Source organism: Triticum urartu, chromosome 6 (genome assembly GCF_003073215.2).
Source record: "Triticum urartu cultivar G1812 chromosome 6, Tu2.1, whole genome shotgun sequence".
Classification (NCBI taxonomy): Eukaryota; Viridiplantae; Streptophyta; class Magnoliopsida; order Poales; family Poaceae; genus Triticum; species Triticum urartu.
In genome coordinates this window covers 426,269,739-426,341,253 of record NC_053027.1, presented here as the reverse complement: position 1 = coordinate 426,341,253, position 71,515 = coordinate 426,269,739, and the positions used below count along the sequence as shown (strand labels likewise).

The following is a 71,515-nucleotide window of genomic DNA, read 5'->3' as shown; positions in this document are numbered from 1 at the left end:
ATCGTATAGTTTTATTGCTATTGCTTTCTTCATGACTTATACATATTCCTCTGACTATGAGATTACGCAACTCCCGAATACCGGAGGAACACTTTGTGTGCTATCAAACGTCACAACATAAGTGGGTGATTATAAAGATGCTCTAGAGGTGTCTCCGATGGTGTTTGTTGAGTTGGCATAGATCAAGATTAGGATTTGTCACTCCGTGTATCGGAGAGGTATCTCTGGTCCCTCTCGGTAATGCTCATCACTATAAGCCTTGCAAGCAATGTGACTAATGAGTTAGTTGCGGGGTGATGTATTACGGAACGAGTAAAGAGACTTGTCCGTAACGAGATTGAACTAGGTATGAGGATACCAACGATCGAATCTCGGGCAAGTAACATACCGATGACAAAGGGAATAATGTATGTTGTCATAAGGTTCGACCGATAAAGATCTTCGTAGAATATGTAGGAACCAATATGGGCATACAAGTTCTGCTATTGGTTATTGACCAGAGAGGTGTCTCGGTCATGTCTACATAGTTCTCGAACCCGTAGGGTCCGCACGCTTAACGTTCGTTGACGATATAGTACTATATGAGTTATGTATGTTGGTGACCTGATGTTGTTCGGAGTCCGGGATGAGATCACGGACATGACGAGGAGCTCCGGAATGGTCTGGAGGTAAAGATTGATATATAGGATGATATGGTTCGGCCAAGGGGTGAAGCCCATGAGGCTTTAGGTCGGTGCAAAAGGAGTTTTGCGGAGGCCGGGGGGCAAACGCCGGAAACCCTGGCGTCTGGCCCTGGGCCAGACACCGAGGCCCATGGCGTCTGGGCCAGACGCCAAGGACTGTGGCGTCTGGTCCTCGAAGTCCGAGTAGGACTCTCCCTTGCAGGCAAAACCGACTTTGAGGAGGCTTTTACTCCAAGTTTCGACCCGAGGGCTCAACATATAAATAGAGGGGCAGGGATAGCACCTGGAACACATCAAGAATAACCAAGCCGTGTGCCGGCAACCCCGTCCCCTCTAGTTTATCCTCCATCATAGTTTCCGTAGTGCTTGGCGAAGCCCTGCGGAGATTGTTCTTCGCCAACACCGTCACCACGTCGTTGTGCTGCCGGAACTCATCTACTACTTCGCCCGTCTTGCTGGATCAAGAAGGCAAGGACGTCATCGAGCTGAACGTGTGCTGAACGCGGAGGTGCCATACGTTCAGTACTTGATCGGGATGGATCGTGAAGGTGTACGACTACATCAACCGCGTTGATAAATGCTTCCGATTTGCGATCTTCAAGGGTATGAAGATGCTCTCTGTTGGGGAACGTAGCATAAATTCAAAATTTTCCTACGTGTCACCAAGATCTATCTATGGAGTCATCTAGCAACGAGGGAGGAGTGGATCTACATACCCTTGTAGATCGCGCGCGGAAGCGTTCAAGAGAACGGGGTTGATGGAGTCGTACTCGTCGTGATCTAAATCACCGATGATCCTAGCGCCGAACGGACGGCACCTCCGCGTTCAACACACGTACGGAGCAGCGACGTCTCCTCCTTCTTGATCTAGCAAGGGGGGAGGAGAGGTTGATGGAGATCCAGTAGCACGACGGCGTGGTGGTGGAAGTAGCGGGATTCCAACAGGGCTTCGCCAAGCGCTGCGGGAGGAGGGAGATGTGTCATGGGAGGGAGAGAGAGGCGCCAGGGCTTAGGTATGGTTGCCCTCCCTTCCCCCCACTATATATAGGGCCAAGGGAGAGGGGGGAGGCGCAGCCTTGGCCCTTCCTCCAAGGAAGGGTGCGGCCAGGGAGGAGTCCCTCCTCCCCAAGGCACCTAGGAGGTGCCTTCCTCTTTTAGGACTCTTCCTTTTCCTTGACTCTTGGCGCATGGGCCCCTTGGGGCTGGTGCCCTTGGCCCATATAGGCCAAGGCGCACACCCCTACAGCCCATGTGGCCCCCCGGGGCAGGTGGACCCCCTTGGTGGACCTCCGGGACCCTCCCGGTGGTCCCGGTACGTTACCGATAAAACCCGAAACTTTTCCGGTGACCAAAATAGGACTTCCCATATATAAATCTTTACCTCCGGACCATTCCGGAACTCCTCGTGACGTCCGGGATCTCATCCGGGACTCCGAACAACTTTCGGGTTACCGCATACTAATATCTCTATAACCCTAGCGTCACCGAACCTTAAGTGTGTAGACCCTACGGGTTCGGGAGACATGCAGACATGACCGAGATGACTCTCCGGTCAATAACCAACAGCGGGATCTGGATACCCATGTTGGCTCCCACATGTTCCACGATGATCTCATCGGATGAACCACGATGTCAAGGACTTAATCAATCCCGTATACAATTCCCTTTGTCTAGCGGTACGATACTTGCCCGAGATTCGATCGTCGGTATCCCGATACCTTGTTCAATCTCGTTACCGGCAAGTCTCTTTACTCGTTTCGTAACACATCATCCCGTGATCAACTCCTTGATCACATTGTGCACATTATGATGATGTCCTACCGAGTGGGCCCAGAGATACCTCTCCGTTTACATGGAGTGACAAATCCCAGTCTCGATTCGTGCCAACCCAACAGACACTTTCGGAGATACCTGTAGTGTACCTTTATAGCCACCCAATTACGTTGTGACGTTTGGCACACCCAAAGCACTCCTACGGTATCCGGGAGTTGCACAATCTCATGGTCTAAGGAAATGATACTTGACATTAGAAAAGCTTTAGCATACGAACTACACGATCTTGTGCTATGCTTAGGATTGGGTCTTGTCCATCACATCATTCTCCTAATGATGTGATCCCGTTATCAACGACATCCAATGTCCATGGTCAGGAAACCGTAACCATCTATTGATCAACGAGCTAGTCAACTAGAGGCTTACCAGGGACATGGTGTTGTCTATGTATCCACACATGTATCTGAGTTTCCTATCAATACAATTCTAGCATGGATAATAAACGATTATCATGAACAAGGAAATATAATAATAACTAATTTATTATTGCCTCTAGGGCATATTTCCAACACTCTCCCCCTCTCGTTGCTATGCATCTCCTAGATAGATCTTGCGTGAGTGTAGGAAATTTTTGAAATTGCATGCTACGTTCCCCAACAAAAATATCTACCCCCGCCCCCTCCTCCCTTCCCCACCCCCTTTTCTTCCCAACCACAAGTCACATTTCCCCTGTTTCCTCCTTCCTTCTTTCCTTCCTAAGCTATAGCCTCTTCCTCACTCTCGTCGTCTCGCATCCTACCACCGGGTCACCATGGTCTTCTTCAAAGACCTCTCCAGCGGTTCCTCCTCCGGCAACGACTCCTTCACCACCCAGGTATGCGTCTCTTCTCTCTCTCTCGGGCTATGACTTGGAATGGAGGATTTTTACCCAGCGGTCGATTTTAGTCATTTCTTCCTCTTGTAGCTCCCTAGGACTATCAGTGGCAACGAATGGAGCGGGGTGGCTGAAGATCTATCTGCTCATTGTCACCATCAATCTCCATGCATGAAGCTAGTTGCGTTTGAATCTGTGGATAGTGGGAGGAAGTTTCTGGCATGTGCAGAGAAGGTTAGACCATCTTTAGTTGTTACAAATCATTTGTTAGATGAGATTCACACACTGTCACGGTCCCAACCCATTCATACCACACCTTCAACCAAACGCATCCTAAGACAGTGTCACAGTTTGTACCTAGTATCTTAAATTGTTGCCATCTCATCAGTGGTGCCATTAAAAAATTATTTGGCACCACTTCAGCAGTTTGTGCAGCCAACTTTGGTCCACACATCCAAGCAGCCAAGCAGTAAAATATTAAATCTTTATGGCACGAAGGAACTGGGCATCGGAGAAACTACGTGCTCCGGCGTCTGGGTCCCTGATTTTTTCCGCTGCATCGGCCCGCCAGTTCAGGGCACTGGTGCGAGATGTAGCAACAGTTGTCTTTACACCAGTTTGCCATACATAGTGGACGGCCTTAGTGCTATTAGTTCTATGTTACTAAATTTGTGCATGTACACACCTGTTAGTATCAATTTGCTGTCATCCAAACACTGTCGCTATGTTGTTGCAGTTATATTTACCTTCCTCATAAAATGTTCAATTTTTTATTTACTATACATGAGTAAGAACTTGTAGCATTGTTGTAGTTAATTATAGCTTTTGATGTTCCAGAATTTGGTTGTTGTCTCAGTAGCAATTAATTCATTTGCACATTGATCTTTTTGAGAAGATATGTCATAATTAACATGTTTCTTCAGTTTTTCAAAATAAGCATTGGTGATTTTCTATGTTGCTATAAACCCATTTCCCCTACAATTATTACTAATCTAGTTTTAAATATTATAGGATGAACGGAAGTATTCTTACTTGGAGTGGGTTGATCAAGAGTGGCCACAGTCTTTGAAGATGTGCCTAGCGAAGCTCTGGAGCATGTATGAGGAAGAGAACAGACGTAGGCTTAGAGAAAGTGTTGTCAATGCTGAAGAATATTTGAAGATGCGGGATAAAAAGAGGAAGGTGGAGAATGAGCTTAGATTTTTTTTAAATCAGACTTTGCTAAGATGGTGTTGGCGAAGGATGAGGCACTTTCCTAGTTGGCCAGTGCAAAACAGGTTCTTACTGAACTGAAAGCAGAGGTGGATAAGACAAGCATGGATGGTCTCGATTAGGGAATTGAATATATTGTTCTTATGAAGTTGAACTAGCTATATGTTCTAATGTGTTGTTTTCATGTAGCTATCGTACTGTGATGTTATAATATATTTATGTGCATGATATGAAATTGGCAAACAGTTGTTCGATATGAAATATGAATTTGCGTAATATTGGAATTATTAATTGTAAACTAATAAACCTGCTAAATGTGTGATGGAACTTTGCAAACGGTTCTAGCAGTAAAAGTGCTTGTGATGGATAGCCCAATGCCACACAGTTTTCTTCATCAAATCATGTGTGATGTAATTGATAAAAGCAAACAGTTAACCAAGACAGAGCGTGTGTGATAGTTACACCTTTCACACATGAGCCTACACATAAAACTATGTGGGATGTACATACCAACGGAAACGTTTTCCCTAGATTGACTATGTGGGATGTACATAAGAACGGAAATGTATTCCTTGAATTGACTATGTGTCATATACATACGAACAGAAACATTTTCCATGGATTGACTATGTGGGATGTACATAAGAACGGAAACGTATTCCTTGGATTCACCGTCTGGGATGTACATACCTACGGAAATGTTTTTCTAGGATTCACCGTGTGGGATGTACATACCTACGGAAATGATTGGGTTTCGATGCCTCGCCCGATCGCACACAGCCCCAGCCTGTGTCCTAGGAGGGCCTATCCCTGACGATTTCTGGGTCGTGAGGGAAGGACCCCCCCTATCGCCCACACTCATTTGGCGACGGTTCCAAATGTCGTCGCAGAAAGGGGTTAAAAACTGTTTGTATAGCACCAACGCGTACCAGTGTATGTCGATCGGTCTGATATAACAACTCTACTAGAGTTGCTCCAATGTTTTGTTTCCTATGTAGTCCACCCTCCACTAGGACAATATGAATGAGTAAATAGTGAGCGTTGTGCATACAAGGTACCTTTTGTGCTACACAAGTGGTTGGGGTTTTGTGATGACAAATTTAATCACCACAACAATGATGTTTTTTCACCCCAAATGATGCTTCCATTTTTGACAATGAAATCATCACTATTAATGATTAGTAGAGACAAATGTCGCAACTAAGGATCATAATGGTGATGATGGAATGTTCATAACCTGGACCGCAGGCCTGATCAGTACCACAAACCAATAGTTACAATGCCTTGAGCCGTTTATTGAGCCTAAACCAGACCTGGAATTTGTAAGAATATTCCAACCTCCTAGATTGTTGGCCAAAAGGACTTGACAATTTTAAAATGCTTACATGTTTCTTGATATCTCAAAATCTTTTGTATCCCGAGTCAAATAATCAAATGTGCGATGATGTTAGAGAAGTTGGATACTTGTTCCCTACTTCAATCATCACTGGAAGGTTGCGTGATAAGGCATTGTGGTACTAATGATTTTTTTATCCTTTTAGTTTCAAAGTTTTACGCATTTCTAATTGGAGATTTCAAAGTGTTTTCCTATTATCATGCTCAACGAAAGACTTCATATTGCTCGTCGATCCTGAGAACGCGAGTCATGGGATTGACATCAAACTAGTAAGACATTCTTTCTTGTAATTCTTAAAATTTATCTATGATTTGTCTTTCATGATCTCCCATTCTACATAAATATTTGACTCGTAGAGTGATTAAACAGAAGCCTACTAATCTAAGGCGAGTAGGAACATACAACAACTAAGGTATAAACTACAATTAATTATTATATTCAACACATTTGTTACTCAGTTTGATTACATTATGGATTATAATGATGACTTACACAAAATGCCACAAACTGTGTGGATAAAATTCTCAAAGAAACTAAGGGTTCTACGTCGAAAAAGACAAGTTTTGTGTTTCATTGCACTCCCGGCATGTTCACAAAAAGGTATAATTGAATCTCAAGTTTTATTGTTCTTGCATCCTTGCTATAATAAGAAAATTGTCTATGTTTGGCCCTTATTTTGCATAAACATAATTTTGTAGAAACTTTGAAGGATTTTTCATAACTCAAAGCGACCCATGGTAAAGTGGTAGGTAGATTCAATTGGACAACACCCAAGTTTAAAAGTTTTGATTGTATTCATTCCATGTATAATTGTGTGTAATTATATTAGAAAATATAAATTATTTGGGGGGGGGGCATACGCCCTCTACTATGAGATGTGCACTCCTGGGTTCACTAAGAAGATCACAATATGTTTTTTAATTAGCAGGAGAGGTGCTAAATTTCATTTAGAAGGGTAAACCGCTAGTAACAGAATGGGCTCAAATAGCATAAAAACTATCTGAGGTAAAATAATAGGCAGTGTGAAGCGCACAAAAGGAAGAACCAAAAAGGACAACAAGATCCAAGATTGGTAGTTTGACACAACCCAACACATCAAGGCAAGGACAAACTGTCCCAGGTCAAAAGGGGTCGTGATCCCAGCAAGAATCCAGTGTGCGACTTCATTTAAGCTTGACAAGAAACAAAAGGCTACCGCCCTACTGCAAGTATGAACCTATATTAACTCGGGTATAAAATACAACTAACTATTATAATCAACATATTTTTTGTTAAACTTGATTACATTATGAAAATGCTAATGAACTACTTGCACGACATGGCACATAGTGTTTAAAAGAGGTTATCAGGGGGACTAGGGTGCTAGTGTTGAAAATAATAAATTTTACGTTTTAGTGCACTACCGAGACGTTCACAAGAAGGTATAATTGAATCTCACATTTATGTTTTTGGGTCCTTGCTATACTGAGGAAATTTGCCACATGATTGGCCTCTTTTTATTTGCACAAACAAAAAAATTGTTGAGGACTCAATGTGACCCATGGTAAAAGGGAAAGTAGAGTCAATTGAACAACACTGAATTTGCAATGTTTTGGCTACATTCATTCTATGTATACTTGTATGTAGTTAGATGGGAAAATATAACATAATGTGAAAAAATAGAGGGGGCATATGCCCTCTACTACGGAATGTGTAGTATCAGGTTCGCTGACAAGAACATCATATATCATTCTGGATAGTTGCAACGATCCTTTAGGTATATTCCTAGGTACCTACCCAATGCAAGGCATTCAAAAAGGATCTACATGGAGGGAAGGATGTACATGAACATGATTGCAAATACAAGTGACACAAACTCGAAGAGTTTTAGCTGAAATAGCAATTGTTCAAATGTGAAGCTTATATGGAAGATTTGACTATTACACCAAGTTTGAATGGTCGTGTGGGGCTAACGCAAAACTACACAACGTGTGGTTCAATACTGGTTAGAACTGTATCCCAACGATTCCAAAGGTGACTTAACTACAAGACGCAAAACTGAATACTTTTTTGCTTATGTCATACTTTTCCATGGGTAATGTGTCAACTACATGCATGAAACGTGATTTTTTGGATTGTGGAGAACCTAGTGGTGGGTGTAGTGATAATCGACACCTGATTGCTCATGTTCCTAATCTAGTGGAGGATGCTGGTGCAATTTTCATCACAATCCATAATAACCCAACTAGTGATCATGCACATGCAATGTGTCAAAACGGTCTTACATTTTGGGAGGGAGTACTTAATTATGGTCACAACATAGCCACAAACCCATTTCATCATACAATTTGTAAGCACCAAAGCTCCTCTTATTATTAGTAGGAACTTGCATCACAATGTCACATGTAATAATGTTTTATTCAACCTTACCTTAAACCCCTTTTTTACTAAAAACCTTTTGAAAATTATATGTGACAAATTTAAAAAATGATGGGTTTAGTGGCCATCATTCTTGTTATAACAAAAAATTAATTGGTTTGTATGGTGGTTCAGGGCTACGAAAAAAAGGCTTTAGCCCAATATGAGATGAGTTGTTGCCAGCACTCAAGCCCATCTATCCATGAGCCTGATAAATTCCTACCTTTTTTCATATATCTCCTATAATTTATCTTTATTTCCAAACCTTTTTAATAGCCTGCATGCACTTTGCCAAGTCAAGAATTATCCAGCTTAGTGTTATATGACACTACATGTTACCTCTCGCGTTGGCGCGAGACATGATTAGGCCAAACATAAGAGATATCATGGGCTCTCTTAGAGGGGAAATATATTTTTTGCGCGAATACAGAGGAGAATATATTGATAAGAATAAAAGAAGCAAAAAAAGTACCATTGAACTACTCGAAGTAGGATGTCTTTCAGTCAATAGCGGGGTTGAGAGCTCTAGGGAACCATAGGTACCAAATGTTGCCATAAGGCTGGTCATGGTGGGAGTAAGTTAGCTAGTAACATAATACACCCCATGGAAAATTTGCTTATGTGACAAGTAGTTAAAGAGTAGAGAGATGATTGTGGTAACATAATATTTTACCATAACATAACGCACCCGAGTCAAAATGAGATACATTTAAACAAATGATGGATTGCATGATACCACATATATGTTGCTACTCATTATGGATGTTAGTAACATAGACTAGTAACATATATGCTATTACCAACCTAACTAATGTCATACTTAAATAATACTCATTATTTTCAAATGTTATCCTAGTAATTAAAACTACTTGTTGTTTGATGTTCCCATCTTAGATGTAGGCACCATTGTAAAAATCTGACACAAAGCATTAGCTTGCAGTTCTTTGCCAAGTATGAAACAAAAGGGCAACATGCAACCAAGCAATCAATTTTCATGTGACATTTAGGTCTGCAACTTCATCTTCTAAAAAATGACTGGGAATTGATCGTAGTAGCTTGTACGGTTGGATTCTTTGTGGTGAAATAAGCCTGCCAAGATTTAACTCCTAGTTTTGGCGCTGGTGTTCATATTTTTCTGGATTTATTTCATACTTTTCGGCGATTTTTGTTTCGTGGAAGATGATGTTTGTGTTGATAATGAGACGCTTATGGCAACTTCGTAATCTCAAAATATGTTAGCTCAGCGTTTCAGAGATGCTCACAGTGGTATGTGAAGTCATACTTGCTTCCACTCTCATGCCTAGGCTGCTCTTAGCCAATTCAATTTGCGTCTCAGCCAATATCCTTTCTTGATGAAGGAGTGGGTTTGCACAGCCACATAATTTATAATGGACAGTAAGAACTCTGAGTCAAACAAAGTATCAATCTGATTGGAAATGTACAATACTGTGGGAGTCGAACCCACCGCTAGATGCCTTGTTCTACCAAGGAATGAACTAAGAAACGACCACCCCTATATCAGTTCTTTGTAACGCCAAGAAGGAAGCCTTACTTTAATACGCAATTCTCTTCTTAAGTGCCCAGATCATTACACCTTTCATGTTGGTCAGAACTTACCCGACAAAGAAATTTCTTCAATAAGAAGGGTCTATTTTATCGGCTAAATTTCATTCTAATTTCAACTTAGTTAAGCCTCAGTCGAGGCTATATCTGCAAGGTTTGCGCGAAAAATCTATGTGGGTCTTTTGTTTCCTTCTATCTATTTTACATCCGTTATTTTGTATCTATTTAATTGATTTTGTGATTTTTATTTTGTCCTTTTTTCATGCAGTGCGCCATTACAGTTGCACACTCGTCAGCTACGGAACTACAGTTGCATGCCAGCGATTCACAAGCAAATACTGTTGCATGTCACTGGTTGCACCCCACTATAGTTGCACGCCTGCACACCATCACACAACTACAGTTGCAAGCCAGCACATCGACGCACAACAACCGCAGTTGTGCATCGAACAAATGTGCACAACTGCATGTCCACCGACATCAGGCAACCCTAGTTGCATGCCCTCCAAACATGCACAAATACATTAACTTATTTTATTTAATTTTATCCGTGATCAAAAAATTAGTACAAATACATTCATGTATTAGAAAACATAAATCAAGAGAAAAAGGGACGAAAAATTTGAGAAAGAAAAATAAAAAGGAAACATAATATGAAAAAGGAAAAAAATGTTGACGTCACTCGACTTAGACATGTTGCAAAGCGATCGACCTAACGATAGGCATACAAGATTGTGGGTGCAAGGAAAGGAGCGTAGGACTGCACTGAAGAGAAGAGGCTTGCAAAAGGGGAAAAAACGTAGAGCGTGCCATCATGTTCATGGATCCAAGCACTATGGCTACCACGTGACACATGTGATAAGCAATCCAAACAATTTCAAAAAAAATTCCAAGCATGATGGTTGCCACGACAATGAGATATGAGATATTGGCAACTCACTCGTGGTGAGATATTGGCCCAATCGAGGTTCGGCCCGAGTGATTGTGCTGATGGGCTTTTGGATGAACAACACGCATATTTCTATTTGAATTGTTGTACTGGATGAACTATATTTACTTTTTGTAGCTGAACTGTTCCATATGGTGCATTTGAATCATGTTGGATTTTTCCTTTTTGTTTCTCAATGCGTATTTTGAATTTGGATCTCGACTTTTTTAGGAGGTGTAGACATATGTGTTGTGGACATTCACAAAAAAAATTCAGATTTTTTTTTCAAATTTGGAGCATGGGAGCACTTGAGTCATTGCATCACCTAATAATATTCTGCCGGTTTTAGAATCCGTTAACAAATTCGGAACTCCCTGTCACGGACCCGGAGACCGTTGACCCGAAGTCGTGAAGCATTGATAAACACCAACTCGGCACGGCGCAGCAAGTTCCCCCGAATTTTCCCCCGTCATCCCCGGCCAGTTCCTCTGAGCCCGCAACGCGCTCACGCAATACGTTTATAGGCAGCCGGCCGCGGCATTCATTCATTACTGGCGCCGTCCGAGTCGCGGCGATGGAGGCGCACAGGCGGTGGGACACGTCGGGGAGCGGGTCGCGGTACAGCTTCAGGACGTCGGTGAGCAGCCTCGCGGACCTCGGCGGCGAGATTGTGGAGGCGGAGGCGGAGGCGGGGCGGGCCGCCGCGGACAGGGTGTTCGTGGCCGTCCCCGGAGAGGTCAAGCACGGGAAGAGCACCCTGCAGTGGGCGCTGCAGAACCTGGCCAAGGACGGCGCGCAGGTCGTGGTGGCCCACGTCCACCGCCCCGCGCAGATGATCCCCATGAGTAAGCCCTCCTTATTTTATTTTATTTCATTTTTGGGTGGTTTTGGCCATGGATTATCTCTGAGGAAGAAGGTGTCCGCGAAATCGGATGGGGATGCCGATGCCATTTTAGCCATGGATTTTGTTTGTTGGTATTTTCTATTTTGCTTCGGCCAACAGCAAGCCGAGCCAATGGTTAGACATTGACTATGTACACATCCAACAGGCCTTGAAACCGGCAACACAGTTCGCTTTCTTAGGAAAAGCATCACCATTTGGTGTCAATCTAGCATAAATTTGCTGCAGTATATCGGAACCAACATGCACAATTTATTTGTTTTAGATTCACAGGGTGGCATCAGGCATAAATATTCTCAAGCCATTTAACTGAAAATTTGCGTCCTACCTTTATGTGGTCATTTTGCTTGGGAGCTCACAGTAGACTTTACAGGATTTGTCCTTGTCACATTTTGAACCCCTCGTCTTTCTGTTCTTCCAGTGGGAGCAAAAATGCACTATACCAGGCTGGATCCGGAACAGGTCAAGGACTACAGAAAGCAGGAGCTAGAAAAGGCATTGGAAAGGCTAGAAGAATATGTTGTGATATGCACAATACTCAAGGTTTCCTTCCCTACATCTGCCACGTCTCTCTCACGGACAAAATAACTATAATCAAGGAAGATATCATCGGCATGAAACTTTTCTGGGCTTTTTGTTTAGGTGCAACCAATGGGGTGTGGTGGCAAAATAAATTCGAAAATTAGCTTCAAAGTGCGTCGGAAAAAAAAAATCTCTTTCTTGGAACCTTTTATCACATAATGGATTTTGATTTTGCTTGTATACGTGGGTAGAGTAAATTGGTAAGTGCGTGTTGAGTTCATTTTAGATTTATTTTCATGTTGATTTGGTGCCTCAGCTGACTAGGTTACATGAGTGTACCCTAAGGATGAGTTGTGCATGATATGTTGCCTCTAAGTAATCCAGTATATATAAACTAACAAATAGGATAACTCAAGAAACATATGTGTATCCCGATTGCAATTTTGTTTTTACCATTTTGCTTTCACAGGTCAGTATGAGAATCTGCTTGTACCATTTTGCTTTCACAGGTCAACTGTGAGAAGATAATAATTGAGAAAGATGATGTTGCTAAAGGACTTGAGGAGCTTATTGTCCTTCATGGCATCACCAGACTTGTCATGGGAGCAGCTGCAGACAAACATTACTCAAAGTATGGACCAAACACCTTGATAGTTCTCTTCTAATGCCATCTTCGTAGTTAAGATCTCCAGAATATCATTAGAATGAAGTGATACACCGCAAATCTTGCTTGTTCCTGATAAGTACCAGTCCGTGTATGGTGCTAGTAAGAAATGAGAAACAAAAAGGCCTTGACATTTTATGATACCAAAGCTAACATTGATGGCAAAATTGTAGGAAAATGAAAAGACCAAAGTCCAAGACAGCACTCAGACTAATGGAGGCAGAAGCCTCACCATGTAAGATATGGTTTACTTGTAAAGGAGAACTGATATGTACCAGGTATGATTAAGCCAACAGCCTTAAGATAGGCACTTAGTTTTCCTTTATATGGATCTCAGTAGAGTGCATTTAGCAACATATGAAAATTAGTTAGCCTTACCTGTCAATGGCTCAATGCTGCAGGGAAGCAAACACAACCATTCCCATGATACCACCATCACCTGCATCGACAGTTGCATCAACATTATCAGCAAGCAGCATTTCCAGCCGCATGAGATCGATTACGATCCACCACTCAGAGAGTGAAGCACCAAGCTCAAATGGAAGTCCACAGCAGAATCTGAACAGATCGAGAACAGAAGTGATGCGACATCACTCTCGAGGAGCTGGCGGTACGCCACCTCAGCTATTTGAACCTTTGGAACTCAATGCGAATGCCAGGCCAACAAGAACACCATTGAGTTCTATGGATTCCTGGGATGAATTTGGGAGGAGATCACAAAGCTCCTGGTACAATCTATCAAGGAACTATGATGCAATCAGTGTCTCCGAATCAGCAACACATCATCCAATGCACGAGTCTGACGATGACCGCTTTTCATCTCCTTTTCATGAGCTGGTACGTATCACCTACTGTTCTGTCGAAGTCTCACAATATTAATCACCAAAGAAAGAACTCCACCTAATGAAATGCAACAGATAACTGAAGTGTTTGTGCCATACAGGAGAATCCAGGTGCTGATGCGGAAATGTACAGTAGACTTGAGGAGGCTCTCCGCGAAACTCAAGAATCGAAGAAAGAGGTGTTCGAAGAATCAACCAAGCGCCGAAAAGCCGAACTTGATCTGCTTTCAGCTCTTCAAAAGGTAACTGGTTCTGAGTTCTAACCCATAAGTCAGTTCTTTTAAGGCGCATAATTTCAGATTGTAAAGCGCCTGCACTGAAACCAACTAAAGACAATCTAATCTTACAGGCCAAGGAGTTGGAGAAGTTGTATCATCACGAGCTAAGACAGAGAAAAACAATCGAGGAGACACTCGTGAGACAGGCGCAGGAGCTCGAAGCAACGAAAATTCAGTGTGACACGATATACGACCAACTACATGATGCAGAAGAACAGAAGGCCGTGTTGGAGCAGCGCATGACCGAGATGGAGTCTGCTCTTAGAGATGGCGAGGAGAAGCTGGCCACAAGCAAGTGCCTTCTCGAAGCTCTCCAAGCAGACAAAGAGAATCTGCAACAAGAGAGAGATGCCGCGGCTGAAGAGTTGCGCCAGAAGAGCGAGCAGAGAATTTCTATGGCGACTGAAGCATTGAACACCGAGTTCTCCGCCGTTGAGCTCGAGCAGGCAACTCGGAGCTTTGACGAAGCGCTCAAGATCGGCGAGGGCGGGTTCGGGTGTGTCTACAAAGGCTCACTTCGCAGCACAACCGTGGCTATAAAGCTGTTGCACCCGAAAAGCTTGCAGGGCCAGTCAGAGTTCAACCAAGAGGTAATCCTTCAGTTGATCATCGTTGGCGTCAGTTCACAGAGTCGGTCATGTCTGATCCTGCAGCGATAAACGCCATGGCAGGTTGCTGTCCTCGGCAGAGTAAGGCACCCGAACCTCGTCGCGCTGATCGGGTCGTGCCGGGAGGCGTTCGGCCTGGTCTATGAGTACCTCCCGAACGGCAGCCTCGAGGACCGGCTCGCGTGCGCGGGCGACACGCCGCCGTTGACATGGCAGGTGCGCACCAGGATCATCTACGAGATGTGCTCGGCCCTGACGTTCCTGCACTCGAACAAGCCGCACCCGGTGGTTCACGGCGACCTGAAGCCGGCCAACATCCTCCTGGACGCCAACCTGGTGAGCAAGCTGGGGGACTTCGGCATCTGCCGCCTCCTGACGCAGTCCGGCACCTCCACCGCCGCCACCACGCTGTACCGGACGACCACGCCGAGGGGCACCTTCGCGTACATGGACCCGGAGTTCCTGTCGTCCGGCGAGCTGACGCCGCGCTCCGACGTCTACTCCCTGGGCATCATCATCCTGCAGCTCCTGACGGGCAGGCGGCCACAGAAGATCGCCGAGGTGGTGGAGGACGCGGTGGAGAAGGGGGAGCTGCACACCGTCCTCGACACCTCCGCGGGGGCCTGGCCGTTCGTGCAGGCCAACCAGCTCGCGCACCTCGGCCTGCGGTGCGCCGAGATGAGCAGGAGGCGCCGCCCAGACCTCGCCCGGGAGGTGTGGACCGTGGTCGAGCCCCTGATGAAGGCCGCCTCGCTGACCGCCCGGCGGCCGACGTTCGCCCCTTCGCCGGACGAGGCCTCCACGCCGTCCTACTTCGTCTGCCCGATCTTCCAGGTACGTACATGACATGACGACGCATGATTTTTGGCGAGCAAGATTATAAGGTTCAAATGAATCTTGCCAAATTATTCTTCTGTCATGGATGGTGAACAGGAGATGATGAGTGATCCGCACATCGCGGCGGACGGGTTCACGTACGAAGCAGAGGCGATCAGAGGGTGGCTGGACAGCGGGCACGACACGTCGCCGATGACGAACCTGAAGCTCGCGCACCGCGAGCTCACCCCGAACAGGGGGCTCCGCTCGGTGATTCTCGAGTGGCAGCTACAACATCAGCGGTACCATGAGGACTGGAGATGACCAATCCTTGAACACGCACGAAATCCTGTAAATGGTGTACATAAAAGTTTGAATCCAACAAAATTGTTTGGAAGGGACGGATTTACCGATAGTGATCTGGAAAAATCGCGTGCCTGTGCCGTGCGTGGAGTCACTACTACAGAAGAACTGCTCATGACCGGCGAGCGCCAAAAGGCTACCGGTGGCGGGAGCCCGGGAGGGCGTGGTGCCACTGCTCATGGACATGCAGATTTTCTGGAGAGCGGTCGATGCTGTGTATGGATCAGCCAGGCGGGTTGGATCAATGCTAGGGAAAGGGAATGTGAGTTTAGAGCAACTCCAACGGGCCGATCTAAATGGACGGCGATTTTGTCCGGTTTTTGTCCGTTTGGGTCGGCCAGACGGACACGGATGCCCGCTTTCGTATTTGGGTCGGCGCATGCGCCCAACGCTGGCCTGAGACCTATTTTGACGGCGCCAAAAAAATGAACGTATGCATATTAAAAAAAGAGAAACAACATTAATTAAATATTAAAGCCGGTCATGAAGGCCGGCGAGAGTCCACGCGTTCACATTTGCATTAAAAAAATAAAAACAGTCTAAACTACGAGGCGGCGTCCTGCCCTAGGCGTCGTCGTTGTCGTCCTCGGGGTCTGTAAGGTCGATGAGCGTCAGCGCCGGCCCGGCCCAGGCGAATGCGTGTTTCAAAGCGTCGTCATGTTAGATTGTGCCGGCGCAGGCAGTACCGGGACAGGGGGTGTGCGGCCGCCTGTGCAGCTGCGGCCTTGATGAGGACATCTCTGCCGTAGTTACACCTGCCGCCACTCCTACATCAGTTATTCCATCCGGACCTATAACTAGAGCGTGCACGCGTCAAATAAATGGCCAGATACTATCGCTCTTTCGTATATATGATTTGACTGACAAAATTACGATGCTACACTCATGTTCCGATTTGCTTGTACTTAGGAACAAAGAAGAGATTAGAGATGAAGCCAACTGTTCATTCAAATCGGATGGAGCTACACTGCTCCAATGAATCCATTCCATCCATCAACCATGTCACATGCATGCATGTATCGAGGGAACCATCTATCACAGCCATCAATTGATGTTACGTGTACAAAGACAAAAGCACCAGGACCAAAGCACTTGGATTAGGAATCAACTACCAATCATGGGCAGTAGAATATTTGGGCTTCGGCCTGTACGCGTGGACCTACAGCGGATCGCAAGAAACACAGCGAACCTACTCGGCCGCAACATCTGCATGTAATAAATAGCTATCATAGATTAGGATTTAGACTCGGGTTTTATTATATTATCCAGCCATCATCGCTACAATAATTTGCATCTATGAGACATGTAGAACTACCGCCTTGTCACATCTATATTGGAATCTCAACTTTTCATCTAGTTCGTGTACTCAATTTTTCATCCGCAATTTCAGATTGCAATTCATCATTGTTCTTGCTGGTTCTTCGGTTGCTTGCAGAAACACGAACCTTGTTATTCAGGTTGACTGTGTCTACAACAAGGTCAATAACCATCGGAGATTGATTTAGCGATTGCCGAGGCGTATCGTCGAGTACGGTATAGCCGGATCGTCAAGGTCAAAATCCACCAAATCGATATTTATCTCCACTCTCATCGAAAGATTGGGCCGCCGTCACATCAGGCCTGGCGCGCCTCCTCCTCGGCCTCGCGCTGCTCCTCCTCGAGGTCGCGCTCGAGCATCTCCTCGTACTCGCCGCGACGGCGCTCCTCTGCCAGTCGGCGCTGGCGCCACATCTCGAGGTACGCCTGCTCCTACGCTGGCGTCGCCCCCAGCCAAACCGGTGGCGCGGACACCCACTCGCGCACCACTCCCCCCCAGGAGAAGCGCGCGATGGGCTCGGGCTCGGGCTCCGGCTGCGGCTCCGGCTTGATGGGGGACGGCGGGGCCACCGGCGGCACCACGCGGTCGCCCGCCGCAGAGAGGGCAAGGTCCTGCACCATTGCCTCCTCGTACCGGGCCTCCTCTTCCGCCTCCGCCGCCTCCGCTCTGCGCCGCTCGTCCTCCTCGCTCTTCCGGCAGACTGCCGCAAGGGCCGCCTAGTAGGCGTCCTCCGCCGCCTGGTCCTCCTCACGGACGATGAGCGCCGGTGGCGGCGACCTCCGGTCGACCTCGCGCACGCCCCATCGCCTCGCCTCCTCGTACTCGAAGGCGAACCATCTCGCCCAGTTGGGCGAGTCGGCTGCGTAGGCGGGGTCGCTGCGCTACTCCGGCGTCAGCAGCGCCAGCCGGCGCCGCACCTCCTCCGCATGAGCACAAGCTGCCCGCGGTCCCGCCGGCACTGGGGTCCTATCTGGATCCAGATGCCAGTCGTGCGGCAGCGTCACGTCGGGATATGGCAGAGGCTGGCGGTGCTGCCAGTGCCACTCCACCTGGTGCACTGGTACGTTCACGCGCTGCCTCTGCCGGCGAGGCACCGGCGCCGGCGGAGGCGGGAGGAAAGGGGTGGCGGGGGACTTGCTCTTGGCCTTGCTGCCGCTGGCGCCGGAGAAGAGGCCCATCTCGTTGTGGTTGTGGTGGCTAGGGTATGCCGGCGACAAGGGAGCAAAGGTGGGCAGATGTGCACGGCAAGTTTGGATGAGGACGGCCCCCGCCGCACGGTCGGCTTAAAAAAGGACGAGCGCCATCGCTGGCGCGCGGGCCCGTCGTCATAAATTTAGCTGACCGCGTGGGTAGCGGGTAGTTGGACGGCCGCCATGTGGGGACGCGGCGGATAGCGAGAAGGCGCACGAAGCGTCCGTTCGGCATCCGCGCCGACGCATTTGGGGCGCGGACGCGACGCAGACGTGATTTGGGTTTGGGTCGGCGCGTTGGGCCGCCATTTTTGTCTGCACCGACCCAAACGGACGCAGGCGGACGAAATGGGTCGGCCCTTTGGAGTTGCTCTTAAAGAGAGCAACTAACGATCGCTCCTTCAGGAGCCTCCCAACGTTCCAACGATCACTCAGGGGTGGGCTGAAAGCGCGCACTCAGCCGCCGGCACGTGTCGTGTTCCGGGGTTTTCTCCGGATTTTTTTTATTTTCCGCACGCCTTTTTGGCTTTTTAGATTTTTTTGGAGGGTTTGGTTTTCCGCCGGTCTTTTTTAGCTTTTGGACGAAAAAAATTTATAAGAAAAATGTTTTTCTTTTTCCTTTCACGAGAGGTACAACCACGGATTTCTTTTTTTTCTTTCCGCGAGAGGCACAACCGTGCCTCTCGACAACGGAAAACAAATACGTTTTCTTTTTATTTTCTTCCACGAGAGGCACGGTTCTACTTTCGCGAGAGGCACAGTTTTGCTTTCGCGACGTGCCTCTCGGAAAGGAAAAAAATGTGTTTTTTTTTTCATTCCGCAAGATGCATGGTTTTGCTTTCGTGAAAGGCACGGATGTGACTTCCGGAAAGGGGGAAAATGTGTTTTCTTTTTTTTCTTCTGTGAGAGGCATGGTTTTGTTTCCATGAGTGGCACAATTTTATTTTCTTGAGAGGCACGGCCGTGCCTCTTTTGGAAAGAGAAAAAAAACATGCTCTTGTTTTGGTTTTTCCGTCCGGTTTTTTCGTTAAAAAAGTTCATCAAAATCTATCATATTGGGATCTAGTATGAAGATCTTAATACGAGTAATCCAATGGTTAAAATGGTTCAAGATTTGGGCGTATGGTTTAAGAGATAAAATGTTTTAGAAAAAAGGAAAACTCTCAAGTTGCGACAAGTGACGCATTACATGTGCATGCAGTGCGTCACTTGTCGCATTCTGAGGGTGAAAGTGATCTTTAAAATGAGTACTTATCAATTAGTGATTTCGGAGTTTAAAGATGTGAGTTCGGAGTTTAAAGATGTGAGTTTGCTTGTGGATTGGGCTTGGGTAGCTGAACCCTTTAATCGGACGAGGACTTTCTGAAATCACTAATTAAGGAGTACTCGTTGCAAATATCACTTTAATTTCCCTAGTTGCGACAAGTGGCGCACAGCGCGCCACTTGTCGCAACCTGGGAGTTTTTCCGTTTTTCGTAGATCTGTTTATTCAAAACGTTTTATCTCTTAAACCATGCGTCCAAATTTTGAACCGCTTTCACCGTTGGATTCCTCGCATCGAGATCTTCAAAAACAGATCCCATGTTGATAGGTTTTGATAAACTTTTTTTACGAAAAAACCGGATGAAAAAACCGAACCGGAAGCATGGGTTTTTTCCCTTTCCGAAAGAGGCACGCCCGTGCCTCTCACGAAATCACAACCGTGCCTCTCGCGGAAGCAAAATCGTGACTGTCGCGGAAAAAAAGAGAGAAAACACATTTTTTTCGTTTCCGAGGAGGCACGGCCGTGACTTTCGTGAAAGCACACCCGTGACTCTTGCGGAAGCAAAACCACGACTCTCGCGAAAGAAAAAAAAACAGAAAACATATTTTTTTTCATTTCCGAGAGGCACGGCCGTGACTCTCGCGAAAACACACCCGTGCCTCTCGCGGAAGCAAAACCTTGACTCTCGCGAAACAAAAAAAGGAAAACGTGTTTTTTAGATGCACGGCCGTGACTCTCGCGAAAGCAAAATCGTGGAGGCAAAAACCATGACTCTCATGAAAAGAAAAAAGAAAACACGTTATTTCGCGCAAAATATTTTTTTTCAATTTTTTTATTGAAAAGCTAAGGAAGACCGGTGGAAAATCAAAACGTCGAAAAAACCCGAGAAAAAACATTTAAAAAGCTGAAAACACGTGTGAAAAAATAAAAAAATAAAATCCAAAGAAAGCGCCCAAAGCACGACACATGACGAATGGCTGAGAGCACGCCAAATGGCGCTGATCGTTGCGAGGCTTCCGAAGGAGCACTCGTTAACTAGTTGCTCCCATGACTTTCAGGGAACTGGCGCCCACTGGCGCACCTACTGGGCCGGCCCAGGAACACGTAGCAGTGTAGTGCGAAAAACCTTCCAAAACAGTTACTCCTGTGAGGATTTGAGCTCGCGCTGTTTAGATACAAAGCACCGTGCCATCTTACATTTACTAAGAGCTAGTGATAGCCTCAAAAGAAAAACTAAGAGCTAGTGATTGATTACAGCGTGAAATGTTTAAGAACTATCCGTGCTATTTCTTGCACATACATTTTTGAAAAAACATGATCTTTCTTGGGGGGAAATGTGAACAAAATAAAAAATTCATGTATAAAATTCATGATTTTGAAAGAAATTCATCAACTTTCAAAACATGTTCACAAATTTGAAAAACTACATCGAGCTTCAAAACAAGTTCACACATTCGAAAAAAGTTCATCGATTTCGAAAAAAAGTCCATCGATTTTCAAGAAAGTTCAAAAATTCAAAAAAAGTTCATCAGTTTCATAAAAAGTTAACAAATTCGAAAAAAAGTTCATTGATTTGAAAAAAAGGTTAATGGATTTCCAGAAAAAAATTACAAATTCAAAAAAATCATCGATTTTAAAGAAAAAATCATAAATTCGAAAAAAAGTTCATCGATTTTCAAAAAAATCGCAAATTCATAGAAGGTTTATTGATTTGAAAAAAGGATCATCGGTTTTAAAAAAAAGTTCAAAAATTCGTAAAGAAGTTCATTGATTTAAAAAAATCAACGATTTTCAAAAAACTCCATCGAATTTTTAAAATTTCACAAATTCCTATGAAATTCATCGTTTTGAAAAAAAGACATAGGTTCCAACGGTTCACGAATTTAAGAAAAGGAAAAAGAAAAAGAGAATTAGTCACACGAGGTGACGTGACACGGGTGGTTTCTCTAGTTTATTTGTACTGGTAGATCGCAGGTTCTAGTCACGGCCAACCCACCGCGAGTGTGCGTTTTTGGAGTTTTTGCAGGAAAAAAAATCTAAATGGGCCGGCAAATTGTAGTGATTTGCCTCCAACCAAACAGGATTTTAAAAGCGTGGGAATACATGAAATCACTAATTGGGGAGTATTTTTTTTAAAAGATCACTTTCACCTCGCATGTGTGCCACTTGTCGCAACCTAGGAGTCTTCCCTTTTTTCATAGATCCATTTATTCAAAACGATTTTATCTCTTAAATCATGCGTCCAAATCTCGATCATTTTTCACAGTTAAATTCCTCGCGTCGAGATATTCAAAATTAGATCCCACGAAAAAAGCCGGACCCAAAGCACTTTTTTTTTCCTTTCCAAAAACCGTTTCCAAGAGGCACAATCATGCCTCTCGCGGAAGCAAAATCGTGCTTTTGCGAAAATAAGAGAAGACACGTTTTTTCCCGTTTTCGAAAGGCACATCCACACCTCTCGCGGAAGCAAAATCTTGCCTCTCACGGAAGTAAAACCGTTTCTCTCACGAAAAAAAAGAGAAAACACTTTTTTTCGTTTCCGAGAGGCACGACCGTGCCTCTCGCAGAAGCAAAATCATGCCTCTCACGGAAGCAAAACCGTGCCTCTCGTGGAAGAAGAAAAAAAAAGAGAAAATATTTTTTTTCTGTTTCCAAGAGGCACGACCGAGGCCTCTCACGGAAACAAAACCATGCCTCATGCGGAAGCAAAACCGTGCCTCTCGTGGAAGAATAAAAAAGAGAAGTGAAAGCAAAACCGTGCCTCTCACAGAAGAAGGAAAAAAGAGATAACACATTTTTTCCGTTTCCAATAGACACGACCGAGGCTTCTCACGAAAGTAAAACCATGCCTCACGCTTGCCTCTCGCGAAAGAAAAAAGAAGAGAAAATGTGTTTTTTTTCGTTTTCGAGAGGCACGATTGTGCCTCTTGCAGAAGCAAAACCATGCCGTTCGTGGAAGCAAAACCGTGTCTCTCGCGGAAGAAAAAAAAGAGAAAACATATTTTTTTTCGTTTTCAAGAGGCATGACCATGCCTCTCACGGAAACAAAAGAAGAGAAAACATGTTTTTCCGTGTAGAAAAAATCTTTTTCGAATTTTTTGATCCAAATTCTAAGGAAGACCGGTGAAAAACCGGAAAAAACATCTAAAGGCCGAAAACGTGTGTGAAAAAAAATACGAAGGAAGCGCCCAGAGCGGAACACGTGGCGGTGGCTGAGAGCGCGTCAAGTGGCGCGAGGCTGGGAACGAGCGCTCTTTAGTTAGTGCCCATTAAATGATAGTACCAAATTGTGCGCTTGTTTTATTGTGCACAGGAAATAAAAAGATTATTCGCATGAGATCGGAGTCGATATAAATTTTACCGTGACATCTAGTACAAATGATTTATATAATGCTATGGATTGAAACCCTGCCAGTCGAAGAACATGCAGAAGACATCCAACATACACTGGTTGGAAATCTTCTAAATCAAAGATTTATATAATGCTAAGGATTAAAACTATTTTAATTTTGTTGGAAATATTTTGAATCAAAGAGGCCCAATTAAGGTTGTGGTTGTGCTAGATTTTCTAGAGACCAATGGCTTTTGGTGGGTCGACGGTAGCACGGGATCTCGCTTAGATCGAACAATGTCGTCTAGCCGTCCAACCTTGTGCATGGATCAACCAGTGGGGTTTACCTGTTGCAACAACGCACACTGAAAGGAGGAAATTGCACAACCCATCAACTATCATGGCCAATTTTTTAAACTAATACTTCGTGTTTGTTGCACAAAACAACACTTATTGGTGCAATTTGTTGCCGCTAGCTCTAATTCATCGTTTGAATGCCTAATGAATTGGTCCCGCTTATAAGTGTGCACGTGACAAAAAGTATGCCACACTAGTCGGCCAACCAAAGCTACAAGATTCCCCAAACTAGTGGTCAAAAAGTGCCAAAAATAATCCCAACCCAGTACTAGATAAAGGCATGATTTACTCTTTTTTTGCATTTTCTAGAAAATATTGAATTTTGTAAAAAAAAATCTGGATGAACGAACTAAGCTACCAACATCTCCCAAATCTATGATTCAAATAAGTTGAATATTTTCCGGGCCATCGCTGGGTCCATATATGATCCAGTTTTTTAAAACATTGTATTAAGAATCAAAAAATTGAATGAGCAACTATAGCTTCTTTTTTTTTTGCGGGTGAGCAACTATAGCTACCAATATTAATTGTTTTAGCTGGCGAGCTGATGTGACCATTAGAAATCGTGTCAACATAGTCATATGATAGATTGGAGCTAGCTGCAACGGATTACATCAATATGTGATGTTTTATGCAACAAAGGCAAAATACTCCCTCGGCTCCGAATTATAAGATCTTGCAAGTTTCTTTTCTAAACCAGATGCATATAGATGTGTTTTAGTGTGTTTCACTCATTTCAATCCTTATGTAGTCCATATTAAAATATCCCAAACGTCTTATAATTCGAAACAAAGGTGATACTGAATTATGTGCAAAATCGGCATCAGTGATTTGTGGTTTGTGCAATTTCCTCCGCTGGAAGAGAAGACGAGGTCGTTTTGCCCGGGGCGTACCAATGGTTGCTGTTGCTGGTAGCCTGGTAGCATCACAAGAATCTTTAAAAAAAAAATCGAAGCTCCACCCATCGAGGTGCGACCAACATTTGGTGGTTAGTTGAGTCCACCTGGCTGGCTCCACACGGCAACATGATCCTTAGAAACAGAAAGTCAGCGACCACCTGGAGTTGTTAAGTATACCGAGCACTGACCGAGTAGTAACCAAAATTATGTACTCATACAGCTCTCACACGGCTCTCTCATCGTCGGAGCCCAAGGAGGCGGCAATGGAGCGGGACGACGGCGACCACGAGACGTTTTGGAGCGCCCACTGCAGTCTCAGCTCATCGACGGGTGACGAGCGGGACGAGCAGCAGAGCTCCCCTGGCGCAGAGGGCGCGGTGTTCGTCGCGTTATCAGACGATGTCAACGAAGGGATGAGCACCTTGCTGTGGGCGATGAAGAACCTGGCCAAGGATGGATCTAGGGTTGTGATAGCTCATGTCCGTAGCCCCACACGATCGACCCACAAAAGTAAGCCGGCACTTCCCTGCATATTATCAGCAGGTGAATTTTGGGTTATCTTTTCTGATGTGTTTCAGTGGGGGGTAAAAGCTCATCATGGCAGCATGAGACCAGAAGAGGTCAGCAATCATAGAAACTTACAGCGGGACAAAACAGGGAAGAACATGGATGAATATGCCCTGACAGCGAAACGCGCGACAAAAGATCTAGAGGTTCAACTCAATTTCGGTCACCGGTCAATACCTTTCTACCTCTGGCTACGTCCATCACTCGAATTCAGTTCAAGACTAACGTGGGACACACTCTACTATGCCAGATTGACTGTGATGAAGTGGTGATTGAGATGGACGATGTTGCGGAAGGACTCGCACAACTCATTGCTATTCATGGCATCACCAGGCTTGTAATGGGAGCAGCTGCCGACCAACACTACTCAAAGTACACATCACACCTGCCCAGCCCAATGCTTTTCCCCCAAAAGGGGTCTGCTGTTTTTCTCATGCCAATTTATGTTTCTAGAACAGGCAGCACCAGCACGGTGGACTAACTGTATTTTCAGTACATGCGGTCCTTTTTCGACACGGTATTTCAACATAGATACCAAATTTACAAACAAAATCACCTTACCACAACAACTTTATTTATTTATTTGACACACGAGTAAAATTAAGTGATGAAGCGGCGGCCTGCAAGTAATGGAAAAGGGTATATATGAGTTAAATTATGATACCACTTCAAGGAACTTAACGTTAACGGATAACTCTGTATGTCCATTCTTTCAGATATCTTTTGTTCAGATTCATATATACTGCAATCCAATTCACTGTAATTTGCAAATTGTGCAACTCAGTGTAATTTGCAAATTGTATATATTACACTACTCTGTGTTTTAAATATAGAGACTGCATTTTCAAACTTTTTTTCCTAACAAGTAGTGAAATAAGGCTAAGGCAGGCTTCAATTAACAAACTTATGCACAATCTAATAATGTTCTCAACCTATAGGGAAATGAAAACACCGAGGTCCAAGACAGCGCTCAAGCTGATGGACACAGCAGCTCCATCATGCAAGATATGGTTTATCTGTGATGGGCATCTGATATGTACCAGGTAAAAGTAGAGCAAGGTCCATCCCGTGTCAGCAGTTTTACTACGTTATCCAGATTTTTGTATTTATACTTCTACATATTGATAGTATCTTCAAGTTTAGCCTAGGGACCAATTTATTGTGTTCTCACAGAACTAGTGCAAATGACTGAAAATCCACTAACCATACCTGTGCAGTTACAAGGAAAATCTTCTTGCAATATCCCCGTCACCTGTACAACGCACAACACCATCTTCAGTGTGCAGAATTTCGAGCCAGATGAGATCAATGGCACTGAAGAATGAAGAAGCAAGCTCAAAAGGATATAATTCAGCTTCATCGTTTGAATCACAAATGAGTGACTGGGATTTTTTGTTTGGAGGTGACTATCCTAAACATATTTATACTTTGTAGTGACTACTCTATGCCATTCTTGCAAATTGCAAAAACAGTTGTTCTGGATTATTATTTTTTAAATCTCGGTAGATGGTTTATCCTTACAACATCATATTATTGTATTACAAGAAAAAGGACCAAAATTTTGGTTTGTGGTTTCCATAGTTGGCCTTTTTTTTTACGCTGCATAGTTGGCCATTTAAAGAATCCAAAGGGTTCATGAATAAACTCGGAGATCTATGTTTAATCAATAGAACTGGCAATAATACAAAGTACAACATAATTTGTATATTTTTCATAAACTACATTCTTTACGTATGTTAAAATTGTTGAAGCTCAGAAGAGTCTACACCATAGAAATTAACCAACAAGATATGGGACGCTGTGGAGGTAGCAGATCACAGCAACCATTTTTAGTTCTATGTGTGGAGAAAATGTTTCCTCATGTTAACAGAGTAAAAATTGTAGAGCTTCATGCACTAGCCAATGCAACCAAAAGTCCGAACTTATGGAAAGGGCTAGACAATTCACATATACACTTCAACGCCCCCTCTCACGTGTGACGCGGGAAGACAACACAAATAGACTTAGAGGTATGGCTCAAGAGGCCTATACATGGACACAAAGGGGGGCAGCAGCAATTTTTGGATAAATTGCGAAAGTCAGGATTTGAACTCAAGACCTTAGGCTCTGATACCATGTTAGGCTTCATGCATTAGCCAACGCAACCAAAAGTCCAAACTTATGGAAAGGGCTAGACACACATATACACTTCAATGAAAATGATTTTGGTCATACTGTTTACCTTTTCTCCTTTAAAGGTAGTCAAGCTATTTATTTTTGTTATAATGAACTCCAGATTGGGAAAAGACCACTTATATCTCATCGAGGACAGATGATGCAGTCAGTATATCTGGAGCCACAACTTTACCTGTGATTATTGGTGATGCACACAAACTAAGACAAGTGAAACACTCTCCAACTTATGAATCTGATGGCATCCACTTGGTGCCTGAATGTCATATGGTATGGTCATCTGTGCTAAACCATTAATTTACTAAAGTAATTCATGTTATAATTCCTTGCTCATGGTATCATACAGGAAGAAGCATTAATTGTAGATGAAGAAACACATTTCCGACATCAGGAGGTGTACACTGTAGCTGAGCTGTGGAAGGGACATGACGAATCTAACAAATGTGACAAAGCCGCAGATCTGCTTTCAGCTCTTCAAAGAGTAAGCTTTGTTTCGTAGGTCCATGCTGCATATCCATAAGTAATGAAAGTAGCATCCCTTTTATAGACCAGCCAAATTAGTTTCTCTTTTAGCCAAAAATAGTATGACAAGAATGTTCTTGCAGGCTAAAGTTTCAGAAGATACGTATCTTCATGAGGTGAACCAGCGGAAACAGATTGAGGAGATACTTACAATACAGAGGCTGGAGATTGACGAAATGAAAAGAAGACGCTATGCGTTACATGATGAACTACAGGATTCAAAGAAGCAGAAGCTCATGCTGGAACAGCATATCATTCAGATCGAGACTGCTAGAAAGGATAATGTAAAGGAGATTACTGACTTCTTTACAGAAAAATCGTGCGAGGAAACTAAGAAATGCCTAAAACTCGAAATGGATCTGCTTTCAGCACTGCAAAAAGTAAGAGTTTGCTCCAGGAATCTTTAGTACTCCCTCCGTTCAGAAATAAGTGATGCTGTTTTAGTTCAAAACTAAAACAACGTCACTCATTTCCAAAAGGAAGTAATAGTATAGTTCAACTTAGAAGTGCGTGAATAAAATTTAAACTATTATTGCAGGCCAGGGAGATGGAGAATCTGTACCAAAACGAGAAGGGGCAGCGGTTAGACATGGATGTGAAGATTACGAGACAGAGGGTGGAGATTGAAGAAACAAAGAAGCATCGTGATGAACTATATTATGAGCTAAAAGATTTAAAGGAACACATACTCAGGCTAAAAATAATTGTAAGTATGGAAGTATGTCTCTCAGCTGTCTGTTATGAGATCGTATAGAAAATCTGACTTAATCCTTTATTAAGGATGTGCAGGATGCGCCTGAAGAAACTAACAGAAGAACTTGAAATGGTAAGATATTGCTTCATTGCTCCCAGTTACAAACTGCAGCTTCATAACTAAATGTGGATTGCTCTTATAGGTTAAAGAACTAGAGCATGGTATTTTGCGTGAGATGAGAAAGCGGAAAGCAGTGGAGGAGGCGCATGCAATTCGGGAGGAGGAAATTCAGGCAATGATACGACAGCTGGCAGATATAAATGCCAAATATATATCTGATATGAAGTCAGCCATAAAATTTCATGAACAAGAGCTTGAAAAGAGCAAACACTTTATCCAAGAAATTCAAGCAAAGTATGACAAGTCACTACATGAGAGAGATACTGCAGTAACAGAGGCTAAAGAATTGCGGCAAAAGAATAAGCATGGAGCCTTGGTGTTCTCACTATCTGAGCTGCAGCAAGCAACCAAATGCTTTGATATATCACTCAAGATTGGCGAAGGTGGATCTGGAAGAGTCTATAAGGGTTTCCTCCGAAACACGACTGTAGCTATAAAGTTGCTTCATTGTCAACGCCTTCAAGGACAACAAGAATTCCATCAAGAGGTAATTGAGATGACTTCTCCTGAATCATATTTTTGCTTTTATTCAAAAGAGTAGTAACATCATCATGGCATCGTCACTGCAGGTTGCTTTTCTCAGTACAGTGAGGCATCCTAACATCATGATGTTTATAGGAGCATGACAAGAAGCTTCTGGTTCTGGCCTGGTGTACGAGTTCCTCCCAAATAGGAGCCTTGAGGAACATCTCTCTTGTAAGGAAAAGAAAAACACACCACCATTGACATGGCAAGTGCGCACCAGGATTATTGGAGATATGGTCGGCTTTGACGTTTATCCACTCCCACAAGCCTCTCCCCATTGTTCACGGTGATCTAAAGCCGGACAATATTCTTCTTGACGCTAATTTTGTGAGCAAGTTGAGAATCTGCCAGGTTTCGAAAAATCCAAGGGCCACAAAGAACACTAAGGATCCCAAGTTCTTAACCACTGGGGAACTCACCCCACAGTGCGATGTGTACTCCTTTGGCATTATCATCCTACGCCTGCTGACAGGAAGGTCATCGCAAAAGATCGTTGTGACTGTAGAAAAAGCGATGGAGAAGGGGCACCTGCATTCCATTATCGACGATTCCGCAGGGAGCTGGCCATACCAACAGGCCGACCAGCTTGCGCGTGTTGGACTGAGATGCACCAACTTGAGTGGGAAGCGCCAACCAGATCTTATAGGGGGGGTGTGGGGAGAGCTCGAGCCACTGATGAAGGCCGCCTCCTGGAACGCTGGGCGGCCATCCTTTGCAGCTTCGTCAGATGACACACACACACCATCCAGCTTTGTCTGTGCAATCTCTCAGGTTAGTAAGGATCCACAAACTGCATCGTAATTTAATGTCTTAGTAGTAGAGACTAGAGAAGCATCTGAACTTACCAACTTTTGGTTGTGTTAGGAAAGCAACTTGTATTCCCATGAGGCCATAGGCCGATATATATACATGTATAGGTGTGGAACATATGCAGGAAACCTCTTATACAACAGGATAAATACAAAGGGGTACATGACTTATATTATAACTCTAACACCCCCCCTCAAACTCATGGTGGATGAACAACACTCAGTTTGGAGAGATAAAAGACATGTTGTGCTCTAGTCTGAGCCTTCGTCAAGAAATCCGCCAACTGTAACTCAGAAGGCACATACTGAAGAGAAATAACCTGATCCTGCACACCAGCGCGCACATAGAAAGCATCAACACCAATATGCTTGGTGAGCTCATGCTTCACAGGATCGCGTGCAATGCTGATAGCACCTGTACTGTCAGATAAGAGCAGAGTCGGTGTAGTGACAGAAACACCAAAATCCTGAAGTAACCACCGTAACCAAGTCACCTCTGCCGTCAAAAGAGCCATTGCTCGCAACTCAGCCTCGGCACTCGAACGGGAAACTGCAAGCTGTTTCTTCGTCTTCCAGGCAATGAGAGAACCACCAAGAAAAACACAGTAAGCAGAAAGTGAACGGCGATCTGAAGGATCACTAGCCCACGTAGCATCCGAATAGGCCTGAAGCTGTAAAGAACTAGAGCGAGGAAAGAATAGACGGTGAGAGATCGTGCCTCGAAGATATCGAAGAACACGAAGGAGATGACTATAGTGAACCGAGGTGGGAGTAGAGACAAACTGACTCAGAATATGAACCGGATAAGAGATGTCCGGACGAGTGACAGCTAGATAGACAAGACTGCCAACAAGATGACGATAACGCGTCGGGTCAGGGAGAGGATCACCATCAGTAGCACGGAGGTGAACATTGAGCTCCATAGGAGTCTCAACAACGCGCTCGTCAGTAAGAGCATCACGAGCAAGAAGATCTTGGATATACTTTTCCTGGGATATAAAAAAGCCATCAGAGGTAGAAGAGACTTCAATCCCAAGAAAGTAGCGAAGAGGTCCAAGATCAGACATAAGAAACTGCTCACTAAGACGGGCCTTTACAAAGGCAATATACTCGGGGTCATCCCCCGTGATGATCATGTCATCAACATAAAGAAGAAGAAGAGTCCGACCACGAGGAGAAAGGTGAATAAACAATGCTGGATCATGAGCACTTGCTAAAAAACCAGCTGCAGTGATCACAGAGGCAAAGCGCTCAAACCAGGCGCGGGGGGCTTGCTTAAGGCCATAGAGAGAGCGACGAAGACGACATACCATGCCATCAGGAACAGAATACCCAGGTGGTGGCTGCATGTACACCTCCTCACACAGCTCACCATTAAGAAATGCATTCTTAACATCAAGCTGAGATATAGACCAGTGGCGTGCAGAGGCAACGGCAAGAAGTGTACGAATAGTGGTCATATGGGCCACATGAGCAAAAGTCTCGTCATAATCACGACCATGCTCCTGCTGAAAACCACGAGCCACAAGACGAGCTTTGTGACGCTCAAGAGAACCATCGGAGCGAGTCTTAACCTTGTAGACCCACTTACAAGTGATCGGACGGACTCCGGGAGGAAGAGAAACAAGATCCCAGGTACCAGTGTGTTCAAGAGCAGCAATCTCCTCTGCCATCGCAAACTGCCATTCAGGATGAACAACAGCCTGACGGTAAGAAGTCGGCTCAAGAACAGCAGCACCGGCGGTGGGAAATCCAAAGCGATCAACAGGCAGACGAGGACGAGAACGCAAGCCATAAGTAGGCTGAGAGGAAGATGACGACTCATCCACAGAGGCATCGACTGGTCGTGGACGACGAGTGTAATGCTGAGGAAAAGATGGAATAATAGAAGGAGGAATCGTCAAGGTAGAATCGGGGGGTGGCGACGAAGAAGTCACCGGAGATGAAGGTGTAAAATCCGGTGACAAGCTGGGAGAGGAGACCGGGGAGGAAGTCAGCGGAGATGAAGGTGGAGAACCCGGTGACATGCTAGGCGAGGAGACCGGGGAGGATGGTGGCTGCAAATCAACTAGAGGTGGAGAAGGAGAGGAAGTGGAACGGAGAGGTACAGTCTCGACGGGGGTGATAGGTGAGTCAGGAAAAGTGAGGAAAGAGATATCCTGCACTGAAAAAGTCGAGGAAGATGGGCGTGGGTAGAAGGGACGAGACTCATCAAAAGTCACATCTCGAGAGATACGCATCCGACGACCAATAGGATCCCAACAACGATAGCCCTTATGCTCATCACTGTAGCCTAAGAAGACACACTCAACAGACTGAGCGGTCAGTTTGGTGCGTTCGCGAGGGGCAAGAAGAACATAGCAAACACAACCAAACGAGCGAAGCATCGAATAATCGGGAGAACGATAAAAAAGTCGCTCGAAAGGAACACCACCCTGTAGAGCAGCGGAAGGCTGTATATTGATAAGATAGGTGGATGTGGAGACGGCCTCAGCCCAAAAATGAGGCGGGAGAGAGGCAGCAATCATCAATGCACGAGCCGTCTCAAGAAGATGTCGATGCTTTCGCTCGGCCACACCATTCTGAGCATGAGCACCAGGACAAGAGAATTGAGAAAGAGTCCCGTGCTCAGCAAGAACACCACGCAACATCTTAGAGATATACTCGCCAGCGGAGTCAGCACGAAAAACACGAATAGGTGAAGAGAACTGAGTACGAACCATGGCAGCAAAACGCTTATAAATAGACAACACCTCAGAACGAGAAGTCATGAAATAAAGCCATGTGTAACGAGAGAAATCATCTATGAAAATAATATAGTATTTATGACCACCTTTCGAAGCGAAAGGGGCCGGACCCCATACATCAGAATGGACTAAATCGAAAGGACGCTTGGACATTGACTCACTATGTGAATATGGTAACTGAATTTGCTTGCCAAGACGACAACCCCGACACTCTAAAGAGACATCTCCTGAGACAGACCCCAGAAGACCTCGATGAACTAAAGAAGACAACCAAGAACCACACAGATGACCAAGTCGATAATGCCACTGCTGGAAGGAACCAGTAACGGAGGCGACAGAAGCGGAAGAACTGGCGATGGTGGTGGCAGCGGAAGGAACATGAAGCCAGTCCAACTCCCAAAGACCCTGAGAATCACGGCGGCGAGGGCCAGCCCCAACCAGAGTGTGTGTGCGACGGTCCTGGACAGAACAAGAGTCAACGTCAAGGATGACGCGACAACCAAAATCCGTAAGTTGACCAGCAGAAAACAGATTCATGGTAAGTCGAGGAACATGAGCAACATCAGAAACAGAATAAGAAGGAGTGGTAAGATTGCCTCTACTAGCAACAGAAAGTGGAGTACCATCAGCAGTGAAAACATGAACAGGAGAATCCAGTGATCGAAGAGAGGACAAAGTGGAAGAATGAGAAGACATATGAAAAGAAGCTCCCGAGTCCAGAACCCATGGGGATGTACCTGACTGTGTAGAGGGTGATTGCTCAGTGCGGGAAGCATCAGTCACAGAACCAGCAGTACCCGTCGAGGAAGAACCTGAAGCCGCGAGCAGACGCTTAAGTCTCAGAATATCCTGCTCAGTCAAAGCAATGGCTGAAGCTGTCGAGGTAGATGACGAAGTCCCTGAAGATGATGATCGAGCCTTGCGCAGGTGTTTCTTCTTCGTGTAGCACTGAGACTCAAGATGGCCATTATTGTTGCAATAGTCACAATGTGGACGGGGGCGACCTGAGCCTCCAGAAGGAGTGGGCAAGAGCGGCGGAGCACTCGAGCGAGAAGGGGTCGGTGCAGCAGGTGGCGTAGGAGCACGAGTAGCAAGCACAGGAGGAACCTCCAGCAAACCAGCACCACGTAAGCGAGTCTCCTCAGCACGAATCTCAGAAAGCGCCTCCATGAGAGAAATACGGCCACGAGCAAACAACTGAGCACGCCGGGGCTCAAACTCCTTACGGAGCCGAGGCAGGAACTCATAGACGCGATGAAACTCCAAATTGGCCTGGACAGCCTGGCAACAGGGGCAGGTACGACACCCAGCACTGCGGAGAGAATCAAGCTGGCGCCAGATAGCAGAACTCTGTGCATAGAAGTCATCAACAGTAGAGTCACCCTGCTGAAGAGCATGCTCCTGACGGACCACAGAGAGGTATAAGGCATCACCCTTGGGCTCATAACGCTGACGAAGACTGGTCCACATCTCAAATACAGTAGGAAGACCCAGAAACTCAGAAGCAAACTGAGGCAGAACACTAGCAGTGAGAACAGCTGCAGCACGTGCATCATCATCAAGCCACTGGGTGTAAACAGACAAAGCACCATGATACGTCTGAAGAGCCTCCTCATAAGCCAAAACCTGCTCATCATAAGCACGATCAGCAGCCTCATCAACAAGCTTAGCCGCATCCTTTGCGGCCTGATTAGCATTCGCAGGAAGAACCGATGGAGTCGGCGGAGTAGGGGCCACTAGAGGAGCCGGACGTGGCGGACAGCAGACCTCGCCAGAAAGAACACCCCATAGGCGGATGCCACGCATATGAATGCGCATGAAGCCAACGAACTCGGTGTAGTTAGAGCCATCAAAAATCACCGGGCGACGAGGAACAGCAACATAGCCTGATCCAGTAGACATTTTTTTGGCGCGCACGGCGGTAACAGATCAGGAGTTGGGCCCCTGCGTCCGACAACCAGCAAGTCGATCGGCTAGAGCAGTGCCTGAGAATTCGTCCTGAAGCAGGAGGCGAACAAGCGGTCTGGAGCAGGGCGTCACGTGAAGCTGGCGATTTCCAATCGGGAGCAGGGGGACGATCGATCCGACTTCGAGTGCGATCAGGAGAGGAAATCGATCGAAGCCGGCGGGACCTGCGCGAGCGATCGATCGGGAGAGGCCCGGGGCGACGGCGACCAGATCGGGAGAGGCCCAAGGCCCAACTGCAGGGCAGGGCAGAGCGATCAGATCAATCGAGAGACCGGCGAGCGAACGGAAGACGACGGCTCGACTCGATCTGGAGAAGCAGAGGAAAACCACGGGGCGATGCGGGCAGATGAAACCCAGCGGCCGGAGTAGCGGATCAATGGCACGAGTTGCGGCGTGCAAAAGAAAAATTGACCTTGCTCTAATACCATGTTAGGAAAGCAACTTGTATTTCCATGAGGCCATAGGCCGATATATATATATATGTACAGGTGTGGAACATATGCAGGAAACCCCTTATACAACGGGATAAATATAAAGGGGTACATGACTTATATTATAACTCTAACAGGTTGATGCACGGTGAACAGGAGGTGATGCGTGACCCCCAGATTGCAGCAGATGGGTTCACATACGAAGCTGAAGCTATCAGAAGGTGGCTCGACAGTGGACACGACACGTCGCCGATGACGAACCTGAAGCTCAAACACTGCGATCTCACCCCAAACAGAGCGCTCCATTCGGCAATTCTCGAGTGGCAACAGCAGCAGAAGAAGCACGGGACATGACTACATGAGGATCTGTCAGACTGTCACGAACTGCATCCGATTCATGAAGGAGTACATTCATCTCGGCCTCGGATGTAAGCTGTTAACAGATAGTTTAGACCTAGGTATATACGCAAGCAAAACCGATCCATTCATTCCCCTCCCGCGGTGGCGGCGGCTAGGGTGAAGCTTCCTTCCCTGGAGGCTCTGCCGATGAGCCCGTGGACTCACCTCCTCTCTGTCTGCCGCTCCAGCGGCCAGCGGTAGGGAGGGAACTAGTTATGCCTTTGGACTAGCTCACTATTGTTGAGAAAACCATCACACTTGCATGATTCACTTCCTTGGCTGAGAAAACTATCAAGAAACCAAAAAAGTTAACCAGCAATATTGACCCCAATTCAAAGTATGCAAACACTCTTACTAACATGGGAGAATTTTGTCCTGAGAACCTATAGGAGAAAAAACCAACGATGTGGCTGACAAAACCGGAGATAAAATATATCAATACATCTCAGGGTTGTATTATGAACGGCTTTGAAACTTGGAGGGTGAAATTTGAACCAAAGTAAAGTTGAGGGTTGTAAAGTAAACCCTAAGACAAGTTCAGGGGGTAATGCAGACTTCTCTCCCCAGACTTAGATGAAAACTAAGGAAAAACAAACATGCCCTGAAGAAACAAACATGCCCTGAAGAAATAGCATCGGCAACCCTCAAAAGAAAAAAAGCATCGGCATCCTGACCATTTCAACCTTGTGCAGCTCCGACATGCAGGCGAACTCAAAACATGCACGAGCACCAGGCACCGCAATGCCAATCTGAGTATCAGGCAACGAGGTCGTACTCGTCGCGTGCGGGCGGCACAACGTCCAGCCGCATCATGCTCCTGTACTGCACCGGTACTGGCGCGCCCGCACGCACGCAGAGCTCTACCACGGCCGGGGCCTTGCCATAGTACCTCTTGAGCTCGTTCGCGAGAGGCACACTGTCGCCAGCTGGGTCGCGGACGTGCCAGACATGGTTCAGGGGGACGATGTCGTCTACTGTGGCTTCCTGCCACGCGTGCTGGCCATCCCGCTGCTGGTGCTTGCTCGCCTTGCACATCCTCACCTTGTGGCCCTTGGGCCCGACCTGCACATCTGGGCAGTACCCGCAGGTGACCACACCGTACTTCCTCATCAGCCTCGCTGCGCCTGACCGCATATCCAGCCAGGACTGCAGCGTCCTGGAGCTCATCTCTCTCACAGTGATCTCTTCTTCTGTCCGGTTACCGACATAGGCTGTAGAAGCAGAACTCGTTTGAGGCGGCGGGGATGGATAAGACCAAGCTTCAGGTGATGTTTCTGCTTCTGAGGAGCCGTCTTCATCGTCCAGCTCAAAGTCTGCAATCCTGCCGTCGATTGAGTAAACTGGCCTCGTCCTCCTCTTGGTTGGGTAACGCTCGACGTCGACACCGGCCTGGATGCATAGCTCCAGGATGGCCGGGAGCCTCGGGACGACGTACTTCTCCTTGTGCACCACCCTGGGCTTCCCAACGCGATCAAACAGGTGGTAGCAGTATGGGAAGCCGAGGACGTCCCGTACCGTCCCTGGCCGCCACACGTGCAAGGAGTTCCTCGACGCGCTGTTGGGGCCCTCACACGTCCTGATCTCATGCCCGACGTCACCGATGTGCACCTCCGAGCAGAACCTGATCAGACACTTGACACCGTTACTCCTACCACCATGCTGAATCCACCAGACCATGGCTGCGCAAAGCGAATTACATTGTCATTGGGGTGTGCATGTTTTCCTTTTACCTGCATCGCTTCACCGGGATGGCAGCATCGCCTTTGACAAGGCTGGCGAGGCCGCTGAGGAGCCTCTCCCTTGCTCTGTGCACCCGATGCGCAACCTCGACGAGGTGCGGCACGAGAAGGCCGTTGGCGGGTGGGTGCTCCAGCATGCGGCACGGGGCCTCCTGCCGGGCCTGTCTCTCCTCCTTGGCCCTCCGGATGAGGACCTTCATCGGCGTCACGTACGGCTTCCTCTCCCACTTCCTCCCGGGCCGGGGCACGTCGGCGTACGGGATCTCTTCTTCCTGTGGCTCCCTGCCCCCGTGCAGCCATCGCGTCCACGCTCTGAGAGGACGCACAGACCTCACCAGCGGTTCAGCACCCCCACGCACGACGCGCCGAGCCAAAAGCCCAGCCGGTGGCATTTCATCGAACACGTTGCCCTCAGCGCAGATGCGCCGCCGGTTAGAAGCCGAGACAAAAGGCGATTTGACGAGCAGCGAACTGGCGCGCGTGCTCGAGTTTCGCCGGCGGGGCTCCTGCGGCGGCGACAGGCGGACGTGCGTGTTGTGTTGGGGTCCGGCGAGCGGCGTGGTGGCGCCGGCCCGTGGTCCGGAGGGCAGCAGTCAGAAGTGCGAGGGGTATTTTGGTCAGTGCAACCACTTGGTTGGCTCCTTCCCCCGCCTCCGTCGTGGTCATATCCCGTAGTCGTACCCCAGAGTCCAGAAAAATACGGTCTCCTCCTCCTCTCCTCATGCTTCCGGACGCTGCTCCCGGGGACGACCCCGCGGCCGGATCAGCGGAGGCGGCGGAGAAGGTGAGGGTGAAGGTGCTGTTCTTCGCCCGCGCGCGGGATCTGACGGGCGTCGCGGAGGCCTCCGTGGAGGTGCCCTCCGGGAGCACCGCGGGGGAGTGCCTCGGCCGGGTGCTGGCCTCGTTCCCCAAGCTGGACGAGATCCGCCGCTCTATGGTGCTCGCGCTCAACGAGGAGTACGCGCCCGAGTCCGCCCCCGTCGCCGACGGGGACGAGCTCGCCATCATCCCGCCAATCAGCGGCGGCTGACTGAAAATGAAGAAAAAGAAAGAAAGCAAGGTCGTCTTCTTTCTTCAATACTTGTCTTTGCTTCCTGATCAATGTGCACGCTGAATAATACTCGCTCCGTTCCTAAATACTTGTCTTTCTAGTCATTTCAACAAGTGACTACATACGGAGCAAAATGAGTGAATCTACACTCTAAAATATGTGTACATAATCTGTATGTAGTAGTCATTTGAAATGTTTAGAAAGACAAATATTTAGGAACGGAGGGAGTACTAGTAATAAAGTTGCGATGTTCGCTGACATTTGTGTTCTCGAATCATCAATCATGTTGATGAATAACACTCCAGCGACTGAGAAGATACAGAAAGCATGCTCGTGTAGTTGTTGTATATGACAGTATATCGCCTGCTGGTATTAGATGCTGGCTGACTGACCATGGTTGCTCCCCAAAAATGGTTTCAACGTTCACAACACAGTTGATCAATAGCCAGTGAAACTACAACAGAAAACCTTTTTTCTCGAGTGCGTACTATATATTATATAGATATAGAAGAGAAAAGGGGGTAAAGGGCCCCTCCACTTTGGGTTTACATACACATATATACACCCAACTCCACTTAATCTATTACATATTGCTAACTCCTCGCGTCATTGCCCACCGCTAGAGCCGCAAAGAAGCTTTCCACGTCGGCTTTGATGATGCCTGACGTCCTCCACGCTCTGCCCTCCTCCTCTATACGGCGTAGTACTTCTCCTACCGATGGTGTTGCACCATCGAAACAGTTGCGGTGCTTCCACAGTTTCCACATGACAAGGAGGACGAGGGTGCGAATGTCTTTTCCTTCACCTTTGTTTCCACCCTTGGCTGGGCACCACTCTTGCTTGTTCATCGCCATGCATATCCGTGTCCATATCTCTCTCGAAAAAACGCATTGGGCGAGTATGTGGTCTATGGTCTCCTCCGCTTGGTCGCAAAACGAGCAAGCGTCTTGGTGGTCCAGCCCACGCCGTGCTAATCGGTCTGAGGTAGCTGAATCCTTTAAAAGGGATTTGTCTGAATGAAGAGACTAACAGAAGAAGAAGCCCTAAAAGAGATCTGCTCTCAGATGTTTCTTCATTGCTCCCGGTCACAAACTGCAACTTCATAACCAAATGTGAATTGCTCTTATATAGATTATAAAGACCTTGAGCATCGGGCATATGCCTTTTATATCTAAAAGAAGACCTAGAACATTGGTTTCTGCATTAGATGAGAAGGCGGCAAGTGGCAGCAACAGGAGGAGACACTTGCAATTCAGAAGGATGTAACTCGGGATGTATTCTCCATTTCATGAACAATACTTTTGCTATGCTCCATTCAAACAGAAACAGCCGTGCCTTTGCCTCAAAAAAAAAAAAAAGAAACAGCCGTGCCTGCAAACAAGAGTAGCCGCTTTCAGAAGTTTTAGGAGGAAGACACCAGGATTCCTGGCTTTCAGGTAGGCGCGTGCACTGGCATTTGGAACACCGCACTGGCCGTCTAATCCCACCAGGCAATAAATGATCAGGTTGGTTTGAACCTTGTATGATGAGCTCGTCGACCACATGCGATTTGGTTATGTCATTTTCATTCGAAAGGATTGCACACATTTGATTAATGACATTAGTCCAAACGATGCAGTTGAGCCAGTCATACATTCGTAAACCTCAAGTAATATTATGTTTGCAGCATTTGATCCTGGAGATCCAATCCACTCTACGTTACCACCTGGCATCCGCAACTGCAGGACGCCGCAATCAATCACGTCATTGCCATGCCTAGGTGTAAAGAGGATTCCATCCCTAGCTGTGCCATGGCAATGGCATGGGGCCTCCGAATTGCCGGATCCTCTGCACAATTTCTGCGAGAGCTTCTTGTTTCAGAGCGACAACTTCTTCCCTTACAAGAGGACGAACGATGACAAGCGCAGTGCAGCTCATCGCTTTGCTGCCGTTGCAACTTTACTCTCTCTCCCTCCGGATTCGTGTTGCAGTAGTACAAGTTGCATTGCAGCGCGACACCTAGCTGGGGCCGGGCCCTTGGATCATGGTGGCTTTTGACTCTCTCAACCTCAAAGTGAGCGGCAGGCCGGTCGTTCTTTTCGGGTGAATTGCACTGCCCGTTTCGATGCAATGCGATGCGATGCAATGCTCGCCGGGAAAGCTTACCGGATGAAGAAGCAAAATGGCTATTGGGTTCAAAATGTTACATCACCCCACCGTGCAAGTGCAACTAAAGCCTTGTCACAGGTCTGGCAGGGGATACGCTGATACTAGCGATCTAGTAAATGATCTTATAATTTTTTACAGAGGAAGTAGGTAATACTAGTCGTGCGAGGCCATGCTGAATCATCGATGACAGAAACGTTAAACTCCGCGCTGTGAGAGCCACATCAGGTATTGCTGTGCTTATTACCGTGTTGATCGAGGAAACAGTGTCATCACTCATCAGGGCCACAAAAGGAGTGAGAATCCGGTAACGGGGAAAAGAGGGGGCCAGCGCTAACCACAAGCAGGGGGGCCAAGTAAGCACGTACGAAACGGACGAACGAACGAATGTAAATACATGAAGGCATCTCCAGCCGTTGGTCTCTTAGGAGGAGCAAAAAATCGCCTCCTGGGAACGCACCGGCGCTAAACCGCGCACTGGAGGCGTGATGTCCCCCAATCGCGGCCCTCATGGGTTTTTAAAATGTTTAAATTCGGCGCAAACACAACGCAAACACGGACGAGTTCGTTCAAATTTAAACATATTTTACAAAAAAAAGAAAAAAACTACCGCGGGCTACCCCGCCGTCTTCCTCGCCGCCCGCCCACGCGTTTCTACATGCCGAGGAGGCTGTAGAACCGCGTGTAGTCACCGCCGCCGCCGCCGCCGCCGTCGTCGTCGTCGTCGCCCCCGCCTACGCCTCCGCCGTCCCTACTGCATCCCTCCCCCGGTTGGCGCGGCGGGTTGGACGGTCCGAGGGCGTCGTCGTCGCTATCGAGGCTGGACTCCACCTTGGGCTCGACGAGGGCGCCGGAGCTGCGGGTACGCGCGCTGACAGGCGTGTCCTGGGGCTCCGGCTTGACGGGGCGGAGGTGGAGGCAGGGAGAGCTGCCGGAGCTGCGGGTACGCGCGCTGACAGGCGTGTCCTGGGGCTCCGGGTTGACGGGGCGGAGGCGGAGGAAGGGAGAGCCGCCGGACGAGGAGGAGGACGCCCCGGTCTCCATGCGCCTCGGCGTCCAGGAGCTTCCCCGACGGCGTGAGAAGGACGGGGGAGCGGGATACTCGAGGCGCGGCGTGTTGCCGCCCTCGATGTACTCGAGGACGGCCTCCAACGTGCGGCCGGGCACGCCCCACCACCGGCGCCGGCCATCGGAGTTGAGCCTGCCGGAGGGCACGACGCCGTTGGTGGCCTCGAGCTGCTCGGCGTGACGGCGGCGGAAGTAGGGCTCCCAGAGCGGCTGTCGGGGACGTACCGTGGCCCCTCCCTCGCCGCCCGCGGCAGGGACGCGCGGATGCGTGCGATCTCCGCACGCCGCGTCGCCCCGGTGGGTGGTGGTGGCACCGGCACGCCGCCGGTGCTGATCCTCCAAGCCCCGGGCACCTGCATGTCCGGCGGGACCGGGTACTCGGCCTCGAAAAGGAGGCGAGCCTCGTCCTCGTGCAGATGACGGCGCCCGAATCCGTTCGCCGCCGCGCCGTCGTCTGGGAAACGCTTGGCCATGCTTTCTCAACTGGTGACGGCAAGAGGAGGAAAGGGGGAGAAATGAGCGCGTCGTCGGTGGATGATCGGGGTGAGCCTCTCCGGCGCGTTTGCAGTCGGCTTTTATAGGCGGAGGTGCCGCGTGGTAGGCTTGACCGGCGCGTTACGCGTGGCGTGATTGCGTGGCGGCCGAGGGACGCGCCGCCTAGCCTTCACTGCGCCGCCTGTGAGGCATCAATGGAGGCTGACCGGCGCGGCAGCGCGCGACAGCTTTGGCATTGATTCGTCACGGGAAACAAGGCGATGATGACGACGAAGGGGCGAGAAGAGGGTAGAGTCGCTGACGTGGTGGGCCCGCGGCTCTTCGCGCCAAAAACGATTCGCCCGGCGCCCCCGAGCGACCCCAGCGCGCCGGGTTCGGGTTGGGTCCGCCGGCGCCAATTTCGGCCCGAGCCGACGAAAACTGGGCTCTTGAGACGCGACTGGACTGATTTTTTAGCGCCGATGGACGAAAAGACGCCTGGGAGGCCTTCTTGGGGGCACGGCTGAAGATGCCCTGAGGCACCTACTCCTGTGGTAAGTCCCATCGCTGTCTTTGTGTTTGTGCTAGTGCTCCTTGTCCTCTCCACTCCCCTGCTGGAGGATTGATCGATGGCTTTGGTGGGCCCCGGACAGAACAAAAGCCAAAGCAAAGAATCCTTGGAAGCGAGGAAAAAGCCCAGCTGATAAAGATTAAGTGGAGCAAAAGAATGCACCAAGCAAAGGAGAATCTAAGAAATTTACCAAGAAGCAACAGAAAATGGACGTCACACTCGGCTCACACAGTACTACTCCTACAACCGAAGCACAGCTCTTCATCAGATTACCATGGCGGAGCATTTCTTTGTACTCCTTTCGTAATATATTCTTCGATTCTATGCTTTCTGCTGTATTATTTGTAAATATGTTATGCTCTGATCATATATTGATGAAACAATGATGCTTAGTGCAGACAAACGGAGCGGAGAAAGAAGCGCTGGAATTGGATAAGCTCGGAGACAAACAATAAAGCGGAAAAGGCACCCGACGCAACCAACTACTACCACTGCACTGCACTCCATTGGACTGCCCCACTCGACACCCCCGTGCTCCTCCCTCATCACCCTCCCCGACCCTTTCCAGAACCACCTTCCTCACAGTGCCGCCCTCACTCACTCTGTCACTCACCCCCGCTCCTGCCTTTATAGCTCGCTTGCACTCCACCACCTCACGGTCACAGCTCACAACACACCCACCGCCGCCGCTGCCTCAACGTCCCCTTCCCGGAGCAGCAGCCAGCCAGAGAGCAAGCGAGAGAGAGAGAGAGAGAGAGGGCAATGGAGGGGAAGGAGGAGGACGTGCGGCTGGGCGCCAACAGGTACTCGGAGCGGCAGCCCATCGGGACGGCGGCGCAGGGCGGCGGCGACGACAAGGACTACAAGGAGCCGCCCCCGGCTCCCCTATTCGAGCCCGGGGAGCTCAAGTCCTGGTCCTTCTACCGCGCGGGCATCGCCGAGTTCATCGCCACCTTCCTCTTCCTCTACGTCACCGTGCTCACCGTCATGGGCGTCTCCAAGTCCCCCTCCAAGTGCGCCACCGTCGGCATCCAGGGCATCGCCTGGTCCTTCGGCGGCATGATCTTCGCGCTCGTCTACTGCACCGCCGGCATCTCAGGTCTCCCTCCACAGCCTTCTCTCTCTCTCTCTCTCTCTCTCTCTCCCCTCTTCTTGGCTTGCTACATACGTACTCCTGGCTGTTTGTTGCTTCACAGGAGCTGAAGCAGCTGTCAGTTAGTACTGTGCCTTTTTGTTGTTATTGTACGCAACGCATCTAGATTCTAGAGTGTTTTGTCTTCCAAAAAGTGAAATGGGTTGCGTGTCCAACCTACAATAATCCCTCCTCTCCCTTCACTTTATTAAACAGTTGTAAAAACATTTTTCTTTAATTATGGAGTTCCATTTTACTTAAAAGAAATTTATGGAGTTCCATCATGACTGCGTTATATCATCAAGATGAACATACATATGATCTTTCTTTCAAAAATTCAAAAATTTAAAATTAAAGTAATAAGGTAAGATAGAGAATTTAGGGTCCCTACGCGGCCATGTGCACAAAATCTGTGTCTTTGTTTTGTAGTAGCAGCCATAGTTTTAGACATTTCATCGGCAAACTGTACTGCTGCAGTATGTAAACCCAGTTTTATTTTGCAAAGGCACAATTCACAACTAAAGGATGCTACCAGAGCTCATCTTTTGATGCAGCGCTTCTGTAATGTCCAAATCTAGATATTCAAACCTCAAAAGGTCAAAGGTGCACATGAAAGGCACCATTTTTATTACTCGATCTGATTCGGTTTCGCTTGGAGACGAGTGACCAATATGCAGTAATATTTCATAAAATTCGTTTGCTGAAACTCTGCTACGGCCAACACATTATTTAGTAGTCATTAAACCACTTTTATTGTCAAATTGTACAATGTCTCTCAGTAAATGTTGTGGTCCAGTTCTCCCTACTTACTGCTCCTGAATCTAGATTCTGCCTGGTTAATCTCAAAATGTCAAATTGTCAGAGAACAAATATGATGTAACAATAAAAGCACTACCAGAGTCGAGGACACTGCTAATCTCTATTGTGATACAATGACAGGAGGACACATCAACCCAGCGGTGACTTTTGGGCTGTTCTTAGCCAGGAAGCTGTCCCTGACCAGGGCCATCTTCTACATAATTATGCAATGCCTAGGGGCCATCTGTGGAGCTGGAGTGGTGAAGGGCTTCCAGCAGGGTCTGTACATGGGCAACGGTGGCGGCGCCAATGTAGTCGCCAGTGGCTACACCAAGGGCGATGGCCTTGGCGCTGAGATCATTGGCACCTTCGTCTTGGTCTACACCGTTTTCTCTGCTACTGATGCCAAGAGGAATGCCAGAGACTCCCATGTTCCTGTAAGTACTCTACACTTCTACTCCACCAGTTCTGTTTTATATGTGATGCTACATGCTAGCAATGGCTTAGTTATTAGCTGGGTAGTTTGTACTGAATAGCAATGAACTGATGTGCTGATGTGATTACAATGAACTGACGCGCTTGTAACTTACATTCTCTGGTTCGTCTTGCTTGCTCCAGTGAATTGTGTGTCTAGTCATCTCATTATGATTTTTCTAAGTGTTTTGGTACATATCGTAACATTTTTCCATCCGTTGCTTGTGAAAACAGATCCTGGCCCCTCTGCCGATTGGGTTCGCGGTGTTCCTGGTCCACCTGGCCACCATCCCCATCACTGGCACCGGCATCAACCCAGCGAGGAGCCTTGGCGCTGCCATCATCTACAACAGGGACCATGCCTGGAATGACCATGTGAGTGAAACCCCACTCTCACCTACTTGCCCTTTTCAGCAAATAGTTCCACTAACAATGAAACTGCCTCCAGACGAACATATCAAATGCAATCGGCACTTCCATGCCATGGTGGGGCATATTAGTTGATAGTTAGTGCACAATGTTCTGGGTAGTCTGAGCTCATAAGGTGTTGCATGTAACCAACCACAATTAATCATAGAATTAACAACCTCAATGATGCTAACATAGTGGCACGTTATCGTTTAATAAGTAAGCTATGGGATATGGTGTAGCAACTCAATCTGTTTTCTCATGCCTCACCTATCAATACCAGAGGCTATATATACCTGAAAAACTTCATTCCTAAGCTAGTTTGATTTTGCAGTGGATCTTCTGGGTGGGCCCCTTCGTGGGCGCTGCCCTGGCGGCCGTGTACCACCAGGTGATCATCAGAGCAATTCCCTTCAACAAGAGCAGGTCCTAAGCCGCCTCGCCTCCGCTACCAAAAGCCGATCCGAAATAACGAGCTTCTTTGTGATGTCTTGTTTCGAGCGCCTAGTATCGCATCCGCCGTCGATTCTCCTCAAGATGTTCTCTCCTGACTGAATCCAGACTTGTGTGTGTTAAGACTCCGGTGTGACAGTTGTGTGTGTTCTCATTGTGGAAGATTTAATAAGTTATAATTTGTTGCTGTAGTTTCCCTATAGCTGCTCCCGTGTTTGTGTCTGGAATGTTGACAACGATGCTAATATAAGATTGTCCTAGCTGATAGTTAACCTAGACTAAAGCAAGGAAAACAGAAATTACCGAGATCCTAAGCCACCGAAACTAGATGAAAACAGTAAGAAAAAACAAAAAGGAGAGAAGGTTTTGCTCTGAATCGAGTGATGCTATGGCCTATGGCCAATGAGAGAAATGAACCCCCACTGGCCAACTCTTCGGAAACAGATGATTGAGATCAGCACGCCCGAGGTTTGCGGGTTGGAGAAGTTTTCTCCGTTTCATTTGAATCCGCGAGGGCTGCAACGAACGGTAGTGGTGGTTGTTGGAGCTGTTGCTTTGGTGGATGGTGGGGACAAGTATGAAGATGGAGATGAGGATGGTTGATTGATGGCATTGGCAGTGGCACACGGTGTAAAGGCCGGCCGGCCGATAGTGCGCGCTCGACCTCTACGCCACGGCACATGGCTTGTCCCTGTCCGTTCAACGTCTGAATTCCAAAGGCGCCAAAACACCCTTTCGGAAGCCAAGGTCTAGCGCGTAGGCGGCTAGAGCATCCCCACTGAGGTGAAACTGGGAAGAGAATGCCATGCCTCAGAATTGTGCCAGTCTGGGCCAAAATTGTTGGTTGCCTCTCGGAGCATTCCACTTCATGTCAAATGAGGTTCAAACTGCTGAAGTTGCTTGTGCCTGAGCATGGTTCCTCCAGGCTCCAGTGTGAGGCGGGGCATCTTTCTCCTTGTATTTCTGATGTACTCCCTCTGTGTTAGTTAGGAAGAATGAGATTGCACGAATCGATAATCATTGATTGTGAGCATGGTGCACATATATAGGTACAGGGTGGATCGGCCTCTACTTGTCTTCCAAGATGTACAAATATACGAGAGGGGGGGGGGGGGGGGGGGGGGGGGGGGATACAACGGTATAAATACACACCCAAGTCCTATACATATGCAGTGTACAACGTACGCTCAACACCCCCCGCGGTCGAAGCGTCGCCGGAGACACAGAGACTAGACCGAAACTCCTCGAAGACTGGGGTCGGTAGTCCCTTAGTCATAACATCGGCAAACTGCTGAGTGGTAGGAACGTGCAGAACACGAACCTTCCCGAGAGCTACCTGCTCGCGAACGAAGTGAATGTCGAAGCTCAATATGCTTCGTACGGCGATGGTGTACGGGGTTGGCGGAGAGGTAGACGGCGGAGACGTTGTCACAGTAGACGATCGTGGCCTTGGGAACCACACAGAGCAACTCCTGAAGAAGCTGACGGAGCCAAGAGCACTCAGCAACGGCGTTAGCCACTGCCCGATACTCCGCCTCGGCGCTCGAGCGAGAGACCGTGGGCTGCCGCTTGGACGACCATGATATCAGCGAAGGTCCGAGGTAGACACAGTAGCCTGACGTGGAACGACGCGTGTCCGGGCAGCCAGCCCAGTCAGCATCGGAGTAGGCGACCATGTCGATGGATGAGGAAGCCGTCAGGGTGAGCCCCATGGTCATAGTGCCGCGTATATACCGAAGGATACGCTTCACCAGAGTCCAATGGGAATCACGCGGGGAGTGCATGTGGAGGCACACCTGCTGAACTGCATATTGCAGGTCAGGCCGAGTGAGGGTGAGATACTGCAGGGCGCCGACAATGGAGCGGTAGAACGCCGCATCTGGCGCAGGGGAACCCTCCAAAGCAGAAACCTTCGCCTTGGGTGTCAACAGGCGTGGACGCGGTTTTGCAATTAAGCATACCCGCGCGCTCGAGAAGCTCATGAGCGTACTTCTGCTGATGCAGAAAGAACCCATCGGCACGGCGAACGATCTCAATGCCAAGGAAGTAGTGCAGCGCTCCAAGATCCTTGAGGGCAAACTCATCGTGAAGACGAGCCGTGAGCTGCTGAAGAAGCCCAGGCGAGGATGCCGTCAGGATAATGTCGTCCACATAGAGCAGCAGGTATGCAGTGGCAGTGCCCTGATGATAGACGAACAGAGACGCGTCGGAGCGGATTGTGTGAAACCCAAGCTGCTGTAGGGACACGGCCATACGCTGGTACCACGCCCTGGGGCCTGCTTCAGTCCATAGAGGGACCGAGAGAGCAGGCAGACGTGGTCGGGATGCTCGGCGTCGACGAAGCCAGTCGGCTGCTCGCAGAAGACCCGTTCCGTGAGGTGGCCGGTATAAATACACACCCAAGTCCTATACATATGCAGTGTACAACGTACGCTCAACACCCCCCGCGGTCGAAGCGTCGCCGGAGACACATAGACTAGACCGAAACTCCTCGAAGACTGGGGTCGGTAGTCCCTTAGTCATAACATCGGCAAACTGCTGAGTGGTAGGAACGTGCAGAACACGAACCTTCCCGAGAGCTACCTGCTCGCGAACGAAGTGAATGTCGAGCTCAATATGCTTCGTACGACGATGGTGGACGGGGTTGGTGGAGAGGTAGACGACAGAGACGTTGTTACAGTAGACAATCGTGGCCTTGGGGACCACACAAAGCAACTCCTGAAGAAGCTGACGGAGCCAAGAGCACTCAGCAACGGCGTTAGCCACTGCCCGATACTCCGCCTCGGCACTCGAGCGAGAGACCGTGGGCTGCCGCTTGGACGACCACGATATCAGCGACAGCCCGAGGTAGACACAATAGCCTGCCGTAGAGCGACGCGTGTCCGGGCAGCCAGCCCAATCAGCGTCGGAGTAGGCGACCATGTCGATGGAGGAGGAAGCCGTCAGGGTGAGTCCCATGGTCATAGTGTCGCATATATACCGAAGAATACGCTTCACCGGAGTCCAATGAGAGTCACGTGGGGAGTGCATGTGAAGGCACACCTGCTGGACTGCATACTACAAGTCAGGCCGAGTGAGGGTGAGATACTGCAGAGCGCCGACGATGGAGCGGTAGAACGCCGCATCCGGCACAGGGGAACCCTCCAAACCTTCGCCTTGGTGTCAACAGGCGTGGACGCGGTTTTGCAATTAAGCATACCCGCGCGCTCGAGAAGCTCATGAGCGTACTTCTGCTGATGCAGAAAGAACCCATCGGCACGGCGAACGATCTCAATGCCAAGGAAGTAGTGCAGCGCTCCAAGATCCTTGAGGGCAAACTCATCGCGAAGACGAGCCGTGAGCTGCTGAAGAAGCCCAGGCGAGGATGCCGTCAGGATAATGTCGTCCACATAGAGCAGCAGGTATGCAGTGGCAGTGCCCTGATGATAGACGAACAGAGACGCGTCGGAGCGGATTGTGTGAAACCCAAGCTGCTGTAGGGACACGGCCATACGCTGGTACCACGCCCTGGGGGCCTGCTTCAGTCCATAGAGGGACCGAGAGAGCAGGCAGACGTGGTCGGGATGCTCGGCGTCGACGAAGCCAGTCGGCTGCTCGCAGAAGACCCGTTCCGTGAGGTGGCCGTGCAGAAACGCGCTGGAGACATCCAACTGATGCACTGGCCATCCATGGGAAACCTCCAGCTAAAGCACCGTACGAATCGTGCCCGGTTTAATGACCGGGGCGAAGGTGTCGGTGAAGTCCGCGCCGGCGCGCTGGCGGAAACCGCGCACCACCCAACGAGCCTTGTAGCGCTCGAGAGAACCGTCAGGGTTGGTCTTGTGACGAAACACCCATTTTCCACTGATGACGTTGGCGTGAGGGGTTGCGACACAAGATGCTACGTGCGGTTGCACTGCAACGCATCAAACTTCTCGCGCATCGCGGCAAGCCAATGTGGATCACGAAGGGCGGCGCGTGCAGATGAGGGGATGGGCGACGGTGGAGAGGATGATGTCGACACCGCCCACACGTACTCATCGGCACCGTAGCGCGTGCTAGGGCGGTAGATGCCGACACGGGACCGCATCACCATGCCAGCGGAAGGCGGGTCGGCTGTGGTAGAAGCGATGGACGGAGGTGATGAAGAGTCCGCCTCTCCCGGCGTCGCAGCGGGACCGGGGCCGGCCGAAGCAGCGGGGCCAACTGGGGTGGTGGAGCCGATCGGGGCGGCGCCAGCCGTGCCACTCGGGGCCATGCATGGCCGTGCCGGGGCCGAGGCCGAGGGACGGGCTGCTGGGGCCCCGGCGGAGGGACCCACAGCGGGGGCTGCAACAGAGGGACCAGCCGCGGGAGGGCACGCCAAGGCCTCACCGGGAGGAGCCAGCGGGAGCCGCGCCGGGGCCAGGAGGGGCCGCGCCGGGGGCTACACCGGGTCCGCATCCGAGACACCATCATGGGGCGCCGAGTCCTCTGCAAAAGGCGGTACCTGGTAAAAGGGAAAAACCCGCTCATCAAAGTACACGTGTCGGGAGGTATACACACGGTAGGACACGGGGTCGTAGCACCGGTAACCTTTGGTGCTAGGGGGTAGCCTAGGAAGATGTAAGCTACAGAGCGAGGAGCGAGTTTGTGTGGTGTAGTGGATGCGGTGCTAGGATAACACAAACAACCGAAGATGCGGAGACCATCGTAGGATGGAGGGGAACCGAAGAGAAGTTGGTGTGGGGTGTAGTTCCAGCGAGGACGACAAGGCCTAATGTTAACTAGGAGAGTGGCGGTGATACGTCCATTTTGCATCATGCTTTTATATCGATATTTATTGCATTATGGGCTGTTATTACACATTATGTCACAATACTTATGCCATTCTCTCTTATTTTACAAGGTTTACATAAAGAGGGAGAATGCCGGAGCTGGGATTCTGGGCTGGAAAAGGAGCAAATATTAGAGACCTATTCTGCACAGCTTCAAAAGTCCTGAAACTTCACGGAAGACGTTTTCATAATATATATAAAATACTCAGCGGAAGAAATTCACCAGGGGGCCACACCCTGCCCACGAGGGTGGGGGGCGCGCCCTACCCCCCTGGGCGCGCCCCCTACCTCGTGGGCCCCCTGGTGGCCCTCTGGTGGCCATCTTCTGCTATATGAAGTCTTTCAATGGGAAAAAAATCATAAGCCTTCTTCTTGGACGAAACTCCGCCGCCACGAGGCGGAACCTTGGCGGAACTAATCTAGGGCTCTGGTGGAGCTGTTCTGCCGGGGAAACTTCTCTTCCGGAGGGGGAAATCATCGCCATCGTCATCACCAACGCTCCTCTCATCAGGAGAGGGCAATCTCCATCAACATCTTCATCGGCACCATCTCCTCTCAAAACCCTAGTTCATCTCTTGTATCCAATTCTTGTCTCCAAGTACGGGATTGGTGCTAGTAGGTTGCTAGTAGAGTTAATTACTCCTTGTAGTTGATGCTAGTTGGTTTAATTGGTGGAAGATCATATGTTCAGATCCCATATGCATATTAATACCCCTCTGATTATGAACATGTTTATGATTTGTGAGTAGTTACTTTTTTCCTGAGGACATGGGAGAAGTCTTGCTATTAGTAGTCATGTGAATTTGGTATTCGTTCGATATTTTGATGAGATGTATGTTGTCTCTCCTCTAGTGGTGTTATGTGAACGTCGACTACATGACACTTCACCATTGTTTGGGCCTAGAGGAAGGCATTGGGAAGTAATAAGTAGATGATGGGTTGCTAGAGTGACAGAAGCTTAAACCCTAGTTTATGCGTTGCTTCGTAAGGGGCTGATTTGGGTCCATATGTTTCATGCTATGGTTAGGTTTACCTTAATACTGTTGTTGTAGTTGCGGATGCTTGCAATAGAGGTTAATCATAAGTGGGATGCTTGTCCAAGTAAGGGCAGTACCCAAGCACCGGTCCACCCACATACCAAATTATCAAAGTACTGAACGCGAATCATATGAGCGTGATGAAAACTAGCTTGACGATATTCCCATGTGTCCTCGGGAGCGCTTTTCTCTATATAAGAGTTTGTCCAGGCTTGTCCTTTGCTACAAAAAGGATTGGGCCACCTTGCTGCACTTTATTTACTTTTGTTACTTGTTGCTCGTTACAAATTATCCTATCACAAAACTATCTGTTACCACTTATTTCAGTACTTGCAGAGAATACCTTGCTGGAAACCGCTTATCATTTTCTTCTGCTCCTCATTGGGTTCGACACTCTTACTTATCGAAAGGACTACGATAGATCCCCTATACTTGTGGGTCATCAAGACTCTTTTCTGGCGCCGTTGCCGGGGAGTGAAGCGCCTTTGGTAGGTGGAATTTGGTAAGGAAAATTTATATAGTGTCCTGAAATTTACTGTCACTTGTTACTATGGAAAGTAATCGTGTGAGGGGCTTGTTCGGGGTATCTTCACCCCGACTAGTAGAGCAAAGAGTTGCTCCTCAACCTACTCAACCTACTGAAAATGTAAATGAAAATGAAAATGTCTGTTTTGAAATTCCTTAGGGTATGATAGAAAAACTGCTAGCCAATCCCTTTTTAGGAGATGGAACAAAACATCCTGATGAGTGTTGGAAATATGCCCTAGAGGCAATAATAAAAGGATTATTATTATATTTCCTTGTTCATGATAATTGTCTTTTATTCATGCTATAATTGTGTTATCCGGAAATCGTAATACATGTGTGAATACATAGACACCAACATGTCCCTAGTAAGCCTCTAGTTGACTAGCTCGTTGATCAATAGATAGTCATGGTTTCCTGACTATGGACATTGGATGTCATTGTTAACGAGATCACATCATTAGGAGAATGATGTGATGGACAAGACCCAATCCTAAACATAGCACAAGATCGTATAGTTCGTTTGCTAGAGTTTTTCCAATGTCAAGTATCTTTTCCTCACACCATGAGATCGTGTAACTCTCGGATACCGTAGGAGTGCTTTGGTTATACCAAATGTCACAACGTAACTGGGTGACTATAAAGGTATACTACGGGTATCTCCGAAAGTGTCTGTTGGGTTGACGTGGATCAAGACTGGGATTTGTCACTCCGTATGACGGAGAGGTATGTCTGGGCCCACTCGGTAATGCATCATCATAATGAGCTCAAAGTGACCAAGTGTCTGGTAACGGGATCATGCATTACGGTACGAGTAAAGTGACTTGCCGGTAACGAGATTGAACGAGGTATTGGGATATCGATGATCGAATCTCGGGCAAGTAACGTACCGATTGACAAAGGGAATTGTATACGGGGTTGCTTGAATCCTCGACATCGTGGTTCATCCGATGAGATCATCGAGGAGCATGTGGGAGCCAACATGGGTATCCAGATCCCGCTGTTGGTTATTGACCGGAGAGCCATCTCGGTCATGTCTACATGTCTCCCGAACCCGTAGGGTCTACACACTTAAGATTTGGTGACGCTAGGGTTGTAGAGATATGAATATGCAGTAACCTAAAAGTTGTTCGGAGTCTCGGATGAGATCCTGGATGTCACAAGAAGTTCCGGAATGGTCCGAAGGTGAAGAATTATATATAGGAACTGCAGTTTCGGCCATCGGGAGAGTTTCGGGGGTCACCGGTATTGTACCGGGACCACCGGATGGGTCCCGGGGGTCCACCGGGTGGGACCACCCATCCCGGAGGGCCCCATGGGCTGAAGTGGGGAGGGGAACCAGCCCATAGTGGGCTGGTGCGCCCCCTTGGCCCACCCCCTGCGCCTAGGGTTGGAAACCCTAGGGTGGGGGGGCGCCCCACTTGCCTTGGGGGCCACTCCACCCTTGGCCGCCGCCCCCCCTAGGAGATCCCATCTCCTAGGGCCGGCGCCCCCCCCCTTGGGGATCCTATATAAAGGGGGGGGGAGGGAGGGGCAGCCGCACCCTTGACTCTTGGCGCCTCCCTCTCCCCTGCTACACCTCTCCCTCTCGTAGTAGAACGGCGAAGCCCTGCTGTGGTGACTCCTGCATCCACCACCACGCCGTCGTGCTGCTGGATCTTCATCAACCTCTCCTCCCCCCTTGCTGGATCAAGAAGGAGGAGACGTCACGCTGACCGTACGTGTGTTGAACACGGAGGTGCCGTCCGTTCGGCGCTAGGATCTCCGGTGATTTGGATCACGTCGAGTACGACTCCCTCATCCCCGTTCTTTGAACGCTTCTGCGTGTGATCTACAAAGGTATGTAGATGCAATCCGATCACTCGTTGCTAGATGAACTCATAGATGGATCTTGGTGAAACCGTAGGAATTTTTTTGTTTTCTGCAACGTTCCCCAACAGTGGCATCATGAGCTAGGTCTAGCGTAGTTCCCTTTGCACGAGTAGAACACAATTTGTTGTGGGCGTAGATGTTGTCAACTTTCTTGCCGCTACTAGTCTTATTTTACTTCAATGGTATTGTGGGATGAAGCAGCCCGGACCAACCTTACACGTACGCTTACGTGAGACCGGTTCCACCGACTGACATGCACTAGTTGCATAAGGTGGCAGGCGGGTGTCTGTCTCTCCCACTTTAGTTGGAGCGGATTTGATGAAAAGGGTCCTTATGAAGGGTAAATAGAAGTTGACAAATCACGTTGTGGCTTTAACGTAGGTAAGAAAATGTTCTTGCTAGAACCCTCTTGCAGCCACGTAAAACTTGCAACAACAATTAGAGGACGTCTAACTTGTTTTTGCAGCAAGTGTTCTGTGATGTGATATGGCCAAAGTTGTGATGAATGATGAATGATATATATGTGATGTATGAGATCATGTTCTTGTAATAGGAATCACGACTTGCATGTCGATGAGTATGACAACCGGCAGGAGCCATAAGAGTTGTCTTTATTTTTTGTATGGCCTGCGTGTCATTGAGAAACGCCATGTAAATTACTTTACTTTATTGCTAAACGTGTTAGCCATAGTAGTAGAAGTAATAGTTGGCAAGCAACTTCATGGAGACACGATGATGGAGATCATGGTGTCATGCCGGTGACAAGATGATCATGGAGCCCCAAGATGGAGATCAAAGGAGCTATGTGATATTGGCCATATCATGTCACTATTATTATTATTTGATTGCATGTGATGTTTATCATGTTTTTGCATCTTGTTTACTTAGAACGACGGTAGTAAATAAGATGATCCCTCATAATAATTTCAAGAAAGTGTTCCCCCTAACTGTGCACCGTTGCGACAGTTCGTTGTTTCGAAGCACCACGTGATGATCGGGTGTGATAGATTCCAACGTTCACATACAACGGGTGTAAGACAGATTTACACATGCAAACACTTAGGTTGACTTGACGAGCCTAGCATGTACAGACATGGCCTCGGAACACAGAAGACCGAAAGGTCGAGCATGAGTCGTATAGAAGATACGATCAACATGAAGATGTTCACTGATGTTGACTAGTCCGTCTCACGTGATAATCGGACACAGCCTAGTTAACTCGGATCATGTTATACTTAGATGACTGGAGGGATGTCTATCTAAGTGGGAGTTCATTGAATAATTTGATTAGATGAACTTAATTATCATGAACTTAGTCTAAAATCTTTACAACATGTATTGTAGATCAAATGGCCAACGTTGTCCTCAACTTCAACGCGTTCCTAGAGAAAACCAAGCTGAAAGACGATGGCAGCAACTATACGGACTGGGTCCGGAACCTGAGGATCATCCTCATAGCTGCCAAGAAAGATTATGTCCTACAAGCACCGCTAGGTGAAGCACCTGTTCTCCCTGCAGAACAAGACGTTATGAACGCTTGGCAGACACGTACCGATGATTACTCCCTCGTTCAGTGCGGCATGCTTTACAGCTTAGAGCCGGGGCTCCAAAAGCGTTTTGAGAGACACGGAGCATATGAGATGTTCGAAGAGCTGAAAATGGTTTTTCAAGCTCATGCCCGGGTCGAGAGATATGAAGTCTCCGACAAGTTCTTCAGTTGTAAGATGGAGGAAAACAGTTCTGTCAGTGAGCACATACTCACTATGTCTGGGTTACATAACTGCTTGACTCAGCTGGGAGTTAATCTCCCGGATGACGCGGTCATTGACAGAATCCTTCAGTCGCTTCCACCGAGCTACAAGAGCTTTGTGATGAACTTCAATATGCAGGGGATGGAAAAGACCATTCCTGAAGTATTTGCAATGCTGAAATCAGCAGAGGTAGAAGTCAAAAAGGAACATCAAGTGCTGATGGTGAATAAAACCACTAAGTTCAAGAAAGGCAAGGGTAAGAAGAACTTCAAGAAGGACGGCAAGGGAGTTGCCGCGCCCGGCAAGCAAGTTGTCAGGAAGAAGCCAAAGAATGGACCCAAGCCCGAGACTGAGTGCTTTTATTGCAAGGAAAGTGGTCACTGGAAGCGGAACTGCCCCAAATACTTAGCGGACAAGAAGGCCGGCAAAACGAAAGGTATATGAGATATACATGTAATTGATGTGTACCTTACCAGTACTCGTAGTAGCTCCTGGGTATTTGATATCGGTGCAGTTGCTCACATTTGTAACTCAAAGCAGGAGCTGCGGAATAAGCGGAGACTGGCGAAGGACGAGGTGACGATGCGCGTCGGGAATGGTTCCAAGGTCGATGTGATCGCCGTCGGCACACTACCTCTACATTTACCTACGGGATTAGTTTTGAACCTCAATAATTGTTATTTAGTGCCAAGTTTGAGCATGAACATTGTATCAGGATCTCGTTTAATACGAGATGGCTACTCATTTAAATCCGAGAATAATGGTTGTTCTATTTATATGAGAGATATGTTTTATGGTCATGCTCCGATGGTGAATGGTTTATTCTTAATGAATCTCGAGCGTAATGCTACACATATTCATAGTGTGAGTACCAAAAGATGTAAGGTTGATAATGATAGTCTCACATACTTGTGGCACTGCCGCCTTGGTCACATAGGTGTCAAACGCATGAAGAAGCTCCATGCAGATGGACTTTTAGAGTCTCTTGATTACGAATCATTTGACACGTGCGAACCATGCCTCATGGGTAAAATTACCAAGACTCCGTTCTCAGGAACAATGGAGCGAGCAACCAACTTATTGAAAATCATACATACTGATGTGTGCGGTCCAATGAGTGTTGAGGCTCGCGGTGGTTATCATTATGTTCTCACCCTCACTGATGACTTGAGTAGATATGGGTATGTCTACTTAATGAAACACAAGTCTGAGACCTTTGAAAGGTTCAAGGAATTTCAGAGTGAGGTTGAAAATCAACGTGACATGAAAATCAAGTTCCTGCGATCAGATCGTGGAGGAGAATACTTGAGTCACGAATTTGGCACACACTTAAGAAAATGTGGAATAGTTTCACAACTCACGCCGCCTGGAACACCTCAGTGTAATGGTGTGTCCGAACGTCGTAATCGCACTCTATTAGATATGGTGCGATCTATGATGTCTCTTACCGATTTACCGCTATCATTTTGGGGCTATGCTTTAGAGACTGCCGCATTCACTTTAAATAGGGCTCCGTCGAAATCCGTTGTGACGACACCGTATGAATTATGGTTTGGGAAGAAACCTAAGCTGTCGTTTCTAAAAGTTTGGGGATGCGATGCTTATGTCAAGAAACTTCAACCTGAAAAGCTCAAACCCAAGTCGGAAAAATGCGTCTTCATAGGATACCCTAAAGAAACTATTGGGTATACCTTCTACCTCAGATCCGAAGGCAAGATCTTTGTTGCCAAGAATGGATCCTTTCTAGAGAAAGAGTTTCTCTCGAAAGAAGTAAGTGGGAGGAAAGTAGAACTTGATGAAGTATTACCTCTTGAACCGGAAAGTGGTGCAACTCAAGAAAATGTTCCTGAGGTGCCTGCACCGACTAGAGAGGAAGTTAATGATGATGATCATGAAACTTCAGATCAAGTTTCTACTGAACTTCGTAGGTCCACAAGGACACGTTCCGCACCAGAGTGGTACAGCAACCCTGTCTTGGAAATCATGTTGTTAGACAACGGTGAACCTTCGAACTATGAAGAAGCGATGGCGGGCCCAGATTCCAACAAATGGCTTGAAGCCATGCAATCCGAGATAGGATCCATGTATGAAAACAAAGTATGGACTTTGACAGATTTGCCCGATGATCGGCGAGCGATAGAAAACAAATGGATCTTTAAGAAGAAGACGGACGCGGATGGTAATGTTACCATCTATAAAGCTCGACTTGTCGCTAAGGGTTATCGGCAAGTTCAAGGGGTTGACTACGATGAGACTTTCTCTCCCGTAGCGAAGCTGAAGTCCGTACGAATCATTAGCAATTGCCGCATTCTATGATTATGAGATATGGCAAATGGACGTCAAAACGGCATTCCTTAATGGTTTCCTTAAGGAAGAATTGTATATGATGCAGCCGGAAGGTTTTGTCGATCCTAAGAATGCTGACAAGGTGTGCAAGCTCCAACACTCGATTTCTGGGCTGGTGCAAGCGTCTCGGAGTTGGAACATTCGCTTTGATGAGATGATCAAAGCGTTTGGGTTTATGCAGACTTATGGAGAAGCCTGCGTTTACAAGAAAGTGAGTGGGAGCTCTGTAGCATTTCTCATATTATATGTAGATGACATACTTTTGATGGGAAATGATATAGAACTTTTGGACAGCATTAAGGCCTACTTGAATAAGAGTTTTTCAATGAAGGACCTTGGAGAAGCTGCTTATATATTAGGCATCAAGATCTATAGAGATAGATCAAGACGCCTCTTAGGTCTTTCACAAAGCACATACCTTGATAAGATATTGAAGAAGTTCAATATGTATTAGTCTAAGAAGGGGTTCTTGCCTGTGTTGCAAGGTGTGAAATTGAGCTCAGCTCAATGTCCGACCACGGCAGAAGATATAGAAGAGATGAGTGTCATCCCCTATGCCTCAGCCATAGGGTCTATTATGTATGCCATGCTGTGTACCAGACCTGATGTAAACCTTGCCGTAAGTTTGGTAGGTAGGTACCAAAGTAATCCCGGCAAGGAACAATGGACAACGGTCAAGAATATCCTGAAGTACCTGAAAAGGACTAAGGAAATGTTTCTCGTTTATGGAGGTGACGAAGAGCTCGTCGTAAAGGGTTACGTCGATGCTAGCTTCGACACAGATCTGGATGACTCTAAGTCACAAACCGGATACGTGTATATTTTGAATGGTGGGGCAGTAAGGTGGTGCAGTTGCAAGAAGAGCGTCGTGGCGGGATCTACATGTGAAGCGGAGTACATGGCGGCCTCGGAGGCAGCACATGAAGCAATCTGGGTGAAGGAGTTCATCACCAACCTAGGAGTCATACCCAATGCATCGGGGCCGATCAAGCTCTTTTGTGACAACACTGGAGCTATTGCACTTGCCAAGGAGCCCAGGTTTCACAAGAGGACCAGGCACATCAAGCGTCGCTTCAACTCCATTCGTGAAAATGTTCAAGATGGAGACATAGATATTTGTAAAGTACATACGGACCTGAATGTAGCAGATCCGTTGACTAAACCTCTCCCTAGAGCAAAACATGATCAACACCAGAATTCCATGGGTGTTTGATTCATCACAATGTAACTAGATTATTGACTCTAGTGCAAGTGGGAGACTGTTGGAAATATGCCCTAGAGGCAATAATAAAAGGATTATTATTATATTTCCTTGTTCATGATAATTGTCTTTTATTCATGCTATAATTGTGTTATCCGGAAATCGTAATACATGTGTGAATACATAGACACCAACATGTCCCTAGTAAGCCTCTAGTTGACTAGCTCGTTGATCAATAGATAGTCATGGTTTCCTGACTATGGACATTGGATGTCATTGTTAACGAGATCACATCATTAGGAGAATGATGTGATGGACAAGACCCAATCCTAAACATAGCACAAGATCGTATAGTTCGTTTGCTAGAGTTTTTCCAATGTCAAGTATCTTTTCCTCAGACCATGAGATCATGTAACTCCCGGATACCGTAGGAGTGCTTTGGTTATACCAAACGTCACAACGTAACTGGGTGACTATAAAGGTATACTACGGGTATCTCCGAAAGTGTCTGTTGGGTTGACGCGGATCAAGACTGGGATTTGTCACTCCGTATGACGGAGAGGTATGTCTGGGCCCACTCGGTAATGCATCATCATAATGAGCTCAAAGTGACCAAGTGTCTGGTAACGGGATCATGCATTACGGTACGAGTAAAGTGACTTGCCGGTAACAAGATTGAACGAGGTATTGGGATACGGACGATCGAATCTCGGGCAAGTAACGTACCTTGACAAAGGGAATTGTATACAGGGTTGCTTGAATCCTCGACATCGTGGTTCATCCGATGAGATCATCGAGGAGCATGTGGGAGACAACATGGGTATCCAGATCCCGCTGTTGGTTATTGACCGGAGAGCCATCTCGGTCATGTCTACATGTCTCCCGAACCCGTAGGGTCTACACACTTAAGGTTTGGTGACGCTAGGGTTGTAGAGATATGAATATGCAGTAACCCAAAAGTTGTTCGGAGTCCCGGATGAGATCCCGGACGTCACGAGGAGTTCCGGAATGGTCCGGAGGTGAAGAATTATATATAGGAACTGCAGTTTCAGCCATCGGGAGAGTTTCGGGGGTCACCGGTATTGTACCGGGACCACCGGATGGGTCCTGGGGGTCCACCGGGTCAGACCGCCCATCCCGGAGGGCCCCATGGGCTGAAGTGGGGAGGGGAACCAGCCCATAGTGGGCTGGTGCGCCCCCTTGGCCCACCCCCTGCGCCTAGGGTTGGAAACCCCAGGGTGGGGGGGCGCCCCACTTGCCTTGGGGGCCACTCCACCCTTGGCCGCCGCCCCCCCTAGGAGATCCCATCTACTAGGGCCGGCGCCCCCCCTTGGGGATCCTATATAAAGGGGGGGGAGGGAGGGGCAGCCGCACCCTTGACTCTTGGCGCCTCCCTCTCCCCTGCTACACCTCTCCCTCTCGTAGTAGAACGGCGAAGCCCTGCTGTGGTGACTCCTGCATCCACCACCACGCCATCGTGCTGCTGGATCTTCATCAACCTCTCCTCCCCCCTTGCTGGATCAAGAAGGAGGAGACGTCACGCTGACCGTACGTGTGTTGAACACGGAGGTGCCGTCCGTTCGGCGCTAGGATCTCCGGTGATTTGGATCACGTCGAGTACGACTCCCTCATCCCCGTTCTTTGAACGCTTCCGCGCGTGATCTACAAAGGTATGTAGATGCAATCCGATCACTCGTTGCTAGATGAACTCATAGATGGATCTTGGTGAAACCGTAGGAATTTTTTTTGTTTTCTGCAACGTTCCCCAACAATGAGCATCTAATATATGTAGATGAAGTTTGTGGATTATTTAAGCTTGCAGGTATACCCGGAGATGTTGTTAAGAAGAAGGTCTTCCATTTATCTTTGAAGGGAGATGCATCAACATGGTATAGGCTATGTGATGATATGGGGTCTTGGAATTACAAACGATTGAAATTGGAATTTCATCAGAAGTTTTATCCTATGCATCTTGTTCATCGTGATCGCAATTATATATATAATTTTTGGCCTCGCGAAGGAGAAAGCATCGCTCAAGCTTGGGGGAGGCTTAAATCAATGTTATATTCATGCCCCAATCATGATCTCTCAAGAGAAATGATTATTCAAAATTTTTATGCTTGGCTTTCTGAAAGCAATCGCACCATGCTTGATACTTCTTGTGCTGGCTCTTTTATGATGAAGACTATTGAATTCAAATGGGATTTATTGGAAAGAATTAAACACAACTCTGAAGATTGGGACCTCGACAAAGGTAAGGAGTCAGGTATGACACCTAGTTTTGATTGTGTTAAATCTTTTATGGATACCGATGTTTTCTGTAAATTTAGCACTAAATATGGACTTGACTCTGAGATAGTAGCTTCTTTTTGTGAATCTTTTTCTACTTATGTTGATCTCCCCAAGGAGAAGTGGTTTAAATATCATCCTCCCATAGAAGTAAAAGTAGCTGCACCTATTAAAGTTGAAGAAAAGATTGTCAGTTATAATGATCCTATTGTTCCTACTGCGTATGTTGAGAAACCACCTTTCCCTATTAGGATAAAGGATCATGCTAAAGCTTCAACCGTGGTTCGTAAAAGCAATATTAATACATATACACCTCCTGAGCAAGTTAAAGTTGAACCTAATATTGCTATTGTTAAAGATCTCTTGTCTGATAATATTGATGGGCATGTTATTTATTTCTGTGATGAAACTGCTAGAATTGCTAAACCTTGTGCTAAATATAAACCTAGACCTGTGGTAGGCATGCATGTTATTTCTGTTAAAATAGGAGATCATTGTTATCATGGCTTATGTGATATGGGTGCCAGTGCTAGTGCAATACCTATTAGCCTTTATAGAGAAATTATGCATGATATTGCACCTGTTGAGTTAGAAGATATTGATGTCACAATTAAACTTGCCAATAGAGATACTATTTCACCAATGAGAATTGTTAGAGATGTTGAAGTCTTGTGTGGGAAAACTAAATATCCTGCTGATTTTCTTGTTCTTGGTTCCCCACAAGATAGCTTTTGTCCCATTATATTTGGTAGACCCTTCTTAAACACTGCTACTGATACCATAGATTGCAAAAGGGATGTTGTTACTGTCGGTTTAGATGATATGACTCATGAATTTAATTTTTCTAAATTTAGTAGACAACACCGTGAAGAAGAATTACCCAGTAAGGATGAAATTATTGGTCTTGCTTCTATTGCCGTACCTCCTAGTGATCCTTTAGAACAATATTTGCTAGATCATGAAAATGACATGTTTATGAATGAAAGAAGGGAAATAGATGAAGTATTCTTTAAACAGGAACATATTCTGAAAAACAATTTACCTGTTGAAATCTTAGGGGATCCTCCTCCACCCAAGGGTGATTTCGTGTTTGAGCTTAAACCGTTACCTGATACTCTTAAATATGCTTATCTTGATGAGAAAAAGATATATCCTGTTATTATTAGTGCTAACCTTTCAGAGCATGAGGAAGAGAGATTATTGAAAACTTTGAAGAAGCATCGTGCTGCTATTGGGTATACTCTTGATGATCTTAAGGGCATTAGTCCCACTCTATGTCAACATAAAATTAATTTGGAAGAAGATGCTAAACCAGTTCGTGATCATCAATGACGGCTGAATCCTAAAATGAAAGAAGTGGTAAGAAAGGAAATACTAAAGCTCCTTGAGGCAGGTATAATCTATCCCATTGCTGATAGTCAGTGGGTAAGTCCTGTCCATTGTGTCCCTAAGAAGGGAGGTATTACTGTTGTTCCTAATGATAAAGATGAATTGATCCCTTAAAGAATTATTACAGGTTATAAGATGGTAATTGATTTCCGCAAATTAAATAAGGCAACTAAAAAGGATCATTACCCCTTACCTTTTATCGATCAAATGCTAGAAAGATTATCCAAACATACACATTTTTGCTTTCTAGATGGTTATTCTGGTTTCTCTCAAATACCTATGTCAGCCAAAGATCAATCAAAGACTACTTTTACATGCCCTTTTGGTACTTTTGCTTATAGACGTATGCCTTTTGGTTTATGTAATGCACCTGCTACCTTTCAAAGATGCATGATGGCTATATTATCTGACTTTTGTGAAAAGATTTGTGAGGTTTTCATGGATGATTTCTCCGTCTATGGATCTTCTTTTGATGATTGCTTGAGCAACCTTGATCGAGTTTTGCAGAGATGTGAAGAAAATAATCTTATCTTGAATTGGGAAAAGTGCCACTTTATGGTTAATGAAGGTATTGTCTTGGGGCACAAAGTTTCTGAAAGAGGTATTGAAGTTGATAAAGCCAAGGTTGATGCTATTGAAATGATGCCATGTCCCAAGGACATCAAAGGTATTAGAAGTTTCCTTGGTCATGCCGGATTTTATAGGAGGTTCATTAAGGACTTTTCAAAAATTTCTCGGCCTCTGACTAATTTATTACAAAAAGATATACCATTTGTCTTTGATGATGATTGTGTAGAAGCATTTGAAATACTTAAGAAAGCATTGATCTCTGCACCTATTGTTCAGCCACCTGATTGGAATTTACCCTTTGAAATTATGTGTGATGCTAGTGATTATGTTGTAGGTGTTGTTCTAGGACAAAGAGTTGATAAGAAATTACATGTTATTCAATATGCTAGTAAAACCCTAGACAATGCTCAAAGAAATTATGCTACTACTAAAAAAGAATTCTTAGCAGTTGTATTTGCTTGTGATAAGTTCAGACCTTATATTGTTGATTCTAAAGTAACTATTCACACTGATCATGCTGCTATTAAACATCTCATGGAAAAGAAAGATGCTAAACCTAGACTTATTAGATGGGTTCTCTTACTACAAGAATTTGACTTACATATTGTTGATAGAAAGGGAGCTGAGAACCCCGTTGCAGACAACTTGTCTAGGTTAGAAAATGTGCTTGATGACCCACTTCCTATTGATGATAGCTTTCCTGATGAGCCATCAAATGTCATAAATGCTTCTCATACTGCTCGATGGTATGCTGATTATGCTAATTACATTGTTGCTAAGTTTATACCACCTAATTTCACATACCAGCAAAAGAAAATGTTCTTCTATGATATGAGGCATTACTTTTGGGATGATCCACAACTTTATAAAGAAGGAGTAGATGGTGTTATTAGACGTTGTGTACCTGAGCATGAACAGGAACAGATCCTACGCAAGTGTCACTCCGAAGCTTATGGAGGACATCATGCTGGAGATAGAACTGCACATAAGGTATTGCAATCTGGTTTTCATTGGCCTACTCTCTTCAAGGATGCCCGTAAGTTTGTCTTATCTTGTGATGAATGTCAAAGCATTGGTAATATTAGTAGACGTCAAGAAATGCCTATGAACTATTCACTCGTTATTGAACCATTTGATGTTTGGGGCTTTGACTATATGGGACCCTTTCCTTCCTCTAATGGATATACACATATTTTAGTTGCTGTTGATTACGTTACTAAGTGGGTAGAAGCTATTCCAACTAGTAGTGCTGATCATAACACTTCTATTAAAATGCTTAAAGAAGTTATTTTTCCAAGATTTGGAGTCCCTAGATATTTAATGACTGATGGTGGTTCACATTTTATTCATGGTGCTTTCCGTAAAATGCTTACTAAATATGATGTTAATCATATAATTGCATCTCCTTATCATCCTTAGTCTAGTGGTCAAGTAGAATTGAGTAATAGAGAGCTCAAATTAATTTTGCAAAAGACTGTTAATAGATCTAGAAAAAATTGGTCCAAGAAACTTGATGATGCATTATGGGCCTATAGAACTGCATATAAAAATCCTATGGGTATGTCTCCGTATAAAATGGTTTATGGAAAAGCATGCCACTTACCTCTCGAACTAGAACACAAGGCATATTGGGCTATTAAAGAACTCAATTATGATTTCAAACTTGCCGGTGAGAAGAGGTTATTTGATATTAGCTCACCTGATGAATGGAGAACCCAAGCCTATGAAAATGCCAAGTTGTTTAAAGAAAAAGTTAAAAGATGGCATGACAAAAGGATACAAAAGCGTGAGTTTAATGTAGGTGATTATGTATTGCTATACAACTCTCGTTTAATATTTTTTGCAGGAAAACTTCTCTCTAAATGGGAAGGTCCTTACGTTATCGAGGAGGCCTATCGTTCCGGTGCCATAAAAATCAACAACTTCGAAGGCACAAATCCGAAGGTGGTGAACGGTCAAAGAATCAAACATTATATCTCAGGTAATCCCATAAATGTTGAAACCAATATTATTGAAACCGTAACCCCGGAGGAATACGTAAGGGGCACTTTCCGGAACGTTTCAGACTCCGAAAAGGAATAGGTATGTGGTACGGTAAGTAAACCGACTCCAAAACAGTTTTTAAGGCAATATTTCTCCGTTTTGGAATATTTAGAAAAATAGAAAAATAAGTAGCAGTCCGGGAAGAACACGAGGGTGGAGGGTGCGCCCTACCCTACTGGGCGCGCCCGCCTACCTCGTGGGCTCTCCGGACTCCGTTTTCATACACGACACGTATTTTGGTCGGTAAAAATTCATTATATAATCTCCCGAAGGTTTTGACTCCCGTATCACGCAAAAATCTCCTGTTTTCGTTTCGAGTTGTTTTTCTGACAGATCCAGGTTGTCATGTCGTCTTCAAGCGCCCCCAAGGTCCATTTCTTCGAGAAGGTCATCAACCCCTAACTCACAGAAGTGCTGCAACACCCTCAAACCATTGAGATGCGTGAGGGGTTGTTGCACATCCGTGATGCCGAGGGACCAAGGAAGATCGGAAGCATGGAGGCAAGGCTCGAGGCATTGGAGCAAGAAGTTTTCAAGTGTTAGGAGATGGTGGAGCATGGACTCGATTCCAATCACATCATGATCACGGAGTTCACCAACAACCACAAGCTGGACGTCAAGGACATTGGGGAGGCGATCTTCAAGCTTCATGAGAGGAACGAGCACCTCCAAGCCCAGATCTATGACCTACAAAATCAAAACTGTGAGTATGAATATAGATTCAAGAGGATGAGTTTGGCTGCAGATTTGAGGTTCCAGGAGACTCAGTCATCCTTCTATGATGGTGAGCCTATGCCTTGGAAGAAGGACGACAAGCCTACACCATCAACAAAATCACCACCGTCTCCACCAACAAAGAAGACTTGAGTATCTGGTATGGGCACCCCCCTTGGCAACTACCAAGCTTTGGGGAGTGCCCCGGTATCGTATCACCATCACTTTTATCTTTACCGTTTTTCTTAGTTCGATCCTTTTGGTAATATCTTGATCTAGTAGAATAAAAGTTCTTAGTTTGATCTAGTCATGACTTTCGCCTTATAATTCTTCTATGTAATCGAGTCCGTGAGCTATATAATAAAGATTAGTGTTGAGTCAAGGGCTTGATTCTTTTGCCATGATCTTAAGTAAATAAAAGAAAAAGAGAAGGAAATAAAAAGAAACAAAGAGATCATATGGATCTCATGGAGAGTAATGAGCTCACATAGAAAAAGTATGATGAGTAAAAGTTGTTGAGGGTTGACAAACATAGTTTTGGTCATCGTTGCAATTAATAGGAAGTAATAAAGAAAGAGAGGTCTTCACATATAGATATACTATCTTGGATATCTTTTATGATTGTGAGCACTCATTAAAATATGACATGCTAAAGAGTTGACATTGGACAAGGAAGACAACGTAATGGGTTATGTTTTCTTACATCTGAGATAAATTATATTGTCATGAATCATCCAACATGGTTGAGCTTGCCTTTCCCTCTCATGCTAGCCAAATTCATCGCACCGAGTAGAGATACTACTTGTGCTTCCAAATACCCTTAAACCAGTTTTGCCATGAGAGTCCACCATACCTACCTATGGATTGAGTAAGATCCTCCAAGTAAGTTGTCATCGGTGCAAAGCAATAAAAAATGCTCTCTAAATATGTATGACTTATTAGTGTGGGAGAAAATAATCTTTATACGATCGTGTGATATGGAAGAAATAAAAGCGACAGACTGCATAATAAAGGTCCATATTACAAGTGGCAATATAAAGTGACGTTCTTTCGCATTAAGATTTTGTGCATCCAACTATAAAAGCGCATGACAACCTCTGCTTCCCTCTGCGAAGGGCCTATCTTTTACTTTTATCTCCTACTCTGCATAAGAATCATGGTGATCTTCACCTTTCCTTTTTATATTTTATCCTTTGACAAGTACAGTATGTTGGAAAGATCCTGGTATATATGGCTAATTGGATGTGAGTTTTCATGAACTATTACCGTTGACATTACTCTTGAGGTAAAACTTTGGGAGGCAAAACTATAAGCCCCTATCTTTCTCTGTGTCCAATTAAAACTCCATACCCATAAGTATTGCGTGAGTGTCAACAATTGTGAAAGACTATATGATAGTTGAGTATGTGGACTTGCTGAAAAGCTCTTATATGTTGACTCTTTCCTATGTTATGATAAATTGCAATTGCTCCAATGACTGAGATTATAGTTTGTTAGTTGTCAATGAAGTTGACGATTCATACTTGAAATTGTGATTGAATTATTACTCTGGCATAAGAAATCATATGGCAAGAATTATATAAGTTGATGTTCTAAGAATGATCATGATGCCCTCATGTCCGTATTTTATTTTTATCGACACCTCTATCTCTAAACATGTGGACATATTTTTTGATTTCGGCTTTCCGCTTGAGGACAAGCGAGGTCTAAGCTTGGGGGAGTTGATACGTCCATTTTGCATCATGCTTTTATATCGATATTTATTGCATTATGGGCTGTTATTACACATTATGTCACAATACTTATGCCTATTCTCTCTTATTTTACAACGTTTACATAAAGAGGGAGAATGCCGGCAGCTGGGATTCTGGGCTGGAAAAGGAGCAAATATTAGAGACCCATTCTGCACAGCTCCAGAAGTCCTGAAACTTCACGGAAGACATTTTCAGAATATATAAAAAATACTCAGCGGAAGAAATTCACCAGGGGGGCCACACCCTGCCCACGAGGGTGGGGGCGCGCCCTACCCCCTGGGCGCGCCCCCTACCTCGTGGGCCCCCTGGTGGCCCTCTGGTGGCCATCTTCTGCTATATGAAGTCTTTCGATGGGAAAAAAAATCATAAGCCTTCTTCTCGGACGAAACTCCGCCGCTACGAGGCGGAACCTTGGCGGAACCAATCTAGGGCTCTGGCAGAGCTGTTCTGCCGGGGAAACTTCCCTCCCGGAGGGGGAAATCATCGCCATCGTCATCACCAACGCTCCTCTCATCGGGAGAGGGCAATCTCCATCAACATCTTCATCAGCACCATCTCCTCTCAAAACCCTAGTTAATCTCTTGTATCCAATTCTTGTCTCCAAGTCCGGGATTGGTGCTAGTAGGTTGCTAGTAGTGTTAATTACTCCTTGTAGTTGATGCTAGTTGGTTTAATTGGTGGAAGATCATATGTTCAGATCCTATATGCATATTAATACCCCTCTGATTATGAACATGTTTATGCTTTGTGAGTAGTTACTTTTGTTCCTGAGGACATGGGAGAAGTCTTGCTATTAGTAGTCATGTGAATTTGGTATTCGCTCGATATTTTGATGAGATGTATATTGTCTCTCCTCTAGTGGTGTTATGTGAATGTTGACTACATGACACTTCACCGTTGTTTGGGCCTAGAGGAAGGCATTGGGAAGTAATAAGTAGATGATGGGTTGCTAGAGTGATAGAAGCTTAAACCCTAGTTTATGCGTTGCTTCGTAAGGGGCTGATTTGGATCCATATGTTTCATGCTATGGTTAGGTTTACCTTAATACTTTTGTTGTAGTTGTGGATGCTTGCAATAGAGGTTAATCATAAGTGGGATGCTTGTCCAAGTAAGGGCAGTACCCAAGCACCGGTCCACCCACATACCAAATTATCAAAGTACCAAACACGAATCATATGAGCGTGATGAAAACTAGCTTGACGATATTCCCATGTGTCCTCGGGAGCGCTTTTCTCTATATAAGAGTTTGTCCAGGCTTGTCCTTTGCTACAAAAGGATTGGGCCACCTTGCTGCACTTTATTTACTTTTGTTACTTGTTGCTCGTTACAAATTATCCTATCACAAAACTATCTATTACCACTTATTTCAGTACTTGCAGAGAATACCTTGCTGGAAACCGCTTATCATTTCCTTCTGGTCCTCGTTGGGTTCGACACTCTTACTTATCGAAAGGACTATGATAGATCCCCTATACTTGTGGGTCATCAGGCGGTGGCGAGTGCATCGGGCCAGAACCGAGGGGGCACGTTGGAGTGAATCAACAACGTGCGGACGCAGTCGTTAAGAGTGCGGAGGATCCGCTCGGCGCGGCCGTTCTGCTGGGATGTGTACGGGCATGTGAGACGAAAGGTAGTGCCGTGAGATGCGAGAAGGTGACGGGTGGCAGCATTGTCAAACTCTTTTCTGTTGTCAGTCTGGAGGGTGAGAATAGGGCGCCCGAACTGGTTGGCGATGTGGGAGTAAAAGGCCGTGAGAGTGGCGAGAACATCGGACTTGCGACAGAGCGGAAACGTCCACGCAAAATGAGAGTAATCATAAAGTAAAACAAGATAATATAAGAAGCCCATGTTGCTCGCAACGGGAGATGTCCAAACATCACTGTGGATTAACTGAAACAGAAAAGAAGAAATAGCGTTTGACTCGCTAAACGGTCGACGAACATGTTTACCGAGACGGCAAGCATGACAAGTGTGCTCGTCGAATTTATTACATGAAAAAGAAAAACTCTTGAGAATCTGGCGAAGGACGGTGGAGTTGGGGTGACCCAAGCGTGCATGCGAAAGGTCGACACCGGCGGAGAGGGCGGCTGGAGAGGCGGTGGCGGTGGCGGTGGAGGCGGAATGCACCAGGTACAAGTCGTCGGGGCTGTCACATCGGTGGAGCACCATCCGTGTACGGGCGTCCTTCACAGAGAAACCAAGACCATCAAATTCAACAGTGAGAGGATTGTCACGTGCAAGACGACGAATGGAGACAATGTTTTTAACTAGGTGAGATGAGACAAGAACATTAGTCATGTTAATAGGCAGAGAATTAGACGGAAAGAAACTGTGACCGACCTGAGTAATGGGTACGGAGGAACCATCACCAAAGGTGATGCGGTTCGAGGTGGTGACCGGGAAGGAAGAGGCAAGGTTACAGGGGTGCGACTTCATGTGGGCGGTAGCCCCCGTGTCCATGTACCAATCACCGCCACCTCCGTAGTTGGAGGGAGACGGCGCCGAGTGTAGCGCAGCGAGCAGTGCGGGATCCCAAGGGGACGGAGGAAGCTGAGCCGGTGCGGGCGGCGGTGCGTAGGCGAAGGAGGCAGGCACCGGAGGGGGCGCGTAGCCACCCGGGGCATAGCCGCCCGGTGCGTAGCCACCCCCACCCGCCTGGTGAGGTGCGGCGGCGAGGTGTGCCTGAGGCCCGGCCGGGTGCGGCCCGAGGATGCCCGGAGCCCGTGGGACCGGCATGTGGTAAGCGTGGACCACGCCGGTCCACGGGTTAGGGCCGACGGCCCAGGGCGGGGAGGGCTGATGGTGGTGTGGAGCCCCCCATACCCCGGCTGCTGCTGGTGGTGGTGGGGGCGACCTGCACCCCCGCCCCCACGACGCCGGTTGTGGCGACCGCCGCCCCCGCCTTGCTGCTGTTGCGAAGGAGCGGGAGGTGCGGGTGGAGCGGGTGGGAGGGGAAAGTACCCCGGTGGCGCCGGCGGACGTGGTTGGGGCGGTGCGGGCTGCGGCGGCCCGCGAGATGTCCCGACGGCGAGGGCGGTGTGATGAACACAGGCCTTGACCTTCTTCATCCGGCGTTCCTCCAAGCGTAGATACGGGCGACGGACTGGAAGGTCGGGTTCGGCAGCAGGGAGAGGTTCGAGGCCATGTTGCCGAAATCCTCATTGAGGCCGACGGTGAGGGTGTTAAGCATGAGCTCGTCTGACACCTTGGCGCCGATGTCGCGGAGCTCGTTGGCGAGGCGCTTCAGACGCATGCAGTAGTCGTCGATGGAGGAATAATCTTGGTGGCACCCGAAAAATTCTTGCTGCAAAAACACAAGATGTTGAAACTTATTGTCGGTGAAGAGATTGTTGATCTTGGTCCACACGGCACACGCATCGTCATCCTCCGAGACGACCGTGTGGAAGATGTCCGGGGAGACCGTGAGGTAGAACCACTGGATGAGGGAGGCCTCAATGACCGCCCAGTCCGGACCGTCCGCCATGAGATCGCCATCCACGGTCCCGTCGACGTGCTCGACGAGGTGGTACTCGCGAAAGACGAGGTTGAAGTAGGTCTTCCACGCGTAGTACGAGGAGGTGGATTGGTCGAGCTTGATGGGAACGCGGGTGTGGATGTCGAGATCACGGACGACGGTGGCGTCAGGCACAAGTCCGGCGAACGGGTTGGAGTTGCTGGAGAGGGGAGACGCCATGGGAGCAGCGACAAAGGAGGGTTGCGGC

General features: G+C 47.1%; 4 protein-coding genes and 1 pseudogene across 4 annotated transcripts; 4 read left to right on the top strand and 1 right to left on the bottom strand.

The window, feature by feature from the left end:
• The first annotated feature begins 11,265 nt into the window (after positions 1-11,265).
• LOC125513945 (U-box domain-containing protein 33-like) lies at positions 11,266-15,886 on the top strand. Its single transcript, XM_048679181.1, has 9 exons — positions 11,266-11,671; positions 12,149-12,270; positions 12,759-12,880; positions 13,087-13,191; positions 13,315-13,750; positions 13,857-13,997; positions 14,105-14,623; positions 14,705-15,475; positions 15,575-15,886. Exons 1-9 carry the CDS (start codon positions 11,401-11,403, stop codon positions 15,779-15,781), a joined length of 2,694 nt encoding a protein of 897 aa, XP_048535138.1. The 5' UTR covers positions 11,266-11,400; the 3' UTR covers positions 15,782-15,886.
• Positions 15,887-24,358: 8,472 nt separating this feature from the next.
• LOC125516832 lies at positions 24,359-35,401 on the top strand (annotated as a pseudogene).
• A 196-nt stretch (positions 35,402-35,597) lies between these two features.
• LOC125513943 (APO protein 3, mitochondrial) lies at positions 35,598-37,504 on the bottom strand. Its single transcript, XM_048679179.1, has 2 exons — positions 36,924-37,504; positions 35,598-36,814 (listed from the first exon to the last, which is right to left on the bottom strand). Exons 1-2 carry the CDS (start codon positions 37,322-37,324, stop codon positions 35,950-35,952), a joined length of 1,266 nt encoding a protein of 421 aa, XP_048535136.1. The 5' UTR covers positions 37,325-37,504; the 3' UTR covers positions 35,598-35,949.
• An 80-nt stretch (positions 37,505-37,584) lies between these two features.
• LOC125513944 (molybdopterin synthase sulfur carrier subunit) lies at positions 37,585-38,241 on the top strand. The gene has a single exon (XM_048679180.1). The coding sequence runs from the start codon at positions 37,654-37,656 to the stop codon at positions 37,960-37,962; it is 309 nt and encodes a 102-aa protein (XP_048535137.1). The 5' UTR covers positions 37,585-37,653; the 3' UTR covers positions 37,963-38,241.
• A 4,534-nt stretch (positions 38,242-42,775) lies between these two features.
• Positions 42,776-45,708, top strand: LOC125513942 (aquaporin PIP1-1). The gene is made up of 4 exons (XM_048679178.1): positions 42,776-43,340; positions 44,313-44,608; positions 44,880-45,020; positions 45,388-45,708. The coding sequence occupies exons 1-4, from the start codon at positions 43,004-43,006 to the stop codon at positions 45,484-45,486; spliced, it is 873 nt and encodes a 290-aa protein (XP_048535135.1). The 5' UTR covers positions 42,776-43,003; the 3' UTR covers positions 45,487-45,708.
• Positions 45,709-71,515: the final 25,807 nt, after the last annotated feature.

Bases quoted from the DNA above. Each gene is read 5' to 3' on its own strand.
- LOC125513945 (XM_048679181.1), top strand. From the start codon at position 11,401: ATGGAGGCGCACAGGCGGTGGGACACGTCGGGGAGCGGGTCGCGGTAC. The intron at 13,192-13,314 runs GTATGATTAAGC...TCAATGCTGCAG, and splicing joins GGAGAACTGATATGTACCAG to GGAAGCAAACACAACCATTC. The intron at 15,476-15,574 runs GTACGTACATGA...GATGGTGAACAG, and splicing joins TCGTCTGCCCGATCTTCCAG to GAGATGATGAGTGATCCGCA.
- LOC125513944 (XM_048679180.1), top strand. From the start codon at position 37,654: ATGCTTCCGGACGCTGCTCCCGGGGACGACCCCGCGGCCGGATCAGCG.
- LOC125513942 (XM_048679178.1), top strand. From the start codon at position 43,004: ATGGAGGGGAAGGAGGAGGACGTGCGGCTGGGCGCCAACAGGTACTCG. The intron at 43,341-44,312 runs GTCTCCCTCCAC...ATACAATGACAG, and splicing joins CTGCACCGCCGGCATCTCAG to GAGGACACATCAACCCAGCG. The intron at 45,021-45,387 runs GTGAGTGAAACC...TTGATTTTGCAG, and splicing joins ACCATGCCTGGAATGACCAT to TGGATCTTCTGGGTGGGCCC.
- LOC125513943 (XM_048679179.1), bottom strand. From the start codon at position 37,324: ATGCCACCGGCTGGGCTTTTGGCTCGGCGCGTCGTGCGTGGGGGTGCT. The intron at 36,815-36,923 runs GTAAAAGGAAAA...GTGTCTGATCAG, and splicing joins ATCCCGGTGAAGCGATGCAG to GTTCTGCTCGGAGGTGCACA.